At 36.6% G+C, this 72,089-nt stretch overlaps 1 protein-coding gene and 1 pseudogene across 1 annotated transcript; one reads left to right on the top strand and one right to left on the bottom strand.

Annotated features, from left to right (window-relative positions):
- Positions 1 to 7,825: 7,825 nt before the first annotated feature.
- On the bottom strand, positions 7,826 to 14,022 carry LOC149177195 (nucleobase-ascorbate transporter 6-like; annotated as a pseudogene).
- Positions 14,023 to 44,598: 30,576 nt separating this feature from the next.
- LOC149177194 (heavy metal-associated isoprenylated plant protein 39-like) lies at positions 44,599 to 45,324 on the top strand. The gene is made up of 3 exons (XM_089423334.1): positions 44,599 to 44,732; positions 44,833 to 44,908; positions 45,014 to 45,324. Exons 1-3 carry the CDS (start codon positions 44,727 to 44,729, stop codon positions 45,172 to 45,174), a joined length of 243 nt encoding a protein of 80 aa, XP_089279460.1. The 5' UTR covers positions 44,599 to 44,726; the 3' UTR covers positions 45,175 to 45,324.
- Positions 45,325 to 72,089: the final 26,765 nt, after the last annotated feature.

The raw sequence follows: 72,089 nt of genomic DNA, 5'->3' as shown, positions 1-72,089 counted from the left end.
AAATTATTGTAAAGTTGGAGTCTGACTGGCTCATTCCTAGCTTTTATATCCATAAATTGTTTCTTGATTCCAGACTCTGCTCTTCTTTGTTGGCTTGAGGAGCTGACCTCTCCTCCAAGTGGTCTTTCTTGTTCTTGTTGGAAGGAACTGGCTAATGCTTCCATGCTAGGGGGGCCCATACCCATGGATGGTCCAATAGGAATCTCTTCTTCAGAAAAAGGGTTTAATATTTGCCTTTTCTCCCCTTTTTGACTTGCTGATGTAGTGAGGGGAGTTTCTTGCTGTCTGTCCCTCTTCCTAGTTCTCTCTTCCTTTATTGAGGTTTGAAGTACCGAGGTATCCATTGTTGTTTCCTGCCTTGGAGGCACACTTTCTTGAGCCTGTTGCTCTGTGGATACAGGGGCCTCAGCCATTTCCTCTTGTTGTTCTGCCTGTTCTTTCTGTTGTTCTGTTGTTGGGAGTGTCTGCTCCTGCTCCATTTCTTTTCCCTTATCTGTGCTAGTTGCTTGAGGAGTAGTTTGAGCTGCTTGCTGGGGAGCTGTAGAAGACGAGGCAGCTGCTCCAAGTTGAGTATGATAAGAAGAAGAAACATGTCCACAATATTCCAAGTCAGCTTCCTTCTCAAGTTTCTTTGCTTCTTGTTGTGTTATTTCCTCTTTAGAACTTGCCTCTTCTAGGGTGCCCTCTTTCCATCTTAATATATTTGCATATTTTTCAATATGAGGCAACCTGACATGATCATAGCTAGCCAACTTATATTTGACCCTTCTAAGACTAATGAAATGATTGGGATCATAGGGTATCCAGAGGAAACTGGTTTGCAACCCGAGGCACTTTAGGATCTTATCTGCTTCTTGCCATGCATCTTCTCTTTTATTATAAATAAATGGGCCTAGCTGGTTTTTGACTTTGAGTTGTGCCTTCTTATTTTTGCTGTGGAAATGGATCATGTATGCATTTCCAAATTGTCTAAAATATTCTAAAGCAAAAAGTCTCATAGGGACATATCTTGGTAGCCTATATGGGGCTAACTCACAACCATATATTCTGATCACTGCATGGTGTTGGTAAAAGTACCAATCCCCAATGTTGTAGGCCTTTGAGAGCTGGAGGATTCTTTGCATCTCATCTGTCAATCTTGGAGGAGGGGAACTCAACAGCAAGGACATGGCTGGATGGATAAAAAGGTCTATGAATTCACAATAGCTATATGGTGAAAAAGATATGTGATGAAAGATTGAAGACCAAAATACCACAGACCTTTGGTTCCCCTGGGCATCAAACTTCTTGAGAGTAATAGGGAAGCTATCAGGCTGATAAAATAGGAACAAGTGATAGATGTAAGAAGTGTATCTAAATATCTTTTCCCTCTCTAAATTCATCAATTGCTCATGAATTTTATTGGCAATGTATGTAGCATAATCATAGTGAACAGAAGGAGGCTTTCCAGGGGAGAAGACAGACATCATGGCCAGAATGGTTTCATCAACATCCTCAGTTGATCTGTATCCCAGGACATAACTGATCATATCCACAAGCATTTTGCCCAACTCATTGAGATATACATTTCCAATAGGAGGAGTCCTCACAGTTTGAGAGCCTAATTGAATGAATAGTTGATTAATCTCTATGATTTGGGCACTGGACAGCTTGCCTCCTTGCTTTATCAAGTCCATCATGGATAGAGGAGTCAATGGATTTGTAGTATGAAAGTGCAACATTTGATTTATGGCCTCAGGGGTGACATGGAACAAGACTGAGCCTGAGGGACTGAGGACAGCTCTCTGACATGGGTCATAGTTGACACTGCATCGATGGATTAAATCTGGTAGGATATTGACTTGAGGAAGATTGAAAATGGGAAAATTGGAGTCCCAAATCCATAGAATATCATTTCCACTGATATGTTTGGCTTTTAGCTCATTGATCAAATGAATATGATACTTGCTGTACTCTGGGATTACTTCTGCCATCTGGTAGTCTCTGTCAGCTAGGGGCAGCCATTCTAGCTCTCTTTGGGGGGCATTTAAAGGTGGAATGTTTAGAGCCACTGGTGTCTCCATGTGTTTGGTGCTCTTTAAGCAGATTTTTACTTGGGAATGTAGACAAATGCAACTTTGTGCGGTGAATTGAGGTAAAAAGGATTTTCACTGAAAATAGGGCATTTATGGTGTAAAAAGGGGCACAATTGGTCAGTCTTGGGGAAATCGAGTCACTTGCAGGTCAAGGAAGCTTGAGTTTCAGGGGAAAATGGCACTTCTGGGCATTTTTTACAGAGAAGAACAAACAGAACCGGTGCAGGAAGGATTGGTAAATACCTGGTCACGGCGCGATGGGTGGAGGTTTATCCAAGCCGAATTGTGGGCGGCCACGGCTTTAAATCAATTTCTGCAGGTTGGCGGCGAGAACGTCGTTAAATTTCATGCAGGAGGCATAACAGTCTTTTGGTGAAAAATGCGGAAAAACGTGATTTTTGGCAAAAATATAGGAAATTTGGCCTTTGGCGCGCTTTTCTCGGATTATGTCAGCATGACGTCATAGGTGGGGTCATGGTACAGAATGACGACATGGCGGTCTGTGAGTGGTCCAAGTGGACGGGGGACGTGGCAGATAGCTCGGGGCAATGGCGGGTCGGGCGTTGATGTGGTGCTGACTCGGCAATGGCGTGGAGGTGACGTAGGGTCGACTTGGCGGGCAGTAAGCGAAAGGTGGTAAGCGGTAATATCAGACCGCTTAGGGTACAGGCGCGGTATTGGCAGGAGGCCGCCCGATACAATTATATTGTGACGCGTGTCCAGCGCCCTACGTCACCATTCTAACAATTTCGGGCGCTAAAGTACTGCCATCGGAGGCAGCCCGATATTGCTGAGGACCGTCGGATGGGAAGGCCCAGATCCGACGGTTGACGGGAAGCAAAAGTGATAGGACAATACGGCGGGGGGCGGGCAATAAACAATTATATTTCTGGAAATGCGCGCCAGGAACAAAACTTAGGACAACGGCGGATTTGCGGGTTTTGCAATGTTTTTTAGAACAAATGGGTTTTTATTTATTTGTTGGTGAAATGCACTTGGGCTGTTAAATCAACCAGATGTTGATTTAATCCCGAAATAGACCATTTAGCATGCTTTTGCCTTTGCGCTAAACTCTTTTGTGCTCCGACCCTTTGGGACTTAAGGCTATATTGCCTAGGGGAAGGGGTATATACATAATTTTTGGGGTTTTTTATATACAATAGTGTTATAATGATAGGGAAAAGGGGAACATAGGGAGTTAAGTAATAATGGAGTTAGTAGTTAGTCTTGGATGGGAGATATAGAAGAGAGGAATCAAACATTAAGACTTTTAGGGAAGAAACTTAGTTATGAGAGTAGATCAAAATGAAAAGATTTCTACACAAGAAACGTGGCTCCTTATGTAACCAGAATCAACAAAAGAGTTTGACTTCTCTTATGATCAAAGGTGATAGTGGGATGTTAGAAAGGGGTTTGATAGGGAATGATTGGGAAGTTAGACATGCTTCACCTTGGTGCTACAAAATTGCTGAATAGGAAGCTCTGCACTAGCCACCATATGTTTCCTTTGCTTAGGCCAGTGATATGAAAGAAATCATACTTCTGCAACCCCATATACCTACCCATTCTATTGCCTAGCATTTTTTGTTACTTCAAGGAGGGTGCACTTAGACTAGCAAACCCTCAATTTCTCTTTTTCTTTTCTTTTTCCATTTTCTTTTGATTTTCTATCTAAGGCTAGCCTTATTACTTCCAAGGCCCCAGATTAAGCAGTTGGGAACCTTCATTCTATACCTAACTACTGATCTGCAAAGATTGAACAGTTTGGACAGATTTCTTTCTCTAATCTACAACAAAAATTGAAATATGGCATGACCCAGCTTAGACTGTTAGATCACCCATTCAGAAGTAGGACATGCATCAAACAACTGTAGATAGGTGTTTTCCACAAAAATATGAGATCTTTGCATCACCAAAGTAGAGCATATTTGGCACTTCCCCTGCCAATCATGAAAAATGAAACCTATTGGTATAGGTAGCTAACAGATTGCAGATCTAGTTTACAGTCAGGGGGAGCATGATCAGCAAAACAAAGAATTAAGCATGGTCTCAAGGGGAGCATAACCCTTTGCCCTTGATATCAAAGGGGGAGAATGACGTTGAGGATCTTGAGGTTGCCATCAAGTCCAAAGGGGGAGATTGTTGACATTATGATTCTGGTTTGGCCCTATGGTACAGGTGTTGTACTTGATGGCAACTCACTCAAATCTAAAAACTCTACTCAAGCTCTCAAAATGATGGAAAATAAGAGGTTTGCAGGTGCATCATTCAAAAGGTGCGGACCCACAAGTTCTCTGTCCAAGAAGTGCGGACATACCCGCAGGTTCTCTGTTCATAAGGTGCGGTCCCCCAGTTCACTCACTCCAATGCAGAGAAGCGTGCTCACGTGGGTTTTCTTATGTTTGGCCCTTGGTATTTAGCCCGTCATTCATGATCCTATGGTTTTGGCCCGTGGTATAGGATCTAAATTGTTGAACCCCGATTTGGATCCCTTGTATTGGTGTTTGATGGTTTTGTCCCATGGTGTGAATAAGGGATTGACTATAAAAAGGGGAAGGAGATCACTTGGTGAGACACTTGTGAAATTTGAATATCTTAAGATCTGAAAGTTTGGGTGATTGGTTTTAAAAGCTAGATCTAAATCAAGGAGAAAATTTAAGGCGAATCTATTGATAATTCGTGATCTCTTGGGCGCATGATCAAATCTGTGGATCTGACTAACTATGGCACATTGGAGGACTGTTAATTTGGCCCTAATCAGAGGTTCACAGGCGATCCAAGGCGTGAGTGCGAGGGTACGCAGCACAGGAGAAGGCGCAGTGCGGGGGTACGCAGCGCAGCAGAAGGCGCAGTGCGAGGTACGCAACTCAGAAGAAAGCACGTTGTGGAGGTACGCAGAGGCACAAAAGGACCAGTGCAGAGGTACGCTGTCAAATGAATAGTGAAGGTGCGGATCTAAGCTGAGGTACACAGTTCAATATAAGGAGTAAGTGCGGTTCTACGCAGAGCAGCATAAGGATCCAGTGCGGATCTACGCAGTTCAGGCACAGAAAGACTGCGGATATCCGTAGGTTTATATTGGTGAAGTTGCGGACCTGTCTTAAAACATTTGTTGACTGTGTTTTATCTATTGCTGCAGAGTTCTGGGTTTAGATTTCTGGTATTACTTTTCTGTTTACATCATTCTGAGAAGTTGGGTGATTCATTGGTTGATTTTATAAGGATATTGGGTGATTTTCATGTACTTGATGATTATTTGATCTTCTTGGATCCAGTCTGAAAATTAATGAAACGTGGTCCTTAAAGAAGTAGAAGAGCAAAGGGGGTTGTAGCTCCCTTCCAGGAGAGACTGGAAAACGAGAGAGAGTTGTAGCTCTCTGCAGGTTGCAGCCTGCGTACTGGTAAAGGACTGCACCAGTACAAAATCCTTGTAAAAGAAGTTTCTAATTGAAAGAAGATAGAGACATATTGCAGCAGGTGGTTTTCACCCACATTGGGTTTCCATCTTATGTCTGGTGTTATTTGGTGTGTTTATCTATTTTTCTTGTTCTTGTTCATTATTATATGACACTGACATACAAATTAATGATCAATATCTGAAGAATAAATTAAAGTAAATCTGGAAGGCATATTGAAAAGAATTTGATAATACTGATTCACCGCCCCTCTCAGTATTATTTCCACTCTAGGGCTGTAATGGGTTAAAAAAACAGTTGCCAGAGGGAGAACTTATTCCACAGATTTGTATATAAAAATTGAGTTTCTTTTATGCCACATGTATAATACTCTACACCAAATAGCCCCCAAAGAGAGGAATACCTCCATAAACATTGGAAACAAAGGGCTTTAATGCTTAACATCCATCTTCCAAAGGCGCTTCAAGGGTAAATACTTCTGCAAGAAACACTTTCAAATATGTGTGGGCCCCAAAGTGGGTACTCCAACCTTCGTAGGCCATTCCAAATACTTGCATCTTCCTCCAAATGGTACTTTCCCCCAGCAATTGAGCAAACAAGTAAACCAAGGGACTGACCTTTTCCAACCTATTTTTAAAAGAACAAGCATCTTCCTTAAGAAGGCAATTGAGCAAACAAGTAAACCAAGGGACTGACCTTTTCCAACCTATATTTAAAAGAACAAGCATCTTCCTTGAGAAGGCAATTGAGCAAACAAGTAAACCAAGGGACTGACCTTTTCCAGCCTATATTTAAAAGAACAAGCATCTTCCTTAAGAAGCAAACCAGTCAACTTATTATGGAATTTGTTTCATTGGAGTGCTCCACCTATTGATGTATCTCCATTTGAATAGGTTCCCTTGCACACATCTCCATGTTATTGGTTCAAGGCACCCACACGTGGAGGGTATCTATTCAGATGATATACTAACTATTGAACCCTTTTTTTTTGGAATCGACCAATATGGCTGAAGCATCATTGCATCAATTGAAGGTACACAAGGATCTAACATTTTCAGGTTCTAATACTACCACATAACTTATACTTGGTTAGAAAGGTGTAGAAATATTCTACATGTGATGGCCTAGCCATAACAATACAAAGAGAAGATGACCTTCCTTTTACTCTCTTCCACCAACATGTACAATCTCCAAAGCAAACATTCAATCCAAGAATGCTCAGAACTTTCTTAAAAAACAAGGTAGATGCAATGGATGTTCAGAATTTCTCTTTGTTGTTATGTTATCAGATAAATTTTACAACATGGGGATGATCTTGCAACTCTAGCGGCCGCTGTTATATTGGTGGCAATATGTGTGAATGCTACCTACCCCCAGGAGAACTAAAAATGCTTCTGTCATGAAAAACTAAAAATTATATATGTAGGATGAAGTTAACAATAGTAAGCATAACTGATCATGATGCATAAAATGCATAAGAAAAAAATCCCCCATATGTAGAACATAATAAAAAGTACAAAATAATAGATGACAATGCCCAAAAGAAATTTGTGATACATTGCATGGAATGCCATCTGAAAATCCGTACTATATTTTTCGTTACTTTTCCAATGTCATTTCATTTTTGCTGCAATAATTTCCATGCACACATTTTTGGAAGAAAATCATGGAGCTAAAGTTAATGGTAAGCCTAAAGTGCCCTGTCAACAAGAGTTGGAGCCTTTATTTCAAAGGCAAACAACGCTTACCAAAAAAATTATATTTTAAACATGTGCTATGAATAACTAATAATTCTCGCATTATGCGTGGAGAATATCAGAAAGAAATTGTACTATTAGTTCCTACTAATTCCTTTGCAAGGGGGCTTAAGATATCATTACTATAAATTGACTCTATATGACTCTTGAGTTCCAGATAAATGCTCATTGGCTCAATTTGAAGCACCAATAACAAAAACATTTTGTTGCATCTTCAAAAGTACTTACAAAAATAAACTACTCTATGCACAACATGCCTCTTTTGAATTGGAGTCAAGATAGCATATTGACCACTCTGACAGTCTGAAATGTACTTGTCCTTTTCATTATTCTCCTTTTGTTGCTTGCCAAGAGTGGTGATCTTGAAGTGCTCTGAAAATAATTGACCAGGGCACAGAGGCATCCATTTAAGATAATTCGTGAAAGCAGTTCCCTATAAAAGTGATAGATATAAAATATAGACATATTAGATTTCACACTGTGAAGTTGTCTCTTTCTAAATTGAAGACACTCTAATTATTCTCCAAATGCACCAAGGCTATTGATAAAACAGAGACCCCACCTCTAAAATTGAGTTTCATCCCCAGACAGATGGGAAAAACTTGGACAGGTTGAAAGGGAGAGCATAAAACTCTTCACTTCTAGGATCGGTTTTGAATGAACGGAACTTATCCCACCAATTATGGCCTCTATCTTTCCTTGTTGAACTCTCCCCATATGTAGAGTGTTATCCAAAATAATGCTACGCTGCCAACAACTAAAGGTGGTGACGAGAAAATCACATTGATAATGTCATTGAACTGTTAAAAAATCCATTCAAAAATGTTTAAAGTTATAAACACTGAAGTTTGAAGAATGAAGGGAGTGTTGCCACAACAAACTGCTAGCCAAAAAATTTCAATTTAGTCCGTGAAAGAAGTTGTCAGAACCCTACCCATCGTCCATGAGTGTGGACTGGACCATGACCAGAAGAAACTGTAAATTCATTGAAGTACTATGGTACTGATAATCCCAAAAACAGAGAGAAGCCCAAGATGAACTTCGTCCTGAAACTATATAGATTTCAAAATTGAAGGAAACTGAGACCCCCACCAGCTGCTCATCAAGAATACAAAAAATTTCAGACATGAGGCAAAACCCAAAGAATTGTTGTTCTACCCTACAATTTTAAAGCTGCATCGTACAAACTGTCTGCCAATATAGGTACCCAATGAATTGTTGTTTTACCCTAATATGTTGAAATTTCATTGTACAAACTAAGTGTCTACCAATATGAGTTAACCTTAAGGTTTTATGCATACATCCATTATACATTATGGCAACAGCTAAGATACTACTAGTTGACTGACTTTGCAGCTCAGCACATAGGATTTGTGTACACCGTATACATACCAACATAACCAAAGAGGAGACAGTACACGGCAGTGACAATGGGTGCTGGAATAGAAGCAAAGATTGCTCCAAATTTGCCTGGAACACATTAACATGAAATTAGCAATGCAAAATCCTAGACTAGGGAATAAACCCCAAAATGAGAACAATATCCCAACTTGAGTTGATTATCACCAATAATAGAGAATAATATCATAAATCCTACTGATATCTGGAGCACCCTGCGACTCCCAACTCATGTCAACCCCAAAATACCAACATTCTCACTGCAAATTCCCAAGATAAGACAAATTTCAGAGCTAGTATTGCTAGAAATGGGTCAAGTTGCCTGGTTCTTACACTGATACTGTGGACCCATTTCCAGTTCCAAACATCCCATCCAATAAAATTCCAATACCCTGTAGAGAGGACCATTACATTCCATCAACGACAATGATACAATCTTCGAATTACCTAAAGCCATAAGGGTGAAAGCAACGAATCCATTTCCTTACCTGCCAGCCTATACCACGGCTGATGATAGATTGAGGGGGAGGTGTGGCACTTGCAAACCTTGAAACAGCATAGAATGCACCAGTAGACTGCAAATTTATGAAAGAAAAAAAATAGTAGTCAATACCCAATTTTGTTTTTAAATAGAAACCCATAGATAACTATCAGAAATGTCAACGGGATAAAGAAAATAAAAGAGAAGAAAGTATATATGATATATGGCAAACAGGCAGACCTCAACAAGAGACAAAAATGTTGCAGCCATCATTGCAAAAGACTGTCCTCCATCAAAAATAGGTCCTCCCCATTAAAATGGATATGGAACACTTAACATGCAGAATAATAAAGACCATGCTGAGGCTTTGCATGAGAACGTACTGTATGAAGTGACATGACAATTAGTATGCATGCTTCTTGTAAGAATGCATACCATTTAGCACCACTAACTAGTCTAGAACGCTCTGTTCGGCAATGGGCTTGGGTCTTTTGAGGGGAATGCTTGTATGCTCCACCTACAGTGAGAATATGTCATATGCCCACACAATAGCAACTGCAATTATGATGGCAAAACGCTCAAATAAATGCTTCTTACGAGTCTTGATATGTCGACCATACTGAAAGGGAGGAAAAAAGAGTTTAATCAGTTAGTTTCATTCTGCAACAAACTAGTGCCACAATCTTTCCAATTACAAATCATTTAATACAACAGATTTAAAAAATCATGGAAAGACTAGGAACAGGATATATGATATATATCTAGAGAGATACACTCTACAAGTTTACACATAATGGTAATTGGTTAATTCCTTACCTGTGAAAAGAAGACCAGTGCAATAAGTTGTGGAAGTTCTATTTCAACGCATTTCCCCACCTGTAAATAACATCAGAGTACAACACTTCATTTGACTTTTTCTCAAAAAAAAGAGGATATATTTTCAAACAAAATGGAAATTCAAATAGAATAGATATTACAAAACATACATCCAAACATAAATTTTAAGGCAGGTAATATGGATATCCAAACATATGGGTGTTTGGTGAACAGAAGAAATTCCAAGTTTGACGCGAAAAACTTATCAATCTATTGAAAATTGCAAAACTGGTTTCGATAGGACCCAAAACTTATTATTGTAAATGCAAGTTTAACTAGTTGAAAGTTAAAATAAAAACTAAGAGTTGGGCTATTAACTAATAGCTGAATAAACTGACATGATTTGGTTGAAGACATATCAGGTCAATTTTAGTGAGTTAAAGTTCATTAAATTGACAACACTTGAGTCAGGTCATTCTTATGCTAGTCACTAATACTTTTACTGCATGCAAATATTTCTGAAATACATTTGAACCAAATGAAAGGACTTCATCTATGCTAGCTACTCAAGCTAGAAAGTGTAGGAATTTACAGGGTAAGTTCCACAGAAAGAATACCAAAAGGACACCGCTCACAACCAGATCTCAAATCAATACACCAGTATTTTTGACGTGGTTAAAACCCTCAGAGTGCAAGGAGGGAAACAGTCCACGGCCTATCCCAATGTGGGTACTACAGGCAATTTATTAATCAAAAAATGAAAATTTACATAAGCTTCTCTCATGCATGGATTACCCGAACAATGACCCTCCATGCGCTTTAAATAGATCTCATGGACCAATCGGGTGTCAAGCCACGGATCAAGTGTCGGTAATACCGAGGTGAGAGTGAACCGTCGGATCACTACATATTGTGACCGTCGGATTGTAAGTTACAAAATGTACAACGGTAAAGAAACACACTTTACCTAACTATAACCTAACTCTATACTAGACCAAGTTGAACTTAACTATATCCTATGTGTCAGAATATCCTAACAGAAAGTATATCAGCGCAAGTAAAATCGAATCCACTGGATTCAAAAAGATTCAGTAGCTATGTCATTTAGTCATTATAGCTTAAATTTTCACAAGAGAAGTTTCAAAACAAACTGGAAATAATTCTTTTCAAAACTTACCATGATCCATTTGTGAAACAGTCCAACTCCGAACACTGCTTATTACTAATGTGATTAATATTAATAAAGATCGTACATAATATGCTATTGTGTTAAAAGTTTAAACCTTAAATATATATTAGACGATATAATTAGGAGTAAATCAAGACTAATCTAAGTCAAACATTTCTGAATTTTTTTTATTCGTAATACATTTCCCAAAAACATTTTCTGTTTCATCTAGTTTATGTAATATATTTCATCCTGAGTATCTGTGTAGAAGCAGGTGTTAAGTTCCAACCAAACTATCTGTCTAGAAATCACCTACGATGCAGAAAAGCACACACTGCTTCCATTCAAAAGAAGAGTCTACAGATATCAAATCAAAATATCTATTGCTTCAAGATAAATGAAAGTGCAACAGATGAACCTTGTTTAATAGAAATCATCATCAAGCCTGTAATTATCCAAGCAATATTGGTGCTAGTTAAGTTAGCTAGCATACTTGAGCAGGTCCTTCTGTTCCAAACCAGTTGTAATCACACTGTAATTTTGAGTACCCTGCAACTTTCCATATTAAGTAACAAAAAAAATGTTGGACTAGGGCACTCAAGCTTAGGAATTCTATACCCATATAACTCAAATTCAATTATGGCATTCATTGAAACTTGAAGCATATGAATTCTATTCAAGAAAATAGAAAATTTGTTTAATACGAAGTGAGTGCAATAGAGATCAGCTTCTGAAATAGAATTTGTTTAAGCCAAGTGAACATAACAGAAATGGTGCTCAGTGTCCACTTACCCCCGGGAACCCAAGTTCATAGAGCCCAAGAGCAACAAGAGTTACTAGCGAAACTGCCGAAAGAGGACAAAGGTACCTGACACGCACCATGCCATCAAGACAAAAAAATCAGGATCTACCGACTGTAAATCCTTAGTACATGTAGAAAATTTGAATGAAATTAGTTGAGAAAATGCATAGAGATCAAACCAACCTTAAAACAACAGCCCACGAACCACTGAATCCCAGGATGATTTGCAGTGTTTCGACTTCTTGAACCAAGATTGGATCTACTTAAATTTGATCGAATTCTACTTTTGTTATCATATATATGAATACTTCTATCATAAAACTGAGTGTTTGCAAGAGGTTGCATAGATTTCAGGGAGCCCATCTCCTAAAATAAGAGTAGAATGGGTACGCAGTAAAGAGATAATTTTGATAAACATGTGCCATACAAGTAGGACAACCCATAGTGAGATTGGAATGGAAAATCATACCATAAGGGTCGGTCAGATCATAAAGAGACCCAAATTAAAACTAATGCCATAGAGGTGGAGAAAACAGTAAACTACAGTGGGATTGGAATCGAAACTCATGCCATAAAGGTGAAGCTGACCACAGAGAAACTCAAATTGAAAATTATGCTATTAGAATGGGGCAAACAAAAGAGAAATTGGAATTTAAACGTATCCCATACAGGAGGGGAAGCCTAAAAAGAGACTTGAATTGAAACTTGTGCCATGCAGATGGACCAAATCATAGAGTGATTGGAATTAAAATCAAGCCGCAGAGGTGGAGGATACCAACTGCGGCAACCCAGAAAGATATTTGAATTGAAAGTTGTTTCATACATTGAGATGAACCACAAAGAGACTCAAATTGAAACGCATGCCATACAGGTGAAGCGAACCATAGAAAATAGGAATTGAAACTCATACCATACCAGTGGAGCAAACCACAAAGAAATTGGAAATGAAACTCGTCCATAAAGGTAGTTGAATTGAACTGCATGTTATACAGTCTACAGATAGGGTAGAGCACAGAGAGAATGGAAATGGAAATCATGTCACATAGGAGGGGTAAAACCATAGAGAGATTGGAATCCTAATCTTGGGATTTCCAGAGCAGAAGAGGAGTGCTTCCAAATTGGATGTCTAGTCACTCAATTTCAAAAACCTTTTCTGGGGCAAGTGACATAGAGATAATCCTTCAGGGAAACGTTTTTTTTAGGTATACATCCAAGATTTTATTTGGATAACTTTTCATTGCAGAGTTGATGCATCGTCATTTGAAGATGGGGATGGATTGACAACAATGTGCCTTTCAGGATGTGAAAGGTTTGTACGACCTGAATGCTGGACAAACTTTGCAGGTGACAAGAATTTGCCATGGCACACACAAACTATACTAACCTCATCTCTGCTATAATTGTACAAGAATCCACTGATTTTTTTCCTATTTGGGCCTAGTTCAGTAGTTGAAACGCAGGGCATTTTGGGTAATGGGGATTGAGTTGGAGGTCTTTTATCTTCAGAAATATTTGGATTGCCTGTTTTTTCTGTTGTAGCATTTGAAGCATATACTTGTTGTGAATATTATACAATGTCCTGTTAACATCCTCACACAAGGATGGAGGCATTCTTGTGACCTCTTTCCAGCATGAGGATGAAGAAACAAAGGCATTCTGGCTACCTCTTTCCAGCATGAGGATGAAGAAACAGAGGAGTCTACCTTCACCTTTTGAAAATCCCATAAAATAACCTCGTGCAAAAGCCCCTCTCCATCTTTGACCTTCCCACCTGTAACTAGAACCTGCAACCCACAGGTGAGCAGGTAAGGGAACATGTGTTTTTTCTTGGCCAGCTCTGGCAAGGGTGCAGAAATGGAAGTCCCATTTTCGATTGAAACCCATTATGACCCAGCAGCCATTGATGCCAATGATGATCAAACAATAGAAAATACCATCACAAAAAAACAAAATCATTGCCATATGTGGCCGCACTACCCACAAATCCTCGGGCATGGTTCCTGCAATACGCCATGACCTGTAAGTGGAATCATATATTTCCACTATATCACCTTTATGATCACGGGGTCGGCCCACGGCCACCACTTTGTATGCACCCAGCGGAGCCATCGAATCGATTTGTTGCATCCAGCAGAGCCACCGAACTGAAAGAATTGTAAATGAGACCATGGTTATAATACTGCAAATCAAGATTTAGTGTACTTGACGGTTAGTAACATGTAATGGTCAAAAAACATTTAATCATATAATAATCTATCTGACGATCAGGATTATGATAGAAAGGTAGTTGGGGGAGTTGATCTCAGAAGGAAACGCCTTACGGCATAAATATAAATCTCAATATACTTCACCATAATGATTTCAGAGTAACGTCATGATCCAAAATAATTTTGCTTCTCATTATCAAAAGATAATGTCCATTCCAATACATTTTGATCCTCTATTGTGCTCTCAATCTGTCCAAGTACACTACACTCTATAACGTAAGAATCTTTAAAGTTGACTTAGACACCTAGGTCCTCAATTCCTACTACAATCGACAACTTAAACGCTGCAGCTGCTTCCCCGATCCTTCAAGAACAATGACTTCGAAGTTGCACTACAATTTCCAGGAACTTGCACCACCAGTAATGTTGAGCTTATTTATTTCGCTCATTGAAGAAGCCATTGTGTCCTCATCAAAGGACTTTTGGAACGCAGAAAGAGATCATTGAAGGTATTATGATGGCCAAATGGAGATCATATGCCAAATTTACAACCCCGGAAATTTGACGTTCTAATTTACCCCAACAAAGCCCATAAGCTTTTGGCGCTTTGTCTCCCAGGGTTAGGTCTTTGGATGTTTATAGTTTCCCATTGCTTCTCAGTGATAAAAATGCCATCGATCCTAATTGTAACATTTTTCAGAGAAATGTAGCCACCACATCTCCTCTTAGAGATAAGCTACCATCATTCGAGCTAGTTTATTTCCGTTCTCCATGTAAGCATATTTCGGTTATTTGATATTAATGAATTGAAGTTTTATTTCTACTGCATCTCTGTGTTTATGTTTATATCTGTATTTTGTTACATTCATTCATAAGTCCAGATCAATGGTATCAGAGCGGTCTGCTCTTTCTCTATTTTTCTTTTCATGTCCCTAACGAGGTCAGGGTATAAGGATTAAGGGCTTGAACTAGTTGACCCTTTGCAAGACCAACCTTGAAAACCCCAACGACCTCCCATGGTAGAAGAAACGAAAGACGAGGGAGTAGGAGATCCTTTCAAAATATTGCTCCCAGAAGCCCTCAAGTGATAAAGGAATGCAGTGATGGATAACTTTTCCCAAATCCTTCACCAGGTACCCACAAGCGACACATCTTCATCTAGCAGCCACTCTAGAGGTACCACTCCTTTTAAGGTACAAGTTAAATTTGACATTCCCATATTTGAAGGCTAGATAGATGCAGATGCCATATATAGATGGTTAAATATTTTGGAAGGATATTTTTCAGTTCATGACTTTTCTAATTGGGAAAAGCTTACTTTTGGACTTCTCAAAGTCGCCACCCATGTCAAGGACTGGTGGGAAACCTATTGTGAACAAAAGGACGAGAGAGAATCCTCATTGCTTTTAGTTGCACCCACTTGGAATTATTTCTGAGATGCCATCAAGGAGCAATATTACCTTGTTGGGAGCTATGAAGATAAATACATAAAGTGGACTACACTGCGACATGGAAGGGACCAAGATATGTCAGAGTTCACAAATATTTTTCATACCCTTCGCACGAAGCTGGGTATCAAGGATCCTAAGCGGAATTTGGTACTCAAGTATCATTGTTGTCTGCACAAGTAAATCTAGGATGAGATGGAGTTCCTGGACATCTTCTCACTTGGAACCGCCTATCGATACATTGTCAAGGTCGAGCAGAAATTTAAACAAAAGAAGCAAAACTTTGGATCTACGAATTCAAAGTATGGGAAACACACCCCCAAATCACAGAATAGAGGAGAAAGTCAAAGCGTTATGACCTAGGACAACCCGTCTAAGCTGCAAGAAAAGAACAACACCACAAAGACAAAGAAGGACACAAGAAAATGGTGTGAGTTCCATAAGAGCCCCACTCACAACATAAGTGAGTGTCAAGCCAAGCAATCATTGGTGGGCAAGATGAAGGCTTCCAAATCATATGCATGTTCCAATTCTGAGTCAAAACCGATAAGGGGAATGACAAAGGGAAGAAAATTATTAATGCAAAACCTAGTGCCACCGTTACCACCACCAAGATCCAGAAGATTGAGCCAAAAGATCTAGAGGAGGGGGAGCGGCTCTTCCACTCACACATGTGGGTGAAGGGATCTCCGGCAGTGCATTGTTGACAGAGAAAACCAAAAGAACTCCATTTTAGTAGAGGTCATGAATTATTTAGGCCTATTGACCACACCACAACCACAATTGTACACCATCCGTTGGCTTCACCAAGGGCGAGATCTCCATGTCAGCGAACAATTTTGCCTTCCCTACAACATCAAGCCCTTCACATATGAGGTACTATGTGATGTTGGTCCTCTTGAAGTTTGTGATGTATTATTAGGCCAACCACACTCATGGAAACATCGTATTGTGTGTGAGTCTAGGTCTCGCAATGTCATTATTTAGTTGGTTAATAATTTATACTAGATGCCAGCACTACCTACCGCCATCTATTTGAAATTTGTGAAGAAATGCAGCAAGATCATTTCCCAGATCGGGAAATTTGTCTTCCTTATGATTCTCCATCAGAGCAAGAATAAGACTGTGGCCACATCCATAGCCTCCGAACAAGGATCCTACACATTGTAGCAATAGATGGAAAAGGTTGTGGAAGAGTATATGGATATGTTCACCTCATACACAAGGGTACCCCTACACTGTCAAGTCAAGCACTCCATTGATCTGAGCCCAAGCGCTCTGCTACCCAACGGACTAATCTACGAATTCTCTATTCTAGAGAACGATGAAATTAAGAGGTAGAGTCGGGAGTTATTGTAGAAAGGGCACATCAGGCCAAGTTCATCACTCTGTGGGAGGCCAATCATGATGGTACAGAAGAAAGATGACACCTTGAGACTCTGTATTGACTATCAAGCGCTGAATAAGATCATTGTCTAGAATAGGTATCCAATCCCACAGATCGATGACCTTCTAGACTAGCTCAAGGGGGCCAAATATTTCAATAAGATCATCTTGAAGTTTATTTATCACCAGGTACCAATTGAACCCTACGATGTGTGGAAGACTGCCTTTAAATCCAAGGAGGGCCTTTTCAAATGGATGGTCATGCCTTTCAGGTTAATGAATGCCCTTGCAACCTTTATGCATATGATGGAAAAAACCTTGTGGCCCTTTACCAACTCGTTCTTGGTAGTGTACTTGGACAACAACCTGATATTTAGTCAGAGTTGGGAAGAGCACATACACCATATCTTCCAAATCCTCCAAACCTTGCGACAACATAAATTGTGTGCTAATTTGGAGAAATGCACTTTTGGTATGACCCATAGTCAATATCTGGGGCACATCATCAATGAGTGGGGTGTGCATGTGGACCCAACCAAGATAAGAGTTATTTGAAATTAGTTAGCCTTAACCACTCTAACAAAGCTATGTAGCTTTCTAGGTCTTGCCAATTTCTATCGGAGTTCGTGTTGGGATTCTCTCATATCACTTGGCCTTTGTGTCAAGTCACCAAGGGTGGAGTGAAAGTGAAGTTCTTTTGGTATGAATCCCAACATAAGGCATTTATTGAGTTGAGGCATTTCCTCTACTCTGCACCAATTCTCACGTTACCAGGCCTACAACAACCATTGTAAATTCAGATAGATGCCTCCGATTATGCTATTGGTGCAGTTCTTACCCAACAGGGGCATCCAGTGGCATATCACAGTGAGACACGTTCATATATAGTTCGAAAGTATCCCACTTATGACAAAGATATGAATTCTATTTTGTAGGCCTACCAAAAATGGAAGCACTACATTCTAGGGAAGGAAACTATCATCCACACAAACCATCGACCCCTACAGTTCATATAGACACAAGGGAAGTTGCAAAATGATCACCATCAGAAATGGTCCAAATATCTGCAATAGTTCCTTTTAAACATCACGTACAAGAAGATAAACACCAATAATATTACAAACTCTCTTAGCCGACCATTGGTTATGGTGGTAACTACTGTGCTCAACTCTCATGGGCACAAAACTTCAAGGTGGTCACATCTTTATAAGAGCAATCCAAAATTCGACAACACATACCAGATGCGCCTGGAACGCAATCATGTTCTATATTTTCACCTTCAGGGCACACCCTTATGCCACTTGGGACACCTCTGTGCTCCTACAAGAGAACGTGCCAAGATGATTTGGGAGGTGCACTAAAATTGGGTCGCTGGACATTTCAACATAGAGAAAATAGTGGCAGCGTTGTAGAAGTATTTTTATTGGTCGAACTATCGACAAGATGTTAGGAATTACATTAGATCTTGCACTTCCTGCTTCATTGCAAAACAAACAATCAAGAAGCAAGGCCTATATACTCATCTTCCTACTCCTAGCCGGCCATGGGAATCCATCTCCATGGATTACATGTTGCACCTTCCTTCTACTAAGCATGGAAATGACCATGTGTTTGTGGTCGTCGACAAATTCTCTAAGATGACCATTATGACGGCCTACAAGAAGAGTATCACAACAGAATCCACTGCCAGTCTCTTCTTTGAACAAGTGTGGGTACATTTTGGGATCCCATATTCCATTATCTTAGTTCGAGATACTAGGTTCATGAGTACATTTTGGTCAAGCCTCTGGTCAATGTTGGATACCAAGCTCTCTAAGTCCATGACCTTCAACCACCAAACTGATGGCCAAACAAAGGTCGTCAACAAGATGATCGTGCACATTTTCCGCATGTACAACTCGAAGCATCCACACAAATGGGATGAAAGCCTCCCCTATGTCCAACAAAGCTGCAACAGAGCTCTCCATAGCTCAACTGGGCACAACCCCTTCCAGGTGGGGTTGGGATTGCAATCATTATGTCCCATTGATGTGGCCATACCATTTGCAATGACTCAAGAAGATTTGTCTCATGTCTTATCTGAAGCTAACCGAGTTAACAACTTCATTGAGCGCATTCAACACATCCACTAGCAGGTCCATGACATATTGGACAAAGATGATGCTAAGTAAAAGTAGTGTCATGATCAACATCGAGTGCCACACAAGTTCTAGGTGGGCGACAAAGTTTGGTTACATTTGCAGAAGGAGCGCTTTGCCAGGCCCCACCGTAAGCTTCGCCCATTCCGATATGGGTTGTACACCATCACGAACACTGCAAGGGACAATGACTTCAAGCTCAACATTCCACCGTTCCTTTCTATGCACCCAGTATTCAATATGGACTGGTTACGACCATAATTTCCACCATTACTCGACACATCAGACCTTGCAGAACAACTCACACCAACAAAGTTAAACCCATACTGCATGGAATAGGCCGAAACTGATCAAATCATGGCCACGCGGATTAAGAACACTCACCAACAGAAGATCAAATTGTATCAGGTCGTCAAAGCTAACCAACTCCTCCACCAAGTCAAGTGGTTCACGAGGGACTAAGTTCAGTAGAAGCTTCCCCATCTCATGGAAGCACTCAACGCAATGGGGACCATTTCTTCCTAAGGGGGGAGGACTGATCTAGGTGAATATTGGTTTCCACCCACCTCTTCCACTTAGACCCCCACCTTTGTTTCTTTTCATTTTCCTTAATTGTAGTGAAACATACTATTTTTGGCAATTTTTTGGGTCCTAAACTTTCGAAGCCACTTTGAGGGACTAAAATATGTTTTTAGGAAAAACAAAGAGACCAAAAATTTGCCAAAGTAGCTCACTAGTTTGTTTCCAGCCTCCTCTTCGACATTCTCGAAACAAGGTATTATGATAGCTAAATGGGGATCGTATGCCAAAGTTACGAGCCCAGGAAGTTGACATTCCAACTTATCCCAATGGGGCCGACAAGCTTTTCGCGCTTCGTCTCCTAGGGTTATGTTTTTGGATGTTTAGAGTTTCTCATTGTTTCTCAATGATAAAAAGGCCACCGAGCCTCATTTTAGCACAGTTCAGAGGCATGTAGCTGCCACCTCTCGTCTCAGAGATAAGCTATCATCGCCAGAGCTAGTTTATTTCTATTTTCTATGTAAGCATATTTTAGTTTTATTTATGTTGCATCTCTATGTTTATGTTTATATATGTATTTTGTTGTGTTCTTGCATAAGTCCAAATCATAAACATAAGAAAGTTGTCAAAGGTTTTCCTATGATTTTGATCTTATATACCAATGGTCTATTCTTGACAGGAAATGAGCCTCTGATGATCAAAGTAAGAGGGAGATGGCCTCCAAAGTTCGAAATGAAGAATCATGGCATGCCGAATTACTTTCTAAAGTTGGAAAAAGAAAATACGTATTGTAAAGCTATTTAAGAAAGTTGAAATGTGAGTCCTTGGACACTTCAATTGATTTTCAAGAAGCTACAAGGATATAGTATTGAACATGACTTGGAAACCAATAGTTGATTGAAGCATTGATGTTTTGTGTGAACAACTGTCCTTGTGTGTGTGTGTGTGTGTATATATATATATATATATATATATATATATATATATATATATATATATATATATTGCATAAAACTTGATTGATCCACTTCATACACATTGAGTTGCCACTGAGTATCCTTCGAGATATTAGCACGGGATAATTAATTTTTGGTCTAAGATATTCTTCCTATGATATGTCACTGCATGGATATTCTGATGTTGTTTGTGATTGTTATCATTGAGATGAGCACATCTGGGTGCTTCTTAGTATAAGATCTGCCATGATATTCTTAAGAATTTTGTATCTTTAAGCACGATCAAGGTTGAATGTGATGTTGTTGGCATAGCTAGCTATGAGGCAAGTTGAAGCAGCTCTTTGGAAAGTTGTTTGAGCAGGTTCTCGATGTGATAGGGATACATTGTGATAATATTGAGTGTGATCTGATTGGTAGAGAATTCTGTATATAGCTGGGACTGAGATCTCTTCATATATTGAGACAACACCGATGTACGAGACAATCTTAGGCTTGTGGTTGCCACCTATGTGAGAAGGAATATGAATAAAGTATCTTTTTTTTGTGATATATATATATATATATATATATATATATATATATATATAGATATATATATATGATTTGATGTCTTGCATAATTTTGTTATTATGACATGATGATTAAGTAGGTACCAGATATGAGCACAAAGATATGTTTATAATCTATAGAGAGTAGGAATAATCGAGAACATTGATCCATCTCCTCCCCCCTATCTGAGCTCACAGGGTGAGGAATTGAGATGAAGGGCTCCTGGGGTTGAGGAATATCTGGACAATAGGGTCGTAGATGTTTCTCCCCTATTTGTCACCCACAGGGTGTGTGTGATCCTTGTCTGTTTTGATAAGTCATGTATCTTCCCCTATCTTGGTCTATGTAGAGTACACCGTAGTTGGCATCATACCCACATGTTGGGCTTGTTGGGATTATCCCTCCCCGTCTGACCAATAGGTTGAGGAGGCTTGGAGGAGTGTGATCCTTACCTTTGGTATGTCGAGTATCTCACCTAAGCTCAGATTATGATGTAGGTATTCTACCACGTGACTTTTGAGGGTCATTGTTGGGAAGATTAATGATCCACAGGATGGTTGTAATCCTTACATTGTATCGCAAGTGGTATCTGTCACACGGAATCAGTCAAGGGTGCGGACACAGCTGACCTTCCTAGAAGTCTAAGACATTCTAATGACAAACAAAACAAACTAGAGCTATCCTTCTCTAAACATACATTATGATATGAGAAATCAAGTGTTTCGTTCTTACCTCTGTCCAAACGCTGTTGTAGAAGTCCAAGCTTTGTTGATCCGGATGAGCTCCTCCCGTTCTCCAAAACCTGCAATCATCAACAGTCAAACAATTAAATAGCACCTGATTATAACATAAAACAAAGCATATTCAACATATAGACCAAGGAGTACATGAAATAACCCATTAACAACAAGCTATTGAGAAGAATGGACCAATTTGCATTAAAGGTAATCAAAAGGAACCATTACAACCTGAGCCTTGGTGTTGTGCAAGCTCCTTCCAGGGTCCACAAGAGTCTTCCTCTACTTTGACAAAGCTCACCCACTTCCAAATAGAACAAGTAAAGATGACAATCTCTCCTCACAAGATTCTAAATGGGAGTCCTAATTCCTGCAGCATTTACCCTTAGAAATCTATAGCTTTCAACCTTCTTCCTTCTGGCTCAATGCCTCTTTTTATAGTGCTCAAGAGAAAGTTAATCAGGTCCACCATCAATGGGATAGTCCCCTCTTTGGATGGGATCACTCCCTTATTGATGGGATAAGTTCCTCTTTGATAGGAGTGCATGAACCATCTGGAGGCGCTCAATACACATCAAACAACCTTCTAGAAAGCTCTAGAAATGACCACAAGTAAGTTTTTGAAGATAAAACTCGCGCATTTTAACCTTTTCAGAGGGACGCACCTGCCCCTTTAGATACAGAGCGTCCTTGGACGCAGACCTTATGAACAAAAGGTGCGTACCCGCAGGCAAGGCTTGAGAGAACCTCCGTACCCAGAGATAAACATATTTATAAAGACTTTCTCTCTTTCTTGGAGTTTGACATGAATAGTTGAGGCATAAGACTTTCTCAAGAGGGTAGTATGACTGTTGATAGAGCCATACCGACTGTAAATAGCCATGGTGACATTTTTTAGTGTAACAGATTGCCCCCTAAAGTGCGAAGCCTGGAATAGATTAGGGTTTTGTATTATCTAGGAAGGGTGAAGCGCTTTATCATTTCGAGGATTATCTCGTGGAGAACCTGGTTGGAACCTGCAATTTTCAACACAAAATACATGGATAAGATAATATCATCACTGAGGTAGGCATTCCCATACTCAGATAAAAACTTTAACTAACAGACTAAACTACTCTGATACAGAAATGATCTTGTAGTACATCATAATCATAGACTGTTGTAGACACAGTATGGGCGCAGCCATCTATTTATGATTAGTCTACTTAGATAATGAATACAAAACTCCTCGCAGCCTGGATGGTAAAGATTTGATCCAGGGTCTTCATTCCTACTTCTCGAATTGGTACGATTCTAGCCATGCGAATAAATGAGTCGATGTCGAACATGGTAGAAACCACTTGATTACCAGTCGATGATGTGAACTGTTAACAAGCGTGAGAGAGACCACCAGTAATGTCAATGGTTCTCAAAGTACCCAGTACAATCCATGAGATGTGAATGAATGAGTTGGTGTCGAACATTTCACGGAATCCTTCGATCGAAAGTCAATGATGTAAACTGACGTCAAAGGCGAGAAACCTGCCATTGATGCATGCAGACTTCAAGGCACTGACGATTTCTAAGTCATCTCTCTAGATAATGTGCTGATGTCGATAGAAAGAGACTCGTTGCAGGCAAGCCCACAACACGAAATCATTGTTCAAGTTGAAGAAATATTGCTGTAAGGACTGACTCAGGGATGGTCAAATGGATGACAAGTATTTTGCAGATGAAAGTTTTGTTTGCAGACCTCTTGAACACATAACGACACGACAGATGGTTTGGTGCTAAATAACTCAAAGTTAATCCCCAGAACCCGGTTGAAGACTTTCAAAAGTGGTTTGATTGACTGTGAGGTAAAAGATTTCCCAACCCAGGTGAATGAAAAGTGTCGTGTCCAAGAGTGGTAATAAAGTTTCTTTTGAGACAAAAGGTAACAAATAGGCTCATTCTTCTCTCTTTTCCCCCGCCATTTCTGGCAAGTACCTCTTTATTTTTAACAAGCTTGAGGAGGATAACATATGCTTGATTATAAGCTCATCCTTCGGATGAGTCCAACCCAGTTTTGATTCGAACCCTAAGAAGGAGTGGTTCGTTCCTGTTTGTAATTGAACAGGTCCTTTACTGTGAAATGTTTAACGAGCCCAGTATAGGAGAAACTCGGCGTTTTTCAATTTTAGAGAGTCTGAAAAACTTAAGAAAACTCCAAGTTGAACTTTTTCGTAAATTTGTGTCCCTCAAGCCCGAAAAAGTATAAAATAATACCTGGGGGAACCGCTTGATCTTGCGACCAAGGAGTACTTTCATAGTTAGTGTCACTGACCTGAAAAGTAAAAAGCGATCAAGGACACGTCGTTTTATTTCCGTATCGAGTTTGAAACGACAAAAACACGGCAATCTTTTCCTGATTTTACGGTCAGAAAAGAGCTATAAGGGGACCGTCTTTTAATTCCGTTTTAACGAGTGTAAAAGAAACGCTCGGCAATCTTTTCATGTTTTAGGAGTCAGAAAAGGGCTTAAAAGATGACTCTAAGGTTTCACTTTTTCATAAGTTTTAACGAGTTCGAAAAAATGATAAAAATGTACTCATATGGCCGACTTTCAATTTAATTTACGAGCAGGAAAAGACGAAAAGAACTCGGCATTTTCATTTGTTTTACGAGAATGAAAGATAGCAAAATAATCTCGGTATTTTCATGAGTTTAACGAGTCTTGAAAATAACTGAAATTGACTCGAAATAGGTTTCATTTTTACAAAAGCTTGAAACAGATAAAAAACTATGCTTCAAAGTAGTTTCATTTTTACACAAGCTTGAAACAGAGAGAAACTGTGCTTGATGCCCCCTAAGCGTAACTGCTAGAGTGCCTTGAAACAGAGAGAAACTATGCTTGATGCCCCCTAAGCGTAACTGCTAGAGTGCATGCCCCCCAGCTTCATTTCATTCAACCAGCTGGATGAAATGAAGGTTCATGAACAAGATCATTTGAAAGACTCGACCTAAAACTGTAAGAAAATTATGCAAAACTAAAATAACTAACCTAAACATACAACCTAACATCTATGAGGTCTAGTCAATCTCTCGACTCAAGTAGAGGAGGATTTGTTTCATTTTTTAACGAGCTTGACACAGGAAAAGAACTATGCTCGGATTCAGTTTCATGTTGACGCAAGCTTGAAACGAAAAACTATGCTTGTTATAAGTTCACATGCCCCCAGCATAATGACGCAAAATGAGGTACATGCCCCCCAAGCTTCATTGCATTCAATGAGGTGGATGGAATGAAGCTTTACTTTCAAGATCTTGGAAAGACTTGTGGGAGTTGTTTCATTTTTTAGTGAGGTTGACACAGGAAAAGAACTATCCTCAAAACCCTTGTTTCATTTTTTAAACGAGCTTGACACAAGATAAGGAACTATGCTCGTAACTACTCTCTACAATCTACCTAACAAAAACTCTACTCTAAAAACCTTGATTCATTTTTTAACGAGCTTGACACAAGACAAGGAACTATGCTCAAAAAGTTCGCATGCCCCCAGTATAATGATGCAAACCAAGGTACATGCCCCCCAGGCTTCATTGCATTCAACCGGCTGGATGAAATGAAGGTTTACTTTCAATATTTAACTTGAAAAGGGAGTTGTTTCATTTTTAAAGAGGTTGACACAAGAAAAGAACTATCCTCATACCTGATTCATTTTTTAACGAGGTTGACTCAGTAACAGGAACTATCCTCATACCTGATTCATTTTTTAACGAGGTTGACTCAGTGACAGGAAGTGTCCTCAAAATCCTATTTTCTACAATCTACCTATATAACCTAAAACCTACCTGCTTCATTTTTTTAATGAGGTTGACTCAGTAAAAGAACTATCCTCATGTTAGCCTGTTTCATTTTTTAACGAGGTTGATACAAGAAAAAACTATCCTCGTACACACTGATTCATTGTTTAACGAGGTTGACACAGTAAAAGGAACTTTCCTCGTACTCACTGATTCATTTTTTAACGAGGTTGACATAGTAAAAGGAACTTTCCTCATTCCTGATTCATTTTTTAGCGAGGTTGACTCAGTAAAAAGAACTTTCCTCACTCCTGATTCATTTTTTAGCAAGGTTGACTCAGTAAAAAGAACTTTCCTCACAACTCCTTGTTTCATTTTTTAATGAGCTTGACACAAGACAAGGAACTATGCTCATGACTCCTAGTTTCATTTTTTAATGAGGTTGAGCCTAGAAGAAACTATCCTCACAACGTCCAATTTCATTTTTTAACGAGGTTGAGAGAGGAACAAACTATCCTCGTACTCACTGATTCCTTTTTTAACGAGGTCGACACAGTAAAAGGAACTTTCCTCGTACCATCCAATTTCATTTTTTAACGAGGTTGAGAGAGGAACAAACTATCCTCGTACACACTGATTCATTTTTTAACGAGGTTGACACAGTAAAAGGAACTTTCCTCACTACAACCTATTTCATTTTTTAACGAGGTTGATACAGGAAAAAACTATCCTCGTACCTGATTCATTTTTTAATGAGGTTGACTCAGTAACAGGAACTATCCTCATACCTGATTCATTTTTTAACGAGGTTGACTCAGTAACAGGAACTATCCTCAAACCCTACTTGCTACAATCTATCTACATATCCTAAAATCTAGCTGATTCATTTTTTAATGAGGTTGACTCAGTAAAAGAACTATCCTCATAAACTGATTCATTTTTTAACGAGGTTGACACAGTAAAAGGAACTTTCCTCGGACCTGATCATGGCTTCCAACTGGAAGAAAGACATGTCAATGGACACACCTTGATCATGGCCTCCAAGAGGTCTTCATCAGAAGGAAGAATACTCTGGAAGGAACACATGTCAAGGGGCTCAAAAGGGATAAGAACATCGTGTTCAAGTAATCCCATAGAGTTTTCCATGTCAATTACCGGATCTAAATCAAAGGAAGATGAGCAATCAATGAGAGGCTCACTTACATTGGTAACTGAAAACATGGGATCAGTTGCCACATAATTAACCCATGGCATGGTAGATACCACTTTAGAATCAGGAACATTTAGGGGTGTCAGATTATTGGTAGTTGAACTAGGGAACGAAAGCTGGTCTACAGTCACAATACTGCCATTGTGAGGGAAAGACATCACGCGAAAGAGTGTTGATACGACAGCTTTCATTGCATAAACATAGTCTCGCCCAAGGAGTAAATTGAAATCCAAGGGACCTCGAACTACCATAAGATCAATACAAACAGTTTTACCTTCCAAGGTAATAGAAAATTTAGGAAGGATCCCTAAAGGTTCACTAATGGTTTTGTTAAAATCTTTCAGATTCTGCGTAATAGGCGCAAGCTGAGGGAAACCCAAAGCTTTCCAAACAGTTGAGGATAAAATACTAACAGAAGCACCTTCATCTACCTGAGTACGATGTATGTCCCTACTACCAGCCTTAACAATGATTTGGAAAGGGATGGAGGAAGGAAGACGAGGTTCTGTCAGTCTATTCCAATCAAAGGAAAAGACCTCACTACTTGGAGGGGGTTCTGTAGAAATAGGTGAAATGCCCCCGGGCATAGAAGAATCTGATGTAACAAGAAGAACCTGAGCAGTATGAATTTCACTCTCTAAAGGGAAAGTGGGATCGACCGAATGTGAAATTGAATCGACCACTTGATCAACTAATGGATCATCAACCTGAGTGACATGAGTTTCACTCTCCAATGGGAGAGTGTGATCGACTGTACTTGAATTTAAATCAATCATTCCGTCAGTTGACGGTAGGTTGGGAGAAAGTTTACGGTAACGAGTTGGAAATTCTTGCTGTGGAACAGTAAGGTTTTCCAACAATGTTGAGGCTTCATCCATGTGAGGGCAAATGTGAGTTTGATGACTCCCTTTGCATAACTTACAAGGAAACCTAACTTTACCCTTTTTCCCAGGAACCTGACTATCACTGGTTGATGGATCAATGGAAAGTTGATGAGAGTTTTTTTACCATACTTCCAAGACCTTTGGAATACCAGGACAATTGACAAGGAAGTGGTCACCCTTACAAAGCCTGCAAGGGTATTTGGGTTTACGGTGCATGTCGGAATTTTCCTCAACACAACTAACACTTACAACCATGGTTGGTTGGTTGACTTCTTTTTTATCTTGCTTCTTCTTCTTTTTCTTCTTCTTCCCTTTCTTCTTCTTCTTAACCTCCTGGTTACTAGCATCAAGGCTTTTACCAGGCGAAGAGGAAGAAATGGAGGAAGAAAAATTAGGTGAAGAAGGTAAAGGGTCAACAGAAAGTTGGTCATGTTGAGATGGTGAACTCTGTTGAGGTGAAGCATCCGGTTGAGGTGGAACAATTGGAGTATTTTGGGCCAACGAAGTTGAAAATAACCATATCGGTAAACCTATTGTAAATCCAGGTAATGACAAAGTAGCCAGATAAGGAGGACCAACATTTCCAAAGTAAGGAAAAGTACTAGGATTCTCATTAGGAGGGGTTCCTAGGTTGATAAATTCCGGAACATTTGCCATTATATTCAACTTCAGTGAATTTTATTAACAATCTAAAACTAAAATTAACAATTCACAATTCACACCTAACAATTAAAATTCACAATCCACACCTATGGTCTCTAAAAGTAAAAACAAACAAATTAACACGCGCTATCAAATCTAGGAGTCAAACCACACACAAACAGTATTTTTCCGGACCAAAAACGCTAGTTGGTGATGAAGCCCAACCTCGCTGGATTCAGTACAGAAATGGCGGGTGGAACAGTTACGCCGACAACCTGCTTAATGAATAGACTGGACCAATTTCCTCCACTTTAACCGTCTCGAGTGAAGTGAACCCCCCAGAAAATCCAAGTGAGTATACCCGACGTCTGCTCCAGGTACAGTGGGACCTTCCCTCCACCGTCACCTTGGGTAGAATCCTAAAGATTATGGTCACTAAGGTTACCAACGGCCATAAGTACACCTGGGGGAACAGTCTAAACTCCGACAGCACGCAAGGGCAGAGTAGCAAGCTCAATCCCCTTACCGGCTCCTTGACAGTAATCCAAGGTTTACCGATAAGTGACCCCTGGCTCCTCGACAATGGTTAATCCGAGGTTTACCGTTTGTAATACGTACTGTCTGGCGTCGTTCCCAACGAGGGGGAATGATCCCCTCACTGGTTCGGACACGAGCTCGTGCTTCTCCTTTAAGAGGAGCTTTCCCAGAGTGTAAATGTAACAATTGGATTTGATTCTATCACAAGATCGACTACTTGTTTGGTTTTACTGTCTTGGAGAGTTAAGTACTCACCTACTCCAAGACACTAGCCTAAGCTATGTTGGTGCTTCAGAGCCCTAGAAATGTAAAAATTACTAGATGAATTTTAATTAAGCGCTGTGTTATTAAGGCTGTTATTACTCAAATGGGTAAATGGATACGAAACCAATGGTGTTATGACCTGACTCAACTGAATGCAATCGAATATGATAATGTAATCCTTTCAATTCGATGAATCCTACCTAAAGTAAGGAGAGAGTTTCCATTCACTTCCAACAATGCAAAAAATTGATCACTAGGAGAAAATATAACAAATTCTCTAATGCACTAATTTCATCAAGAAAAACTAATGCAAATCAATTCCAAACCATTTTTTATTTTATTTTTGTGTAAATTCAAATCAAAGAAAGCTGATCTAAATCTACAATTGATTTTTCAGAATGTAAACTATGCAATTGTAATCTATGCACAATTCACTTGAAAAGTATGCAAATGTAATCTATGCACATTTTTCATTCATATTCCGAAAATGAGAACTCTAATTATGCAAATGTGATCTATGCAAGAGAATTCTCAAACACAAGATGATTCTAATGTGATCTAAGAACCAATCAAGTGCAAGTCGAGAAAATTGGGTGAGAGTTCCAAAGATCAAAAAATAAAAACACTCAAAGGCGATTAACACTCATACACAATTTAGCCAAACCTCCAAGTAATGACCAAAGGAAATCAAATTAAGAATTTCTCAAAAAAGAGACTCAAAACACCCAATTGATGAAAGCTTAAAGCAGGAATGCCAATGAAACAAGCTTAGGTGAAGATTTATGGCAGGTAACTAGTGGATCTGGGCAGTAAAAACTAAGAAAAAGCAAAATCTAAGAGCAAAAATGCAAAAAATGGAATTTTCTCAAATTTTAGCAGGGGACGCAGGCAACCCGTTAAGACAGGTGCGGGCCCGCACTGTGCACAGAGCGACAGTGCGTCCAGGGACGCACTGTGCAATACTCAGAGGGTGCATCCTACTGGAAAATTCAAGAAAAACTAAAATGAAACTAACCCTAAGCTAACCCACCCAAAAACAAAGTCACAGAGCCAAAAACCAGAAAAATAAACCAATTTTCTCAGAGCAAAGTTCACACAAAGGAAAAGACTTTTCTCATCAATGGAATCGATTCCCCAGCGGAGTCGCCAATTTGTCACACGGAATCAGTCAAGGGTGCGGACACAGCTGACCTTCCTAGAAGTCTAAGACATTCTAATGACAAACAAAACAAACTAGAGCTATCCTTCTCTAAACATACATTATGATATGAGAAATCAAGTGTTTCGTTCTTACCTCTGTCCAAACGCTGTTGTAGAAGTCCAAGCTTTGTTGATCCGGATGAGCTCCTCCCGTTCTCCAAAACCTGCAATCATCAACAGTCAAACAATTAAATAGCACCTGATTATAACATAAAACAAAGCATATTCAACATATAGACCAAGGAGTACATGAAATAACCCATTAACAACAAGCTATTGAGAAGAATGGACCAATTTGCATTAAAGGTAATCAAAAGGAACCATTACAACCTGAGCCTTGGTGTTGTGCAAGCTCCTTCCAGGGTCCACAAGAGTCTTCCTCTACTTTGACAAAGCTCACCCACTTCCAAATAGAACAAGTAAAGATGACAATCTCTCCTCACAAGATTCTAAATGGGAGTCCTAATTCCTGCAGCATTTACCCTTAGAAATCTATAGCTTTCAACCTTCTTCCTTCTGGCTCAATGCCTCTTTTTATAGTGCTCAAGAGGAAGTTAATCAGGTCCACCATCAATGGGATAGTCCCCTCTTTGGATGGGATCACTCCCTTATTGATGGGATAAGTTCCTCTTTGATAGGAGTGCATGAACCATCTGGAGGCGCTCAATACACATCAAACAACCTTCTAGAAAGCTCTAGAAATGACCACAAGTAAGTTTTTGAAGATAAAACTCGCGCATTTTAACCTTTTCAGAGGGACGCACCTGCCCCTTTAGATACAGAGCGTCCTTGGACGCAGACCTTATGAACAAAAGGTGCGTACCCGCAGGCAAGGCTTGAGAGAACCTCCGTACCCAAAGATAAACATATTTATAAAGACTTTCTCTCTTTCTTGGAGTTTGACATGAATAGCTGAGGCATAAGACTTGCTCAAGAGGGTAGTATGACTGTTGATAGAGCCATACCGACTGTAAATAGCCATGGTGATATTTTTTAGTGTAACAGTATCTCACCAATTTATTGCATCATGGGATGGTTTTGATCCTTGTTTCGTAAGTGGTATCTTATCCATTACTTGAAATCGGGTGAGAGTGTCTTGTAGGACCTTCCTCATTGTCATTTCCGATTGTGATTGTACTCCCTGATGTGGTTTCAGGTTGAGATATGATTCTTGATTTTTTTCTTTATTGAGCTAGCCTCTTCGATGTTGATTTAGGTCGTAGATTTGGATCCTCGTTGATGTTTCTGGGTGGTACAATTGGGCTCCATCCTAGTAGTGATTTTAAGTGATAATAGTGGCTTCCCAATGAACAAAAGGTGGTAGCTTAGGCTCCTTTCTGATATCAAATTATCCTTCTTTTAGATTCGAGAATGTTCAACACATGAGCAAGTACAATCAAGAGACAAGAAGAGATGAGCAGAGAGGAGTAGTGATGACGTTTAATGAAGAGGTACTTGAGGTTGGATATGATTTGATGATAGGATTCTTGCGATGATTACATGATGCAATTGGAATTTCTCCCTAGCTGATAGGAAATGTTAACTTGGTAGCTCAGTGACAAATTCCAACCATGGGATGAGATTCCTCTTTTTGAGAAGACCAATTTTGACTATTGAAGCGCTCAATTTGGACAAGGGAAAGTGTATTTTTGAATTAAATCTCACATGTGCATATTTGATCAGGTTAACCCAAAAGAAAATTGGACACCTTTTGAAGGCTATAAATAGAAGTGACCTCAACCTCATTTGGACATCATCATGGAGCATTCTTTGATTCTCTTCTTTGGTTTGGCTCGCACAAGTATTTGGAAAGTTCACAAAGATTGGTTGGCAGAGGTCCGAAATTGTAGGGTTTGAAGCTCGCATCTATGTTTTTAGGGTTTTGGGTCTCAACCGCAAGCATGTTAAGGAGAATTTTCGATTGCAATCACAGGCATTTTATGGAGAAATTTCAACTGCAATCGCAGGGATTTTATGGAGAAATTTCAATTGCAATCACAGGCTTGTCATGGAGAAATTTCAATCGAAGCCTTTCAGTTGCATGCATGCCACATATTCCTTGCGACTAGGACCTAAAGGTTGAATTTTCAGTTCATTAAACTTTTCACTCATTGACCACAGAGTTCGGTAGTCAACTACAGACAGTGAAAATTGATTACAGGTTCCTAAATCAGGGTTTTTGATTATTGGCATTGTTGGATTCATCTCTTGGATATTGTGTATTCGATTTTTCTGGATAGGTTTATGATGAAAGATATGAAACATTGTACTCTCTCTTTGCATAATCATTCAATGACAATCTAATAAGAAGAAGAATTTGAAAGGGTTTTCCCCATAGTGAGTTTTTCCCTGGTCTCCGACCAATCTTAGGTGTCTCTATTTGTGAATGTTTTTCTTCTATTGTTCCTTTATGTTTTGTTGAATTGATGATGTTGTTGTTCTTTCTATTCAATTTCATATGTTGTTGAATAATGTTGTAAATCTGAATAATGACATGATTGTATGGGGTGAATTTAATATTTTTTTTCAACGAAAGAAATTGTGCCTGGAGCAGCTCTCAGGCATACACAATCATGCCCAAGATTGGACCACTTGACCTGTGGGGACCAAACCACCCCATCTAACTGTTGGACCACATCCTTAGGACTTATGGGATGAATTTAATATGCAAATGTTGAAATGCAATCATCAAAGAAAATAACAATATAGCCCTAAGAAAAATTAACAAATAAGGGACTACTAGAATCTCAAATGTAATCTATAATGATCATAATACCTCTAATTAGTATTTCTTGTAACATCCTACCCATGGGCTCTTGTGTTATTTATCAACAAAAATTCACTCCCAAGAATTCCATCCTTGTTCTTAGTGCAAATATAGCTCATCCAACCTATTTTCCATAACTAGTATGGCTGCTGCCCTTTCTCAACACCCAAATTTCCTCTTGATGTTCAAAAATTTACTTCTAAGATATCCCCTCTCTCCTACTTGAATTTTCTTTACTTTCAACCATGCATGGACTCTCTCATTTCCTAAGAAGTGTTTGTACTTGGCCCATTCTTTCATAAATTCACAAGATGACCTTACCTACCCACAACTTGCATTCATTTAATGATTGGATTTTGATAAGTCAAATGAAGATTAGATGGTATAATGCTAAATTAACTTAGGCATGAAAATATTGCCCTTGGACACGCTTTAGCCCTTCTCTTGTGAAATCATAGCCCCCAAATGTTACCATTCCTTTAATGTCACCGCTAATGATATACTTGGATTAATAATTTGAATGTAAAATTAACATAGCTCAACACTCATCCATATTCATCAGTAGAGGCTTTTTAGTCCTAGGAAAACTTGCTCACCGTCTTATTTAACATATATCCAATCACATTAGAACTGATGGGGATTAAAATGAGGATGTTACACAACCAAATGAAATCAAATATTGAATTCATTAAAATTGGAAAAATAGCAAACCTCTCTCTCTTTGAAATTATCTCTCTCTCTCTCTCTCTCTCTCTCTCTCTCTCTCTCTCTCTCTCTGTGCATAGACAACAAATTTGTATATTTATGGATTTCTCTCTCTCTCTCTCTCTCTCTCTCTCTCTCTCTCTCTCTCTCTGCATAGACAACAAATTTGTATATTTATGGATTTATGTAAATATTGATTTATCCCTCGACCATGAGGAGCAATGAATTGAGGAGGACCGAGCTTTCTTTAATTTTGAGTGCATATAATCTTTTAGATCAATAAAATATTGATTTGTGATTAATTCTTAGGTCAGTTCTAAGGTTATGTTTCCATTATCTTTCTATATTAAGAAGTTTAGGCCTCTTTGGATGAATAAAACAATAAGCAATCCCACCTTGGATAAGACTACCTTCACTATAGCTACATAATAAAACCTTATTAATATCAGTTGATATTATATCCAAAAGCATTAAACATGAAAATTTGTTTGATTATAATTTTTTTCTTAAGTGTACAAATTCAAATCAAACATTACACTATACAAAATAGCAACAACAATGAATTTAAAGTGTTGATGTAATTCCAAAAATGGTTTCGAATAATAGTAATTTGATTTGAGAATGATTGTAATATATTTTCTACATTAAGAATTTTATCAAATGTCCACACATCCATCTTAACCCTAGGCCTAACAAGCATTGAGAGGGATCAAATATCTTGAGGTGAAAACAATTTTTTAAGTGCAAAACATGAGGAATAATTTACACCTCAAGGGATCATGATCTCTCTCAGTTCTCCATATATCTAGGATTAAGATGGAGTTAGACTAGTATGATATGAAGAGAGGGAAAGCCATACATTTATAGGGATTAGAAGCTTATGTAATGTGTACTATGTTAATGGTTAAAAATGGCATCAACATTTAACAAGAACTCAATTGAAGAATTGTGCAAAAACTTGATTTTACTTTGCTCAGTTATAAAATTAATATAAATGCTCAATGTATGTAGATAAGCTTATAGATTCTTTTACCAAAAATTTCATGAATGGTATTATGGTTGTTGAAAGACCACTATAGAATAGGGCACACATTATGCGAAAGAGAAGTAGGGTCTTTGAAGAAGGAGGCTTCTCTTAATGATTGAATCCATGGCAAAATAATTGTCTAAAAAATCTATTGTTTTTATTAAATAGAGTTTAATGCAAATCTACAAATCCTTAAATGGTTTTTTTCATGAAAACTTCAAAAATGAATCATTTTTTTGTTATATATTCTTTCAATTTACAACTAAACTATTAGAATAAAAATTTTAAACTTTATTTTAATTATTACAGTCAATATTTTTAATATACAAATAAAAAATTCTATAACATTAAGCTCATAAAACTCGAAATTTTACAAACTATTTATACATTATCCACACCACCAACATATAAAATCCCTAAACTCTCCCTAATAAAAAAAACAAAACAAACCAAACCAAAAAAACTTCCCAATATTAACCTCTTCTCACTTCTGAATACCTTCACTTTTCCCAACAAAATACATTTTTTTCATTTCTCCCACTCTACACTACCCAAATAGATAAACATAAGCAAACGATGGTATCAATTGCAAAGCCATAACTCATATGGTCGAAAAACCCTCGAATGGATTCAAAATTTATTAAAAAAAAACCAACGAACTGATGCTTTGCGAAAAGTAAACCTCCATTCCTAGGGAAATGTCATTAAAAAATTAATAGTGCGAGTGTAATGTAATTTTGGATGTTAGAGGAGTGCCAAGAAAGGCAAGGATGGGCGACACTTGGAAAGACCCTACCATACCCTCGATGGTGGCACATGGAGGGTTTGGATTCCAAATGCCCCTCGAGGACGAGATGTCGAATGAAGGACCTTGCTTAGGAAATTAAAACGGATTTTTTAATTACCTTGCAATTTTTTATTACATTGATATTATATATATAGTTTATTAAGTTGGGTGATTTTTGAGATGATTTTAAGTTGGGTGACTTTTGAGATGATTTTATGTTTATTTTTTGGTTCTAGACACTTATATTCAAGGTTATTTAAGTTAGTTAAAATTGTTAATTAATCATACTTAGGTCACATTTGAGTTTTGCTCACAAAGTCTAAATGGTCAAAATCACACCATGGCCGCACCACTTATTAACATGACTAAATTTTTGTTCACAAAATTTCGAACTATGACCTTCACATCACATATTACCTTAACAATACATCCGATCACCATATATTCTACTCTTTAATTAAAATTATCATAATATATTATTTTAATTAAATTTATAAATATTTAAAAATAAATAAATTATTTAACATTTTTTTAAAACGGTTAAATTTTTTTAAAATCAACGATAATTTTTTTTTAAATCACCTCGTTAAAATACAGCCCATTATTTTAACACCTTCTGGATTTTAGCGACGTCATCTATATGACGAGACACTTTGTGCGTTGTACCCACTGCGTTTTAGCGACGTCATCTATATGACGATAAAATTTGTACGTTGTACCCATTGTGTTCTTAGAATGACCTCTCAATTCTTAAAAAACCCTCGACTACAAAAAGATGCAAAGGATGTGGTAAAATTGTTAGGTTAATATACGAAGGTTTACCTTTTTGGAAAAGGACAAATGTGTTTTAATTTAAAAATAATTAATAAATACTTTATTTTTATACAGTTTTAATTAATCTTTTCTTAATAGTTTCCGACAATACGTTTTTTTCATATATTTATCTATTTGAAAATGTATATTATTTAATATATAGGTTAATACTTTTCATTCTACATTTATTAAAATAATTTAATTTAAATAAAAATATAAATCCCAATATACTTCGCCATAATGCTTGCGGAGTAACGTCATGATCCAAAATAATTTTGGATCCCACTAGAAAAGATAATGTCCATTCCAATACATTTCGAATCTGTCCAAGTATACTGACTCTATAGCGCAAGAATCTTTAAAGTTGAGTCAGACACCTGCGTCCTCGATGTCCACTACAATCGACGACACACCCATCAAATCTCAAAAATAAAGATGCGTTCCCGACTCATGAATGCGTGGACTGTCAGAACCTATTATTAACTTCTGATAAGTAGGACTTCAACTAATATAGATTCATTTTAAACACAGATTTCGTGAGTAGAAAGGGATTCAATTTCTTAACATGTAAATTTTATGAGAGGACATTATTTAAATGTTTTATATAGTTATTTATTTTTTTTATATTTTTTTAAATTTTTATTTTGAGAAATATAAAAAAAATTGAATTCAGTTATGATTGATAAATAGACTGAGTTACACATCACAGTGGACTATAAAATAAGCTTTTCAAACTTAATTATAATTTAATACTTGTTTAAATTTCTAATTAAAAAATCCACAATATTATAGCACATAAACTCTAACCAAATTAATTAGCACTCTTATTAAAAGATTTACTTTTATAAAGTTCATTATGTAAAAATTAAAATACCATCATCATTATGCCATCTACTAATAAGAAACTTTATTTAATCCTAATCGCAAACACAGGCCATGAAGAATTAATAATTTATTGTGAATCTTTGGATTAATCCATACGGAATTTCGAACTCTCGTATTAAACCGTATCGAATCGAATACCTGAATCTTCTACTTTTTTCGTGCAGTTTGGTAACTATGACGCGGAGTAAACTAACGGCTCATACGTGAAATCAAAAACATGGATTAGACCAAATAGACAAAGACACCTACCCACTTTACATGGTGCATCATCCATACTTAGAGGCAAAGTGGATGACTAAACAAACTCATGTGTTTTTATATTTCTTAGGATATATTTACATAATAATATTCAAGTCTTTATTGTCCAAGGCTCTCCTCCTCAAATTGCCTCTCTTTTTCTGAGCTATTCCCTGCCTAATCGAACTCTAATTTTATATACATATATAATATTTTATTAGCTAAATATCTTAACATTTGTCTCAATTTCTAAAACTTTCTAACACATCATCTTAACCTTTGTTATTTTTACAAAGGCACATTCCCCAAAACACCAACTCACTTAACAAACTAACAACCCATATTCTTCTTAGAAACATGACACTTGTATTTATATTAAAATCTTTATTTTATACAAATTACAATTGAGAGAATATCTTCCCTTTTGGAAAATTACATCACCCTCCTTAGGTCTAATTCATGTTGAATAGGGGTAGATGCTCCTGCATCATTTATCTTAATGTTATTATAGCTTGGTGAGAGGGTAGAGTTCTATGGTAAAACTACCTACAATTGGGTGGAAATTGTTCATTCTATTGGTTTTAGGTAATTTTCTCCTCATATTCAAATAACTTTGTATTGGTATAGGCTTATAGATTCTTTTACCAAAGACTTCATGAATGGTATTATGGTTGTTGAAGGACCACTATAAAACATGGCACACATTATGTGAAAGAGAAATAGGGTCTTTGAAGAAGGAGGATTCTCTTCATGATTGAATCCATGTAAAAATAATTGTCTAAGGAATCTATTGTTTTTATTAAATGGAGTTTAATGAAAACCTACAAATCTTTGAAAACTTTTTTGTATAAAGGCTACAAAATTAAATGATTTTTTGTTATATACTCTTTCAATTAACACCAAAATTATTAAAATGAAAATTTTAAACGTTACTTTAATTGTTGTGATCAACATTTTTATAATACAAATAAAAAATTATATAACATTAAAACTCATAAAACTCAAAATTTTAACCAAACTATTTATACATCTATCAACACCACCACATATAAAACCACTAAACTCTCCCACTTTACTATATTTTCTGATGGAAAAAAACAAAAAAAAAAAAAAACTTCAGTCCTAACTATTTTCACTCTTCTCCAACAAAATAAATTTCTTTAATTTCCCCCACTACCCAAATAGATAAACATAACTACACTACCCAAATAGATAAACATAAGCAAACGATGGTATCATTTGCAAAGCCATAAGTCATATGATCGAAAAACCTTCGAATGGATTCAAAATTTATAAAAAATAAATCCAACGAAGTGATGGTTTCCGAAAAGTAAACCTCCACTCCTACTGAAATGTTATTAAAAAATGAATAGTGCGAGTGTCATTGCAAGGAATAAGGTAATTTTGGATGTTAGATGTGTGCCAAGAAAGGCAAGGATTGGCGACACTTGGAAAGACCTTACCCTTGTTGGTGGCACATGGAAGGTTCGGATTCCAAATTCCCCTTGAGGAAGAGATGCTCAATGAAGGGCCTCGATTATGGGATTAAAACGGATTTTTATAAACCCACGTTTTCTTCGGATTCATTATTTACCTAGATGCCACAACACAACCAAGTTTATGTAAAGTTTTTATTCAATATGTGCCAATTTTTATTAAATTGTTGTTGTTATATATATATAGATTGTTCAATAGTCTATTAAGTTGGGTGATTTTAAGTTGTGATTTTTGAGATAATTGTATGCTTAACTTTTGGTTTAATAAATTTGATACTCAAGGTCATCTAATTCGCAAAAATCACTTATTAATCATACTTGAGCCACACTAGCCTTTAACATGACTATATTTTTTGCCACAGAGTCTAAGATGTAAAAATTACTTAGGGATCACACTCGGGCCACAGCGGCCCTTAACATGACTAGATTTTTGCCCACAAAATTTCCAACCAATAACATTCACATCACAGAGTGCCTTAACAATACACCCTATCACAATATATTCTACAATACACCCTATCAACATATAGTATACCCGTTAATTAATATTATAATTAATTAACTGGGTGTTAAATATAGGTAGTGATCAGGGTCTTAGATAGGTAGTGATCGGGTAATTTGTTAAGGCACTCCTTGATGTGAAGTCATCGGTTCAATTCCGCGACCCAATGGGGTAATATATTAGGCAAGATGAAGATGTAGTCTTGCGAAGCTTAAAAAAAGTCCCAAAATTTTCCTAAATAACATAGAGAATAAATTAGATATTAAACCCATAAAATAAGAAAGTAATAAACTAATTGTACTCGACCATGATCACCACAAAAGAGCCTTACACCTTAAGAAGAACAAAAAAATGAAGACACATTAGAACTAGTTAAAGAGCATTTAAAGACAAAATCTTAAATTCAAACAACTTATCTCACCGAAGCGATAAGGGTAGGAAATATAATTGAGCATAAACATAGACTAATCCGTGTCAAGGTTAATTGTAATGACTATAAGTTAGATATACTTAGGAAATCCCCAAGCCTAAAAGGAACGAGAATATTTATAAATGAAGATTTCATTCCAGAAGACCAAGTTGAACTTAGGAAAGAAGTACAAAAGGTCAAGGAGGCAAGAAAAGAATGGAAATGGGCAATCATTGGGAATATAAAAGTTATTATTAGAGATAGAGTTCCAAACACGAGAGATAAATAGGGAATAACATCACTCTCGATCCTCTTCTAGAATTGTCATGGTTTTCCATGGTGTAAAGGTCCTACGTTAAGTTGGATCCCAAGTGATATTGATCTTATTCTTTTATTTGAAACTTGGGAGCATGATGAACCTAGGGTCCCTCGCCTTGACGGGTTCACTTTTTGGTCTGCCTAGAATAAGAAATCATCCACGAGAGGTTTTGGTTGTAAAGCCTTTTATATTAGGGACATTGTTTCCTCTCACATCACACTTCATAAAACTGACCCCCTCAATCTGTACATTTGGATCGAGATCTCTAATTCTACAACCAATAGGATCTTTCTTCCAATCTTCTATTTCACCCCTATCATCTCTACATCCTGTAAGAAAAAGAACCTAGATATGAATTGTCCTTTCAATACCTTAGAAAAAGACATCTATAACCTAAGGAATGAAGGAAATATCCTTTTGCTTGGGGACTTTAATGCTCGAACTACTACTAACCATGCTATTATGTTAAGTAACAACTCTAACCTCAACCCCTTGTGGCTTGATGATGATGGGAACTTAGCTAATAGATTTAAGAGAAAATTTGAAGACATAATCGAGAACTTATTCAGTACCGAGCTCCTCAAACTTTGTAGTTCCCAGGACCTAATAATTTGTAATGGTATCAATAAATGGCCTCTCTCTGATCAGATGACCTATTTCCATGGGTTGGGTAGCAGCGTCGTGGATTATGTGATTTCTGACATCCATGTCCTCAACCATATTACAAACTTTGAGCTTCTTAACAGGTACGAGACTAACTCTAACCACAGGCCTTTGTTTTTATCCCTCAATCTTGTTATGCATACCACCCACATGGGGGAGAACAGTGAAAGAAAAAGTCGCATTCACTTCCATAGAATTAACGTCGACATTTTCTTAAGGGATTTGGAAAGGGATTTAGGCTCCCTGACTTATAATAACTACATTGATCAAATCTATTACCATTTTACTACTACCATTTCCACCACCATTAGCAAATTCTCTACCAAGGCTTCATATAAGAAAAATAATATAACTTCCAATCCTTAGTATGACAAAGGATGTAAAATTGTTAGGAAAGCAATCAGAGATACCCCTAATGAAAGCATTAAGCTCCAGAATATAAGTATATACAAAGCTCTCATTAAGAGGAAGAAAATGTCATATATTAATAAGAGACAAGATTATCTTCTCCACCTTTCTAAAGTTGCACCCAGAAAGCTTTGGCAGAATGTGCTTGTTCATAAAACTAAAGATAATCATTCTAACCCCCTAGAAAATTGGGATAACCATCATAAGAAGTTGTAAGACTCTCTGAACACCATGGGAACCATCTTAAACACTCCTATTAAGGATGATATTTTTTCTCTGGAAGATGTTGAGTCTCGGATTAATAAGCTCGCTAATGGGAAAGCCAAAGATATTGAAGGTTACCAAGCTGATATCTTCAAAATGGGAAAATCTATCATCATTCCTCATCTCCACAAGATTCTCAATTTGGCTATAAAGCATGGTTTCCGTAAGCTTTGGACGCAAAGCCTTATTGTGCCTATCTCAAAAAATGGGGACAAAAGTGTCCCTTCTAAATACAAAACCATTATGATTAGCCACATCCTAGCCAAGCTTTATGGGCTCATTTTGGAAAAAAATGCTTAGCCTTTGGCTTGAGAACCAAGGTAAAAGAGCTAAAGGGAAAGTTGGTTTTAGGAGACATGACTCAACCATCGACCACCTTATCACCCTTAGGATCATCGCAAAGGAATGTCGTAATAGTAAAATTGATCTCTTATGTTGTTTTGTGGACTTTAGAAAAGCTTTCGACATTGTCCCCCGAGATAAGCTCTAGGAGAGGCTTGAAGAGATCACGGTTCCTCCTAAACTGAGGATTGTTGTGATTCGCCTCTATGAGACTGTCATTTCCAAGCTTAAGACTAATGAAGGGTGGTCTAAAGATATTAAATGTAATATCAGGGTTAAACAAGGTTGTACCCTTTCCCCTACCCTTTTTGGTATTTATGTCAATAAACTTGAGGAGTGTCTAGAAACTACGGGCTGCAAAGGCACCGAGCTTGCTGGTATTATCATTACTCTTCTCCTTTATGTTGATGATACTGTTCTTCTTGCAAGGGGCCATGATGACCTAGACAAGTAGCTTAAGACTCTTCATATCTACTGCTCCAAGATGGGTATGGAAATTAATACCGACAAGACTAAAGTCGTGATCATTAAATCCAAAAATATCACCCCTGGTAGTTTCGTTTATGATAACCATGTCGATCTTTACATTTGGAGTAAATAACAATTTCGCTTTGAGACTCTCATCACCCTTGTTATCTTATACAAATGTGAAGTTTGGGTGTGCAGTATATCTAGGGAGTTATGGAGAAAGATTGAGATGATCCAAAAGCAGTTCATAACCTATAACCTCAAGATCAAGGAAAATACTCCCTACCATATCCCCTTGATCGAAGTTGGCTTGTACCCCATTGAAAGTGTGGCTATGTTTAGATATCTGATGTATAAGAAGAAGCTTCACAATATAGAATCCAAGAGGCTCTCAAAAATTTCTTTTAACCTTAGCATTAGGATGCTCAACCTTGGCTCAACCTTTGGGGGCTTAAGGAGGATATGATCATGTGAAACAAGGACACTATCAAAGATACTATTACCTCCAGTTTTAAGGACAAGATGTGGGATGCTAACGAGTTGGAGGGTAATAGGAATCTAAGGTATTATAAGGAGGTGATCAACCCCACCCTTGATAACTAGAAGTATCTCTCTATGTTGACTAGCACTAAGAAGAAAATGAACATCAATAGGATTAGAACTAACTCTAATGAGCTGCGGAGTGAGACCTGGTGGTGGTCTACTCCCAAGACTCCATGGGACGATAAAATTTGTCAGATTTGTGATACTAAGAAGGTAGAAGATGAAAAGCACTTCGTTTTAGATTGCCGGACTCTTGCCCACATCCGCTCTCAACTCCCTATCAATAGCCACACCTCCAATCTTCTTGATTTATTAAACCAACCCAACTATAGCAATCTTGGAACGCTTCTTTCCCTGTGCCTTGATCACATAAACAAGATTTTGAAGAATGACAATTAGACTTTCTTTTCTTGAGGTTCAGTAGACCACATTAGTTTTAGTAGACGTTAATCATTATCATCATCTTCAATATTATTTTAATTATATTTATAAAATTAATTTAATATTTTATAAAATTAAAAAATTAAATTAAATAACTTTAATTCTTTAAAAATATTTTTTAAACGCATATTTTTTTTTTAAATCACCTATAATTTCTTTTTAAAATCAGCTGGTTAAAATACTGCCATATATTTTAACATCTTCTGGATTTTAGCGACGTCATCAGTACGACTAGAAATATTTTGAAATATTTTGCGTTGTACACATTGTGTTCTCGAAGCGAACTTTCAATTCCTAAAAATTCTTCGGCTACAAAAAGACCAAAAGGACGTGTGAAATTTTTTAGGTTAATATACATAGGTTTAACCTTTTTTGTAAAAGGACAAATGTGTTTTAATTTAAAAGTAATTAATAAATATTTTATTTTTATACCGTTTCAATTAATCTTTCATTAATAGTATCCAATAATATGATTATATATATATATATTAAGATGTATATTATTTAATATTTATGTTGGTAGGATATAAATATTAAATTTAAGTTTTTGTGATCTATATTTTGATTAATAGAAGTATTTTCAGAAAAAATTACATAAAAAAATTTAATGGACACATTTCGAACCAACAAGTGTAGTTCATCATAAATACAAGATGATGAACCACCCTAGTTGATTCTAAATAAGTCCACCAAATTTTTTTCATATAATTTCTTTGAAAAATATTTCAAATACTCAAGATACAAATACTTTTCATTCTGCCTCAAATACTTTTCATTCTACCTTTATTAAAATAATTTGATTTAATTAAAAATATAAATACCACTCTAGTTCACCATAATGATTGCGGAGTAACGTCATGATCCAAAATAATTTTGCATCCCACTCTCAAAAGATTAGAATGTCCATTCCCATACGTTTCTGAAACGCTAAAGACAAACAACAATCTATACTCGATCCTTTATTGTGCTCTCACTACACTCGACTCAATTCGCTAAAATATCTTTAAAGTGAGACTCACACAGCTGTGTCCTTGATGCCCAGTACAATCGACGACTTAAACGCTGTAGTTGCTTCCCGGATCCTTCTGGAACCACTGACTTCGAACTTGCACTACAATTTCCGGGGACTTGCACCGCCACTAATGTTGAGCTTATTTATTTCGCTCATTGAAGCCACTTTGTCCTCATCCAAAGACTTTTGGAACGCAGAAAAAGATCACTGAAGGTCCGATAGTTTAATTTTATCTGGTAGGATTATACTACAGGCAGGTCGGTATTCTCCAATCGGCTATCGAAATGAAGGTATATTTATATCAATTAATCTTTTGCAGATTCGTGTTAGGGTTACTGATTTGAAATATTTTATATCAAATTCATGGTTAACCATAATTTGGATTTGCAGAAAATAGTGTTGAAATCGACTATGGAAGACGAGAGAAGCAAGAGAAGAGCCATGAAGGCCGTTGCAGAAACCGGAGGCACGAATCTGCATTGCCTGCTTCCGCCACAATATTTTATTACCATTTACAATATATTTAGGTATATGATTTACGCTTACTAATGTTGCCCATGTTCTGTTTCAGTGGTCTCCATTTCTGTGGACATGAAAGAGGGAAAGATAACTGTGGTTGGAGAAGCAGATCCTGTGTGGCTCGCAACAAAGCTGAGGAAAATAGGGTTCAGGGCAGAGTTAGTAAGCGTGGGTCCTGCCAAAGAAGAAAAGAAGGAAGACAAAAAGAGCTGATAATTTGTTAACAGCTTCAAGCCCAATCCTATGTTTTATATAATTCTCATAGCCAGAGTCTGGTAGGCACCTCTCATTTTATGGTGAGAGTTGGGTTTTAAAGGTGTATGTAGGATATTTTATTGGTTAAGTTTTATATATTTCTCACCACCACAGGGACTTGCGCTCAAAAGGTGTATACATATATTTCCATTTTGTGAAAAAAAACGGAATTTGGCATTTCAGTGATCTCTCCTCTGAGATTGGTCCTTTCAAATTTCTTAGACTAATTCCTGACATATTAATATCGAATCAAATTTGCATTGTACAGCTTCCCGGGTGTATGATACAGTTGAAATCAGGCAACGGGCCGTCAAAAGGACCCACCAAATAACATCATATTGTATGGCTTGCAGTGAAGCGTAGCTTTTTAAAAGTTAAAATTCATTGATGTTTCAGTATGTTACTTTGTAAAGATAAATATATCGAAGATTAGGTATATTCGTGTTTCGTTATAATGGGCATGAATGAATAGCATATAGTTTTTAACGGTCTGTTCTCATATAAATATTGAGAAATGTGATAGCTTCCCATAATGCTATTATTTGGATTTTGTGGGATATTGTAAGAAAACATAGAATTGGAAATTTTGATTCTTTTGGAACTCAATTAACTAGATTTCGTTCCAGCATATTCCCCGTTCCAGGAACGCCTAGGTTGATATCCTCTCAAAGGATGGTCTTCGCATGCCGCCAGGTCTGTGCTCATTAACAGTCATGCATGATGGTATCTCTTTCCTCATTCAGGATTTCAGTATCAATGGAATGTGACTCTCATCCACGGCAAGGCTGCGAGCTCACTGAGCTTCTGTCTCTATATGAATGTGTATTATCATGTAATCCTTAGTTTGTTTTTTGGTTCTTCTGGGGCAAAATGTTTTTGTATCAAATAGGATATGTAGATATGGTTATGTTTCTGTTTTAGATTTTGATGAACTGGAAAAATCTGTCCTTATATATAGTATCTGTTTCTGGGCATCTCTTTTGCCCTTAAAAATTTGCTATCTTTATATTTTCTTAATATAAATCCCTGCTGGTTTTTTTGGTATGGAAAAAAAAGGTGCTGAGCAAATACCGTGCATCAAATTCATATAATACTTGTTGGGTTGAGAAAAGTTTGCACATCACATCCATATTAAGTTTTCGTAATCAAATCAACTTTGATTTAAAACTGTAAAAGTTGAAAACGATTCAACATTTTTAAAATATGGCAGTCGTTAAGTGCGACATTTCAGAAAACACATCTACAAATCAACCTTTCTTGTAATCATGGTACGAGACGCGTCAAATCTAAAAACAGAGATCCGTTCCTCGTACGACACACCCATCAAATCTCAAAAATAAAGATGCCTCATGAATGCGTGGAGGGTCAGGGACCCATTATTAGCTTCTGATAAGGTAGTACTTCAACCATTCATTCGGTTAGGAGATTTAACATATATATAATATTATTAAAACAATTATTTCTCATACATTTAATTGTTGGCTCCTTGTTAATGGTTGTTAATGGTTGTGGAGAAGGATAATGCGGCACTTCTTTTGTGTTTCGTGGCATGTGGTTAAATTTAGCGATGTGTCCTGTAGCTTTTGGTGTAAGGCAATCGTGACTCCAACAAGTGGTATTAGAGAGAGGAGATTGTTGGCTCCCTGTTAATGGTGGTGTAGAAAGATAATCAAACGCTCCCCGTGTGTTTCGTGACATGTGGTTAAATCTAACAATGTGTATGTTTACTAACACCTACTAATTTTGGTGTAATGGTAATCGTGACTCTAACATTAATTATATCATAATTAACTAATAGTTCAATCTACCTCATTTCGATGAGTAACCCCTGGATACAAATGTTTCCACTATGATTGCAGTGGCTTCGTTTCTATTCGGACAGAACATTTTAACTCCATTGTCGAGACTCGAGACCTTCAAATAGTAGCACAAGAACTCGCACTCATATGCATGATGTGAATCTACGCATTTAATTATATGTAACAACAGTTTTACCACACCCAAATTCCTCCATGTTGGGCTCGCTATGCCAGATTCTAGATTTGAGTCTTTTACTTTGAGAAAGCATAGTTACTCAATTTGAATTCCATTTAATATATAGATTTTTTTTATCAGTGAGGTATATTTTTCTAAAATTAAAATAGAATTTTATAAGTTTGAAAATCTCAAAAACTTCTGAAAAATTATCGTCAATGATATATGTTGTAAATAAAATCATATTGTATCTAATTATACCATAAATTATATGAAATTTAATATAAACTGATTTTTTTATAAATTTCACGTTATAGTAAATAATATAGATTCTAGATTACTAACCATATTTATGTACCATATTTATGTTTAGAATATAGTCATATATTAAATATATGAATATTTTCTTAAAATATAGTTTTATATGTTTAATAGTTATTATTTATTTATCAAATTATTTTGTAAATTTAACAATAACATCTATTATTTGTTAATATGATCGAACTACTTTTTATTTACAATACAAAATATATTACATCAACGTAGATCCATCTTAAATACAGATCTAACATGAGAGAGGGATTTAACTATTTAAAGTGTAATTTTTTTATGAGAAGACATTATTTAAAGGTTTTGTATAGTTATTTTTTTTATTTTTATTTTTAGATTTTTCATAATTTTTATTTTGAAGAAGATAGAAAAATTTCAATTCAGTTTTGATAATAGACTGATTGAGTTACACATCACAGTGGACTATAAAATAAATTTCTGGACTCAATTATAATTTAATACTCATTTAAATTTCTAATTAAAAAATCCACAATATTATAACCCATAAACTCTAACGGAATTAATTAACACTCTTGTTAAAAAAATTACTTTTATAAAATTCATTATATGAAAATTAAAATACCATCATCATTATGCTATCTAATAATAAGATACGTTATTTAATCCTATTCGAAAACGCAGGCCATGAAGAATTAATAATTTATCGTGAATCTTTGGATTAATCCACACGGAATTTCGAACTCTCGTATTAACCAGTATCGAATCGAATACCTGAATCTTCTACTTTTTTCGCGCAGTTTGGTAACTATGACGCTGAGTAAACTAACGGGTCATACGTGAAATCAAAAACATGGATTAGACCAAATAGACAAAGACACCTACCCACTTTACATGGTGCATCATCCATACTTAGAAGCAAAATTGAACATAGTGGATGACTAAACAAACTCATGTGTTTTTATATTTCTTAAGATATATTTACATAATAATATTCAAGTCTTTATTGTCCAAGGCTCTCATGCTCCTCCTCAAATTGTCTCAACTTCTAAAACTTTCGAACACATCATCTTAACCCTTGTTATTTTTACAAAGGCACATTCGCCAAAACACTAACTCACCTAACAAACTAACAACCCATATTCTCCTTAGAAACACGACACTTGTATTTATATTAAAATCCTTATTTTATACAAATTACAAAGAGAATTTTTTCCCCTTTCGAAAATTACATCACCCTCCTTGGGTCGAATTCAAATTGTTGACTAGGGGTAGATGCTCCTGCATCATTCATCCTAATGTTATTATAGCTTGGTGAGAGGGTAGAGTTCTATGGTAAAACTACCTACAATTGGGTGGAAATTGTACATTCTATTGGTTTTACGTAATTTTCTCCTCATATTCAGATAACTTTGTATTTCTACCAATACTAATTTGATATAATACTATTGTTATAAACTTTATGTATGCTATAGGTAAATAAATAGGAAATTGTTGGGTGATAATTTGAATTATTTAACTCCTAAATTTTGTTATATGTTGAGAGAAGGAATGCTTGTTGTATAACTCTATATTTTTTTCTTTGTATTCTATATAAAATTGAAGAAATAAGAATCAATATATTAGTATAATCTTATAGTTTTCTTCTCTTTTTGGTAAGATGATTCACATATGAACTAAGCCTTTTCATTCTTGGTAGTTTCCAACAATTTATGTCTTCTTTCCCTACAATTTGATAAATATTATTTGAGAAATAGTTTGATTTTCGATGGTGTTTTGGATGCCTTTAGAGGCTATTGTAAATTTATGAACCTTTTGGAGTCTTCTAGGCAAGTCTTTGCCTTGCTGGAATTAATGTAAGTCCTTTGAAATACGATTTAATGTTTAGCGATTTTTTATTTTATTTTCGAAAGTTGGCGATTGAAAGTTTTGTCCTTAACGCCTAGTCATATGGACAAGTGGGGATTGTGACCATGGGCCTACTTGGAAGGGGTAAACGGGGTGGAGACTCAAAAAGTTTGGATGATCCAAACACTATCAAATGTAAAATCCTAACACCTGGGATCTATCAACTGCCAAAATTTGGATACTAGAATCCGTCAAGTGAGCAATTAAGGGTGATTAGAGGTTTTCTTATGCTAAAGTAGCATGGTTCTAACGTGAAGAGGAAGAAAAATGGTGCTTAGGGGGATCTCCAGGTGGTAGTCACCATAGAGGTGGCATGGATTAGTGACTTTTCAAGATCGAAAAATCCAAAAAAGTCAAATTTCATTAATGAGAACTTTTGGAAATTTCTAGATATGGATATCAAAAATTTTGATTGGATTGACTAAGCATATTTTAATAGATCTATATCAATCCAAAAAAATTGATGATTTTAGAATTTGGGAGAAATAGAAATGGATAATAATAAAAAATGAGATCCATATTTGAAACTGCCACCAATGTGCCTTGCTTGCAAAGGTGGCACAATGCAGTGGCAACATGTGAGCATAGGACTACCATGTGTTGGCCACATATCAAATGACATGATGTAATACGATGGTGACATGTGGGAATAGGGATGTCATGTGTCATCCACATGTTAGTGTTATGGTTGGTAACATGGCATAAGATAATGAAACTTCTTAGAGTCATAAATTTGTGTACAAAGCTCAGATTTGGAAGGGATTTATATCATTAGAAAGCTCTCGATGAGTAAATTTTGATATTAGAAAAGAACTTCAAGTTGATAAAAAGAAGAGGAATTTTAATAACCCCATCTCCTTAGGATATATTAAAGGATTATGAATTAAATAGAACAATGGCACAATAGAAAAAAAAATATGTATCAAGTTCTATATATTTTCATTATTTTTCTTAAATTTGGTTATGTTGATAAATTTTGAGTTTTAATAATTGGGGTGTATTACTCTAGTTCCCATGATTCTCCATTGTCCACTCAATATTACAATACCTAGATTTCTTATTCCTATAACAATTCCAATATACCAACTCATTTCCCCATCAACTGGCACAACCCAAGGAATGGGATCTCATTCTTTACAATGTGATCCCTCAAGCAATCCCACTTCACTCCAAGGATTTAGCATAGGTTAGAAAAAAAAAAAAACTCAATAGTGTTAAATTGAAAACTTAGTGATAAATTATAACCATGTGATGAGATTCCTCTTTCTGAGAGGACTAATTTTGATTATTGAAGCGCTTAATTTTGACAAGGGAAAGTGTATTTTTTAATTAATGCCCACATGTGCATATTTGATCAGGTCGGGGCTAAAGTAAATTAGACAGCTTTAGAAGGATATAAATACAAGTGACCTCAACCTAATTTGGACATGATCGTGCAGTATTCTTCTATTCTCTTCTTTAGTTTATCTCGCACCGGTCTGAGGAAAGTTTACGAAGATTGGTTGGCACAGATCCGAAATTGCAAGATGTTAAGCTCACATCTATGTTTTTAGGGTTTTGGGTCTTAGCCGTAGGCATGTCATGGAAAAATTTCGACTGCAATCGCAGGCATGTCATGGAGAAATTTTGACTGAAGCCTTTTGGTTGCATGCACGACACATCTTCCCTATGACTGGGACCTAAAGGTTGAATTTTCAGCTGACCAAAGTTTTCGCTCGTTGACTGCAGAGTTCGACAGTTGACTATGGACAATGACAATTGATTATAGTTTCTTGAAATAGGTTTTTGGATTACTAGCATTGTTGGATTCATCTCATAGATATTTTCTAGTTGATTTTGTTGTATAGGTTTATGATGAAAGATATGAAGCATTGTACTCTCCCCATAGTGGGTTTTTCCCTGGTCTTCGATCAATCATAGTGTCTCTATGTGTGAATGTTTTTCTTCTATTGTTCCTTTATGTTCTGCTGCATTGATGATGATGACAGTCTTTCTATATAATTGCATATGTTGTTGAATAATGTTATAAATATGAATAATGACATGATCTTATGGGGTGAATTTAACATGCAAATGTTGAAATGCATTTATCAAAGCAAAGAACAATATAGCCCTAAGAAAAATTAACATGGTATCAAAGTTGGGTTGAAGAAAAGTCATTGAACATCTCCCTATGAAGACACCTTGTATGGAAGCAATAGAAGGTGGTAATGGCATGTCATTTTCTCACATTAGGCGAATGACCACCAGTCTGGATCTTTCGCTATCCGTCAAAGTGTTCCAAATCATTCCCTCGCAAGGCTAGAGCCTAAACAATCCCAAAGAGAATGAACTTTCTGGATTAAAAGGCCAAAAACCTATATTTTATTCCCTATGCAATTCCCTAGCCATATTTTGCACATACACAAACTTTATCATTAAAGTCAGTGGAAAAGTGTGCTTTGTCTTACACTATGGCCTGCGCACATTACTCAATGTAAGTAAAAAAATAAAATTAAAGTCTAGAAGCTTTGTTAGTCAAATCTTTCTCAACTAACAACTTTGAGTTGATGTTTACTCAAGCTTGATGCCACACCCTCCAAGAGTGTTCCAAGGAAACTATAAGTGTCCAAGAGGATGAGAGAGAGAGAATAGAGGGCTCCAAAACTGAACTGGCATAAGCTTACCCATTGATCCTCATAACCCTTTTTTTGAATGAAGCCTCTATTTTCTTCATTTTCCTCCTCACATGCAACATGTGACCTTTTGTTGGGCCATGGAAAGGGTATGTTTTATCCTCATATTAGCTTAATTAATCATTCATCTTTCTTTGTTTCTCTTCATTTTAGAAAATAATTTAGAAGAAATGAGTGTAGAAGCTGAAGAAAAGCAATCATTAACGAATTGTGTAAATTTGGGCATGAAAACTAACTTTCGCTAATTTTATGTGCAGGAATATGAATTGAACGATTGTTGTTCAAACGATGGAACAATAGCAACCAAGGAAATAGAAAGGACATTGTTTCACTCATGAAGGCTAGCAAACGATCGGGGGAATCGAGTTTATTTTGTAATAAAATTTGATTGTCGGTTGAAAAATCCTCAGGATCTCCTAATCCTGAGGATTCACTCCTATCCGTTTATCTCTCATAGGTTATATAAAGCTGACAGGCGAAATAGAATAGGCTAGCTAGGAATTAGGAGATTGCAACTTTGTATATTTATTATTGAATTTAATGAGAAAGACCGTGTTTTACTTGTAATTGCATTTTGAGTGTCTTTCAGCAATGACTTTTGGAGACTCTAGGCCCAGTCGATAGGAGATTTACTGCTTTGTTTGTGCCAAACTTATTTCTTTTTACTCTTGCAATTGTTTATTCCTATCATTTCATGAAGCTAGAATTATTTTGATTGCTATGAGTATTGATCGTTATGATTTACCGTTATCGTTCAAAGTACATTCTAGATCTTGCTATGTTTACATCTGTGTGTTAATCTTCGGTGAGCTTATCAGATTAAGTTTAAGTATTTGATTGTTGTTCCTTCTGAATTAGTGTTCTCAGATATCTTGAGTTCACAATTGATTGCTTTTAGTTAAAATATTGAATAGTTGTTTGTTGTTTATTTGTTGTAGCTTTCCTTCTTACTAAATGAATTATTGTTAATACTAGTTACTAAATCTACTAAGAGTGATTCGTTTAGCGTACTTGCATTCAGATTTAGCTCTTTGTACAATAGATTAAAATAGATTTGAAAATATTTTAAGGTTTTCCTTCATATTTGTTTTGGATTCAACTTTGAGAATTAGATATTAATTATTGCAACGATTTGAATTATCCTCTGAATTCACTTGCATAGGCAATATTGAACACTCTTGAAATAAACAGACTTACCCTAGTTTGATAATTAATGTAGGTATTAAGGTTTCTTTTAATAGTCATCTTAGTGCACCAACATTTTGGTGTCGATGGGAGGGAGAGTGTTTCAAAGTGATTTCTTTTTATTTTTCTTGCTGTAAAAGAATTGGGTATTAAAAAGGGGAGGTAACAACCTCCATAACTAGCAAGTAAAGTGCTTTCTCAACAACCTGGTTTTCAGAAAATGCATAGAGGTTAAATAGGAGTAGGGTTTTTATGAATGACTAAGAACAAAAAGGTAGAAAAAGATCAGAATCCCCCACCCAAATCCACAAAACCCAAGGGATCGATTAACCTTGGAAGATCAAATTTTATAGACGAAATCACAAGAAAAGTAGAATCTCAGGCATCAGTAGGACATCGAACTATATCTGGAAAAATCCCTACCGTAATCCCTCAGGAAGCAAGCTCACCATCTGCAACCTACACTGAGATTCATAACCAAATTAGAGGATCTTAACGAAGCTTTCAAGTTACCAAAAATTTACATTATGATCCTTCACAAGAGGGAAAATGATGCAATTTAAGAGAAGGAGAGGGAGAAATGAGTGGAGCTGCTGAAGCAGAGCCACAGTTGTCTGAACTAGGATCTCTAGTGATCCTAGATCTGAGCAGTTTCATAAAACCACCTCGGATTGAAAATACTCCACTTACTCATATAGCATCCCTTGAAGTCACTTAAGGGTATTGGCACATTTTCGACCAATGGCGAATTAGCCACCCTAAGGTTAGACCTCGACTTTGACATCCTTTGCAGAGGATACGATTACACCACCGATCCTGAAAAATTGAAGTTGTTCCCTTCTACCCTTAAAGGAGTAGCTTTGCGATGGTTTATGGGTTTTGGAAAATGCACTATTAACTCTTGGGATAACATGAAAAATTCTTTTCTCATGAAATATTAGGACTACTGTAGTACTATGGAACTAAAAGACAAAATCTTTAAAATGTCTGCGAAGGATAATGAAATTATAGAGGAATATGTCAAACGGTTTTAGCACAATTTGCAAAGATCCCCTGACTCCACATTACCAAAAGTAGTTTTGAAAGCCATCTTAACAAAAGGAATGAAAGAAGAATGGATAGAAAATTGAAATATTATGGGGAAGGGAGACATTTCTCAAGAAGATTATGATGCAATTATTCGATTATGTATCAAGTGTTCGTGAGGTAGCACACGCACCAAGTTAGGAAGCTGAGATTCTATAACTAGAGGAAGAAAACTGCCCAGTGGAGGCGTGACAAGAATGGAAATCAGTAACCTCCTGGAGGACTTCAGGACAAACATCTTAGGCACGGTGACTACATCATTAGATGTCCTGCAGGCCAAATAGAAACAAGCCTTAGCAGAACAAAATTTGGCCCTTTTTTGCCCACACTGCCGGCAGAAGCACAGTCAACGGGAGTGTCCATTGAACACGGTCTAGACATGCACTATCTACACCAAGGACCATGCCACCAAGCAGTGTCCATCACTTCCAGGGCTAAAAGAAGTTTTTAAAGAAGTAGAAGAAGAGATAGAACCTTTCTACTTAATGAACAAGTGCCAACAGTGGCAAGGCTGACCCATAGGTATGCCACAAGACCCATCTCAATTCTTTCCTTCTTCGTCATTTAATCAACAGCAGAATTTCAAAACAACATGGCCAGGTCAATCACCTTTATCGACTTGGAAGTCCCAAATGTTTTCTATGTCACCTTGGCCAACTCAATCCTTTCTAGGTAATGGTTGGCCGAATTCTCCCTTTTCTACTCCTTTTTGGAAAAATAATCCATACCCATCCCAGTGGCCTGCCTCTACTTCACGAAATTTGAATTGGTCTCTGAATTGTTAGCGACCTCTAAGGATAACCAATTCACCTATGGGGATAGGTCCTCAACCTCAGCCCACATTATCAGCCCCATATCCATTACATCAAAATCCTCAGCCCCTTCTATGTCCCTAACTACCAGCTCAACCAAATCCAAACCCCAATAACAGACCGGTTCAGCTGATACAAATTGTTGAAAACTTAGACCTTGAGACCGAACAAAAAGAATGTAGTGAACTTAGGTTCAAATCAAGAAAAATTATCACTCATGAGGAAGACAAAGACCACCCACCAAATGAGTTAGAAACATCACCTATAACTAGACCTTCGACTGTGACTGACACAGAAATAAACAGGGAGAAGACACAGTCGAACAGAACTCATAATTACTTCTCCCTCATTCCCTAAAAGATTAAAAATACCTAAACCAATTTTTTATCCAGATTTTGATATCTTAGGGGAAACTAAAAATCTATGGATTAAAATTGCTCTCCTCCAGGTCATCCAAGATATTCCTATTTATGCTAAAACAATTAAAGAACTATGTGTGAAAAATCCTGTGAGGAAAATAAAAGCTTCACCAACTATCCATGTCATAGGAACCTTATATGTGTTGTAGCATTTTTTGGTTTTGGTAAGTTAAAATAAATTAGTCCAAAAAATGAAAATATTTTTCAAAAAATGTTAAGCTAGGATATGGACAAAAAGAACACTCAATAGAAATGTTAGGAAATATTTTGATAAATATGTCCATATCAAAGAAAATGTTAGAATAGATGCCCTAAAAAATGAAGGCAAAAATAAAATGTTAAGTTTTTTTTTTTTTTTTTCTAGGTTAAGACTAAACTAAGTACCCACGGGGAATTGAACCAGTGACCTATCGCAAGGAGTGCCTTAACAGCGCACCCATTCACCGTCAATCCAAAGCTTCGTGGGCAAAAAATAAAATGCTAAGTTAGAAAGAAAAGAAAAAAGCAATAAACTCTGAAAGTGTTGCAAGTTTAAATTCCACTACTTTTACTCTAATTCACTTTTGAAAATAATAGTTGTGTACAATTTGTTTAGATGCCACACTAGTTTATTTAATCCAATTATGCAGTTTAATCATAATTGGATTTGTTTTAAATTGATTGTCATAAGTAGAAAATAAAATTGGCTCAACAGCTTAATCTGAGCCAATGGAGAGAATAAGGTATAGAAGTAGATTATTCTTGAAAATTAATGGTGGGCTGCTAGCTTAAATGCACTCTGAAAACTAAGTGAAGAAAAAATGTTAGGGTAAGTAAAGGGTAGGTAAGAGAAAGGTTGTAGAAGTACAAGGTTGGTGAAGCATAAGCACATTCATCATGCTTGATCCAATGTTTCAATGTGCAGGATCAGTTATGAAAGTGAAAAGATGTTCACTAGCTGATTTGATTAACTTCCCCTCATTTCATTTCATCCCCCACTACATACTTACTAATTTCCCCTTTTCCCTTCATTTTCACCCTTGCCCTTTGGTTTCACACATTTTCCTAGCAAATTACCCTCTAAGTTCATTTCCCTACCCAAAACCCCTTTTCACTAATGTGAAACCCTTTCCCCATTGAAAAAATCACTTTCCCCTTGTAATTTCCCTAAAAACCCATAAATACCCCTTATCCTAAATTTTATTCCCCCCTCCGCTTTATTTAATTAAACTTTGTCATTCATGTTTTTCCTAACAAAACGCCTAAAAAACCCATAAAGCCCCTTTAGCCTAAGTTTTGTTTCCCCCATTATATTTTAACCCCGATCCCACGGTATTAAACCCGTTCATTATATTTAAAACCCCGCTTTATATCATTAAAAATTACAAATCATTTGTAATTATTCCTCGGGCCCCGCTAATCTTCGCCTAATTTCCCTCTGTGCAACTCTGCCGCGCGATAGCCATTAGATCTTGCACCCCTAGATCCAATGACCCACATCCATATCACGCGCTCCCAATGTCCGACAATTAAAAGCCTGAGAGCACGCGAGATTCATGGTTTTGCTCGAGCCCCTTTTGGCTACGTGGAAGTACCGGGTGAACTCGCGTGCTCTCATGAAAAAACCACCCGACAGCCAAAAGCGGTGCAATGAACCTTAATACTGCCTCCCCGCTTAAGCTGAAACCATCCACTATTCATTTATCGATTTCTGTGCCAAATTTTAAATGTTACCCGTTAAAACGCCGAAGACCCTCGTTTTCACTCTTTTTGCTTGTTTTTTCACTAAACGCTGCCTAACCCTTCCCGTGCCACCTTGAGCCTCTACAACCCAACTTGACCTCCGATTTCCTCCTGAACACGCTCTAAACTCTGTCCACAAACTTTCATCTTCCTTGAAACCATTATCATCTCCCTGCCAACCTGTGTTTTTATTACTAAATTGTTTTAATTGTGCAGGTGATTAGAAGACCAGGAGACTGGATAAACAATTTTGATACTGGTCACAAAACCTGTTTACTCCAAGATTCTCAGGAAATCTATTCGAAGGCTTCATTTAGCAGAAGTTTTTTGTACAAACAAAAAATCAACTATTTAAACCAGAGACAGAGCAGAAAGAAGTCATTTACATAGAAGGAAACAATTTACACAGTAAATGTTATAACAAAGGAGGCAGATAAAGAAATACAGTTAAAAGACAAACAGATGAAATATATAGAAAGATGATCAATATCCAACTATCAGAAGCTAATACATGGGAAAAACTAAATGATTTACTATTGAAATACACAGTAAAAATTTGAAATGTATAGTAAAATTAAAATGCACAGTAAAGGATATTGACACATCCGCAAGGTCAAAGTGTATCAAATGAAAGGCCATAAGTAAATATGACATCCAACGTGAAAATCAAATAGGATTCAAATTTTGGAGGAACAGTTAGCCAACTTCAATAATTTTCAGTTTTTTTAGTGATAGTCACCAACAACACAGCATCCAAATAGTGCCAGATCAACTAGCAGTCTTTATTTTGATTTTATAATAATTTATTTTTGTAAAAACAGTTTAGGATATTTTCTTAGTTATACTGTTGTATGAATAACTCTCTACATGAGTTATTAAGGGTTGCACCCTTGATGAAGCATTTGAAAACATTTGATGTACTTGAATTTTCTGGATCTTTAATACAAAGCAAAGGATTCTGAATTTTGTTTTACACAGTTTGTGTTTCCTGTAAGTTTTTCCAGTATTACTCATTATGTTTTTCTTCACATTCTTATGTCTTATAGAGATAACTAGGTAGGAATAATTGGGTTTCAATCTATTCCTATAAGCTTCTGTAGTGATAATCTATAAAGAAAATGAATTAATGGACTTCCTGTTTAATTAATTCCCTCTGAATCGATAAATCATCAGCATCTTTTGTAAGCTTAAGCATATTCTCTTAAACCTTCTTAACGTAGTTTAAAGGTTTTCATAATTATGATTATTTAATTTTCAATTTAAAAACTGTGAAAATCATATTATTTGTTTGCTTCTGCTCACCACCATACAAGCTATATCACTGTGTAGAATTTTATAGCAGCCCTCTGCTTTGATATTAATATTATTCAAAAGGTTAGGCATTATGGTGTTACTTCTGTTTCATACATTGGTCCTCCAAATTAAAACAAAACCCCAAAACAATTATTTTAGATGCTCTGGCATGATAGCTAACCATTATCATCTCAAAGATACAACATCAATCTCGTGTTGTTGTCGGGGATTCGAATTTCATTAAGTTTTCCTGGGGCAACAATATTCATTCTATTCCTTTAAGGTGATTAAAGGTCGATAAAGGTTAAAATCCTTCACCTGGCGACTCCACTAGCCCAAACTGGCACCTTTTAAGCACACAAGATCTCATTCAGAATCTGACTTAGTTAATCCTCTAACAGATCCTGAAAAAAATCTGAGAAAAGCCAGTTCTAAAAGGAGACATCAACCATATTCTTCTTCCTCTTCAGCCTTGCAACCTGAAGATTTAGTATCATTTTATCCTTTTATTAATATTCCATCTGATCCTGATTGGACATAGATACCTCCCAGGGTTTCTGAACTATTAGATAGGGGAGTTGATTTAGATTCAGCTTTCCTCATTCATTCTTTTGAAACGCATCTAGAACCCCCACTACCACTAGGATCACCTAAAACTGAGTCTGACTTGGGTGTTCATTTACCTGAATACAAACCCACATATTTCATATCCCCTACCACTTATTCATTTCCTTCCACTTCTGAATGCCCTGAAGCTTCTACTTCTGAACAACCTGAAGAGACCCTCTCTATATATTCAAATCCACTCTTTGAAACAAAAAAGGGTGTTCATTCACAGGTCCAAAAGTTAGTTCTTAAGACTCCTTTAAAGTTATTCAGGAGATCCCATCCTTCTTCACCTCCACATAGTCACACACCCCCTCAATCACCTTCTTCTTCATCTTCTTCATCTTCTTCTTCTTCATCCACACAAACACCTCAGACACCACCTTCTACTAATAATGGAATTTCAACCCATTGTATAGGCTATATATGCAACTTTAGTCTTACATGCTAACCTCGATGCATTCCCGGCTGGGTACTTGAAATACCTTCCCAGGTTTAATGGAGAAACTAGTCCCTCAGTTAAGGACCATCTTCAAGCTTTTCTAGACTTTGCAGACAACGTGAATATCGAACAAGAAAATGTCTACATGAGATTGTTTGTACAGTCACTTGAAGGAAATGTAAGAATCTGGTTTAGGTAGTTAACTGTAAATTCCATTAGAATTTGGGAAGAGTTTACAAACATATTTAAAAATCAATGGGGTGTAAAGAAAGATCCTCTTTAATTTCTGACTGAGTTTTAAGAACTTAAAAGAAAATTTTGTGAACTTGTATCAAATTTTATCAAAAGGTTCAATAAACTTGATCATAAGATGCCCCCTGATTGTAGACCCCCTGTAGCAGCAGCTAAGTCTAGGTTTTCTAAAGCCTTTGATGATGATTTTGTTGTAATTCTAAGAGAGATAACTTCAAGAACTCTTGAATATATGCAAACAAATGCTATAGAGGTGGAAGAAAATAGGGCTACTTCGACTTCCTTGAAAGCTAAAGAGGAAAAGGCCCAAAGAAAACTCAAATCTATTCAAGAAGCCTCTAGTTCCTCTAGTTCTTCTAAAACTAAAATAGAAGATTCTAAAATAGATGAAATAACTTCTCTTCTTAGAAATCTATCTAATAGAATTTCCAAGATTGAGACTCAACCTAGGACAGTTCAACAAACAGTTACTAGACCCCAAAATCAAAATCAAGGTCAGTATAAAAGGAATCCACAATTAAAAATTCTTCAGACACCTAGTAATGATCAGTAGGTTCCCACTCATTTACTGATAGATGACCAACAACCTAATGAAAATACTATGATTATTACTGAAGATATCAATAACATGGATACTTCTTCTAATTAAACAATTATTATTCCTCTCTCACAACAAAATCAAGTTCAAGAAGATCAAGAATCCTCATAGGTTTCTAAATACCATGCCTTCTTTGAATTTTTAATTACAAAGTTGAACAAGAGATATGATCTTAGGCCTAGACCCGGTCGTGGAAGACCTCCTAAGAGGACTCCAATAATTGAACCTTGTACCAAAGCTACTGAAACTCAAACAACTGTTATTCGACCATTAAATTAGTCAACTGATACTGCTCAAAATGATAAAAATGCTTTGACTACATTTAATGTTGAAAAAGAGTTAGAAAGAGTTAAAATCCCAATTCCACTTTCAGAACTTTCCAAAAACCCTGGGTATAAAAATCAAGTCTCCAAATGGATACAAAACACCTTGGTTGATGCTGAAAGTGATATCATTAGTCTGCAAGATGAAAAACCAGCAATTTTCTTTGGTCCTATCTCAGATATGATAGATGAAATAGTGCCTCCTTTCTATGTAACTCTTAAGACAAATGATTCCATGTTATATAATTGTATGCTTGATTCTAGAGCATCACATAAACTCATGCCAAAAACTATCATGGACCATTTGAAACTTGACATAACTAGCTCCTATCATGACTTGTACCTCTTTGATTCAAAAAGGGTGCCCTACTTAGGATTGATTAAGGATTTAGTAGTCACCCTTGCCCAAATTCCAGTGAAAAGTGTAGTGCTTGATATAGTTGTCACAGATATTCCTCCCAAATTTGGAATGCTCCTTTCTAGGTCTTGCTATGCCAAATTAGGGGGAACTCTTCAGATGGATATGTCTTATGCAACTATTCCAGTTTATGGGAGAGAACTAAGGTTATATAGAGAGGTAAGAATTGTGCACACTATTTGAAAAATAGACCAACTAAGGAACCATCCCATTTATGCAATTCATCGAGATTTTGGTTGCTTTCAACTCTCTTCAAACCAAATACATGAAACTCAAGTTAAAATAGAAGATGTAATTGAAAGTCCTATACCAAATCAAACTGATGTATGGAAACTACTTTTTGATGGTTCTTTTACAAAAGATGGAGCAAGAGCTGGGGTAGTCTTAATTTCACTAGAAAAAGAAAATATCACCCAATCATGCAAACTCGACTTTGAATTTACAAATAATGTGGCTGAATATGAAGCTTTCCTTTTGGGACTACAATTAGCGAAAAGCTTAAAGGTTCAAAAGTTAAGTGTTTTTACTGATTCATAACTTATTGTTAAACAAGTGAGAAATATTTTCTAGAATAAGCATCCTAGACTTAGGTCGTATCGAAATGAAGTTTGGGATTCAGTTGAAAACTTCTTTAATTATTTTAATTTGACTTATACTCCAAGAAATCACAATATTCATGTAGATGCCTTAGCTGTTTCTGCTAGTTCATTTAAAATTCATAATCAGACCAATGTACTCTATCAAATGCAAGCCAAGTAAAGACCATCCATCCCAAACAATCTAAAACACTGGCAGATATTTGAAGATGATGAACATTTGAAATATTTTATGCAGGTTATAGATGAATTTTCAGTTCTACAAATTGATGAAGATAGAACAAAAATAAATGAAAATACAAATTGAAATGATACTTCAAGTTTCAATTCAGAAATTGTTGATCATGACATTATTCAATTGCCTAGCAATTTTATTCCCAAAGGCCTCATTCCTTTAGAAAAATTGTTTGATTGAAATGATGTCCTCTGAAACCCTCAGTCCATTTCTTCACAAGATGACATAGAAGAAATTAATATTGGAACAAATGATGATATTAAAAACATCAAAATTTGTGCATCTCTAGATCCTGAGATCAAAGCTCAATATCTTAAGTTACTTCAAAATTATAAGGATGTTTTTGCATGGACCTATGCTGATCTAAAAACCTATGATACTTCATTAATACAACATAAGATTCCTTTAAAGCCAGAAGCATTTCCTTATCAACAGAAACTTAGGAGGATCAATCTAGCTCTTCTACCAACTGTAGAAAAAGAAATTAAGAAAATGCTAGATGCCCAGATCATTCTCCCTCTTAGATATTCTAATTGGGTTGCAAATTTAGTTCTTGTTAGAAAGAAGAATAGAGAAATCAGACTCTGTGTGGACTTTAGAAATTTGAACAAAGCATCATTAAAGGATAACTATCCTTTGCCCAAAATGGATCAGTTACTTCAAATGGTTTTAGGAGCACAAAGAATTTCTATGCTTGATGGTTTTTCAGGCTATAATCAGGTAAATGTGGATTCAGCAGATAGAGAGAAGACAACCTTTACTACACCTTGGGGTACATTCATGTATGCTAGAATGCCATTTGGCTTATCCAATGTTGGAGCAACATTTCAGAGAGTTATTGACATAGCTTTTGTGGGTCAGGTACATAAATTTGTGGTAATTTATCTTGATGACATAACTATTTTTTTTAAATCTGATAAGAAACATCTAAAGCACTTGATGAAGGTTTTTGACAGGTGTAGAAAATTCAGAATATCATTGAATCCTGAAAAGTCTCTGTTTTCTATCAAATGGGGAAAACTGTTGGGCAATACAATTTCAAAATAAGGAGTAGTGATTGATCCCAAGCATGTGTCTTGCCATTAAAACATTGACCTTACCTAGAAACAAGAAGGAGATTCAAGCTTTTCTAGGCAAGATTATTTTTTTAAGGAGATTCATCCCAAATTATGCTGAGATTGTAAAAGATATAACTGACATGCTCTGAAAATATCATGAAGTTAAATGGACTGTCTCTTCCAGACTTGCATTTGATCATATCAAGAAAGCCATCTCTAAAGCTCCCACCTTGGCCAACCCTGATTACACTAAACCGGTCAGTGTCTTTTCCTTTGCCTCAGAAATAACCCTTGTTGTTGTTCTACTAAAAAAGAATGAAGATTTCCATGACCAACCCATAACCTTTTTCAGTAAGGTTATGAGAGATGCCAAGCTTAAGTATGACACAATTGAGAAGCAAGCCTATGCCCTTATTCAAGTCCTGAAATCATTCAGGATGTATTTCCTACATTCTCCTATTACTGCTTATGTTCCTAAGAGTGTTGTGAAAATCATTTTAACTCAACCAGACACCGATGGAAAGAGAGGTAGATTGATCACTCAAATACTGGAGTTTGATCTAACTATCAAAACTACAAAACTAGTAAAAGGCCAAGGATTAGCTAAGCTTCTAGCCGAATCCAACTGTAAAGTGCTCGGAATCAATTCTGTTTTAGAGATACAAGGGAAGAATCCACAAGAACCTTCTCAAACTTCAGATAGGAAGAATACACAAGAACCTTCTATGCTTGCAAAAGGGGAGAATCCATAATAACCTTCCCTTCATCCTGAAGAAAATAATCCACAAGAACCTTTACCTTCAGATCATATCTGCCTTTTATACATTGATGACAAATTTATGTTGTCAGATTGGTACCAAGACATTGTAAATTTCTTGATCCATTTTGAATGTCCAGCATCATTCTCCAAAATCCAGTGTAAAACTATCAAACTGAAAGTAGTCAAGTAATGCATTATAAATGAAAATCTATACTAGAAAAACCCACTAAATATTTTGTTATTATGTTTAACAAAATCAAAAACTGAATGAATCATTAACCAATTTCATACAGGATTTTGTGGAGGACATTATGCTTGGAGAGAAATAACATATAAGATATTAAGGGGAGGATTTTATTGGCCAACATTGTTCTTACAAGTAGTAGCAAAAGTCAGAGGTTGTGTTCCTTGTCAAATGTTTGCTAGTAAGCAAAAATTAGCAGCCCTTCCACTGGTTCCATCAATAGTCTCAAAACCTTTTCTCCAATGGGGATTAGATTTTGTTGGAGAGATTCATCCCACTTCAAGTAATCATCATAGATGGATCCTCACTGCAACAGACTACTTCACTAACTAGGTGGAAGCAATTCCATTGAGAAATTCTATTGATTCAGTAGTAATCAAATTTATTGAAGTGAACATCTTATCTAGATTTGGTTGCCCAACTCAAATTGTCATTGATAATGAAGTAGATTTTTCTAGTGTTAAAATGATTGAGTTTTGCCAGAAATATTAGATTCTATTACATCATTCAACTCCATATTACCCACAAAGTAATGGCGTTGCAGAATCCTCAAATAAAAGTCTGGTAAAGGTAATCAAAAGGACTCTAGTAGATCATAAAAAGAGCTGGGACTCTCATTTAATTTATCCAGTATGGGAAAATAGATTACTCCAAAGAGATCTACTAGAAAATCTCCTTTCCAATTAGTTTATGGGAAAGATGCAATCTTCCCTACCAATTTGGCCTTCCCTGTTTTAAAATTCCTGCAGGATTCAACAGATGAACCTGATGATTTTTCAAGGAGAATAAATCAGATTATTGAGCGAAATGAAAACAGAGATGAAGTTCAATACAAATTGAAAAGGTATCAGAATAAGATGAAGAGCCTGTTTGACAGAAGAGACAGGAAAAGGGACTTCAAGCAAGGTGATCGAGTTCTAAGATGGGATATCATGAGAGAAGAAAAGGGAAAACATGGCAAGTTGGACAACTTGTGGTTTGGACCTTTAGCAATTGCTGGAGTGAAGGGAAACAACACTTTTGTGCTACAAAATCTTGAGGGTCTATATTCCACTTATCTTGTAAATGGAAGGTTTCTCAAACATTACATTCAGTACTAAGAAGTTGAAGTAGATTTCATTACTACCATTGTAAAAACCCCTGTTTCTTTTACTCTTCAAGCTGTCAATGTGATTTTTTACAGCAAAAGACTCCATAGCCTGAGGAGAAGGCACGTGGATCTGCAGGTTCTCTACATCCTACAGGAGAAAGAAGTCCCCAGATGGAGCCAATGTTGTAGCATTTTTTGGTTTTGGTAAGTTAAAATAAATTAGTCCAAAAAATGAGAATATTTTTCAAAAAATGTTAAGCTAGCATATGGACAAAAAGAATACTGAATAAAAATGTTAAGAAATATTTTGATAAATATGTCCATATCAAAGAAAATGTTAGAATATATGCCCTAAAATGTTAGGTTAGAAAGAAAAGCAAAAAGCAATAAATTGTGAAATTGTTGCAAATCTAAATGCCACTACTTTTACTCTAATTCACTTTTGAAAATAATAGCTATGTGCAGTTTGTTTAGATGACACTCTAGTTTATTTAATCCAATTATACAGTTTAATCATAATTGGATTTGTTTTAAATTGATTGTCATAGGTAGAAAATAAAATTAGCTCAATAGTTTAATCTGAGCCAATGGAGAGAATATGGTACAGAGGTAGATTATTCATGAAAATAAATATTGGGTTTCTAGCTTAAATGCACTTTGAAAACTAAGTGAAGAAAAAATGTTAGGGTAAGTAAAGGGTAGGTAGAATAAAGGTTGCAAAAGTACAAGGTTGGTGAAGCATAAACACATTCATCATGCTTAATTCAATGTTTCAGTGTGCAGGAGCAGTTATGAAAGTGAAAAGATGTTCACTAGCTAATTTGATTAACATCCCCTCATTTCATTTTATCCCCCACTACATACTTACTAATTTCCCCTTTTCCCTTCATTTTCACCCTTGCCCTTTGGTTTCACACATTTTCCTAGCAAATTATCCTCTAAAGGTCATTTCCCTACCTAAAACCCCTTTTCCCTAGTGTGAAACCCTTTCCCCATTGAAAAAGTCACCTTCCCTTTGTAATTTCGCTAAAAACCCATAAATACCCCTTATCCTAACTTTTATTCCCCCCTCCTCTTTATTTAATTAAAATTCGCCATTCATGTTTTTCCCGAAAAAATGCCTAAAAAACCCATTAAACCCCTTTAGCCTAAGTTTTGTTTCCCCCTGCTATATTTTAACCCCGGTCCCGTGGTATTAAACCCGTTCATTATATTTAAAACCCCGCTTTATATCATTAAATAATTACAAATTATTTGTAATTATCCCTTGGGCCTCACAAATCTCTGCCTGATTTCCCTCCATGCAACTCTACCACACGATAGTCGTTAGATCTTGCACCCCCAGATCCAACGACCCACATCCATATCACGCGCTCCCGATGTCCGACAGTTAAAAGCCCGAGAGCACTCGAGATTCGTGGTTTTTCTCGAGCCCCTTTTGGCTGCCTGGCAGTACCGGGCGAACTCGCATGCTCTCATGAAAAAACCACCCAATGGCAAAAAGCGGTCTGATGAAACTTGATACGACCTCCCCACTTAGGCCGAAACCATCCACTATTCATTTTTCGATTTCTGTGCCAAATTTAAACGTTACCCGTTATAATGTCAAAGATCCTCATTTTCACTCTTTTTGCTCGTTTTTCCACTAAACACTGCCTAACCCTTCCTGCACCACCCTGAACCTATGCAACCCAATTTGACCTCTGATTTCCTCCCGAACACGCTCCGGACTCCATCCATGGACTTTCATATTCCCTAAAACCATTATCACCTCCCTTCCAACCTGTGTTTTTATTAATAAATTGTTTTAATTGTGCAGGTGATTAGAAGACCAGGAGACTAGATAAACAACTTTGATACTAGTCACAAAACCTGTTTACTCCAAGATGCTCAAGAAATCTATTTGAAGGCTTCATTTAGTAGAAATTTTGTGTACAAATAGAAAATCAAGTTTAAACCAGAGACAAAGCAAAAAGAAGTCATTTACAGAGAAGGAAACAATTTACATAGTAAATGTTAAAACAGAGGGGGCATATAAAGAAATACAGTTAAAAGGGAAACAGATGAAATATATAGAAACATGATCAATATCCAACTACCAGAAGTGGAGGCATTGGAAAAACTAAATGATTTACTCTTGAAATATACAGTAAAAGTAAAAATCACAGTAAAGGATATTGACAGGTCAGCAAGGTCAAAATGGATCAGATGAAAGTTCATAAGTAAATATGAAATCTAGCATGAAAATCAGACAACATTCATCTTTTGGAGGAACAATCAGCCAGCTTCAACAAGTTTCAGTTTTTCATTGATAGTCACCAAAAACACAACATCAAAATAGTGCCAAATCAACTAGCAATGTTTATTTTGATTTTATAATAATCTATTTTTGTAAAAACAATTTAGGATATTTTATTAGTTCTACTGTTGTATAAATAACTCTCTACACGAGTTATCAAGGGTTGCACCCTTGATGAAGCATTTGAAAACATTTGATGTACTTGACTTTTTTGGACCCTTAATACAAATCAAAGGATTCTGAATTTTGTTTTACACGGTTTGTGTTTCCTGTAAGTTTTTCTAGTATTACTCATGTTTTTCTTCATATTCTTATGTCTTACAGAGATAACTAGGTAGGAATAATTAGGTTTCAATCTATTCTTATAAGCTTCTAAAGTGATAATCTATAAAGAGAATGAATTAATGGACTATCTGTTTAATTAATTCCCTCTGAATCAATAAATCATTAGCATCTTTTGTAAGCTTAAGCATATTCTCTTAAACCTTTTGAACTTAGTTTAAAGGTTTTCATACTTATGATTATTTAATTCTCAATTTGAAAACTATGATAATCATGTTATTTATTTGTTTCTTCTCACCACCATACAAGTTATATCACTGTGTGAAATTTTATAGCAGCCCTCTGCTTTGATATTAATATTATTCAAAAGGTTAGGCATTATGGCGTTACATCTATTTCATTCATTGGTCCTCCAAATTAAAACAAAACCCCCAAAAAAATTATCTTAGATGCTCTGGCATGATAGCTGACCATTATCATATCAGAGATACAACAATATGATTTACTTTTGGGCGGGGAAACACCGATAAAATATGAAGATACAGGGAATCCCATAGTTACAGTCCAAATATATGGCCGCTCCTTTCCGAACAAACTAGTTGACTTGGGCGCAACCATTAACATCTTAACCACGAAAACTTGTGAGACACTTGGTATCACAGCTTTGGAACCAACCACCACCCTACTAGAACTCGCTGATTGTTCGGTGGTAAGACTAGAGGGAATTTTATAGGACATTATGGTTTTCGTTAATTCGTGGGAGTACCCATTGGGTTCTCTAGTTGTCAACCCAAAAAGTCGATTAGATGGGCACCCTTTCATTTTGGGCCAAACTTGGTTGGCAACAGACGATGCTTATATAGGTTGTTGTGCGGGTAGCATGACCATTGCTAAGGGAGATGTTGTAAAGAATCTTGTTTTAACCCCTCCTACCAAACCAAGTCCACCCATCGTGAAAATACATAAACAACTACCCACCTACCTGGAAGAAAGTATTCGTTCACCACTTATAGTAGCAGAGGCGCTTGAGTTCAAGAATCAGACTGAAGACGATGTAATCAATAATTTTATTAATCAGTCAACCACTGTGAATAATGTCAAATGTAAAATGTTAAAAGCTATTCTTGACAATGAAGCCTTGGAAGACCCTTTGAAAGATACTGATGATCAGCATATCCCGACAACTGCCATTCATAACAGCAAGCCTGTTGAAATTGAACAAGGCAAGATTTTAAACATCAATGATAGTCTGGATAGTGACCAACAGCAAAATCTCATTCAAGTTCTGCAAAAATATAAAGGGGATTTTGCTTTGGACTACCTAGACATGAAGGGCATAGACCCACAATTATGTTCGCACCATATCTACACCAAAAATGATGCTTGTCCAATACAGTAACCTCAACAAAGAATAAATCCACATCTCAAAGATATTGTAAAAGAAGAACTACAGAAGTTACTGGACATGAATTTTACTTATCCCATTTCAGATAGTAAGTGGGTCTCTCAGCCAGTAGTTGTTCCCAAGAAAAATGGGAAGTGGCGCATCTATGTGGATTATAGGGAATTGAACAAAGCTACACAGAAAGATCACTTCCCTCTTCCATTTGTTGATCAAGTCCTTGATACACTAGAAGGGAAGTAATTCTTCTCCTTTCTTGATGATGTTAGTAGCTATAATTAGATCCCAATCACCCCTGAAGACCAAGACAAGACCACCTTTACCTTCCCATTGGGTATGTTTTCTTACAGAGTGTTACCGTTTGGTTTATGCAATGCCCCAACTACATTTCAGAGGGCAATAGTCAATATTTTTGCTGATTTGAAAAATGAAGGACTTGAATTTTACATGGATGACTTTACCACATATGGGGACGAATTTGACAAAGCGCTAAAGACATTAGAGAAGGTGTTTTAACAGTGCATCACCACCAGGCTGTGTTTAAGTAACATCAAATGTCACATGATGATGACAGAAGGCGTAGTCGTAGATCACTACATTTCTACGGCTAGGATACAGGTAGATCCAACAAAGATAGAGACCTAATTCTCCTACTACCTACACCTTGTACTCAGACAGACATACATATCTTCCTCAGATATGTAGGTTACTGTTGCAGGTTCAAAAAAAAAATCACAAATTGCTATGCCTTTGTATGCTTTAATAGGAAATGTTGAATTTGAATGGTCTAATAAATGTGACACCTCTTTTACAGATTTGAAGAAATTAGTTTCGACAACACCAGTATTGCATGGACCCAACTGGGAGCTACCCTTTCATATCTCTATGAAGGCGTCAGATGCAACAATAGGCATTGTCCTTGCCCAAGAGGAGGACAGAAATCCTTATGCTATTTACTATATCAACAAAAATCTTACTGCTACTGAATTTAATTATACAGTAATAGAAAATGAATTCTTAGTTGTCATTTATGCCATAAATAAATTTAGACATTATATAACTAGCTATCAAGTTTTTCTATATACTTATCATCCCTCCATTAGATACTTAGCTAATGAACCAATAAAAAATGGACGAGTGACTCGTTGGTTGTTACTTTTGCAGGAGTTTGATATCACCATTAAAGACCATACAGGGAAGGAAAATCCAGTTGTGGATTTTCTGTCTCGAGTTCCAAAGATAAATGATTTGCTGGTAGTGGATGACAAGTTTCCAGATGAACATTTGTTTACCATAATAGTTAAAACGCCATGTTATGCAAATGTAGAAAACTATCTGGCGGTAACAAAGTTGCCCAAACACTTGACAACAGGGGAAAGGAAACAGATTGTCCAACGCAGTGCCTGATTTTCTTGGATTGGTGGATACATTTTTCATATAGGGTCTGATATGTGCATACGTAGATGCATTCATGAAGATGAAATCTACAACATCCTAGAGACCTGCCATGACAAGCCCTGCGAAGGACACTTCGCAAATCGCAGAACTGGGCACAAGGCACTACAAATCAGATATTATTGGCCCACCATTTTTAAAGACGCTAAGAAATATGTCCAGGCTTGTGATAGCTGCCAGAGGATGGGCCGTCTTGGTTAATCTGACGAAATTCCGCTACAACCCTAATTGGTAATAGAACCTTTTGAAAGATGGGCATTGGATTTTGTTGGCCCATTCCATCCACCATCAAAACAAGAGGCGTACATACTAGTTGCTATAGACTATGTAACAAAGTGGGTAGAAATAGTAGCTTTGCTAAGAACTATGGAAAAAATCGTCTTTAATTTCCGTTTCGAGTTATTTGTGCGGTATGGTTTACCTAGGGAAGTGATAATAGATGGAGGGGGGAAATTTGTAGGACATAATATTACAACCACTCTACGGAATCACCACATTGCACATAGAGTAACTTCCCCGTATCACCCACAGGAAAATGGGTAGGTTGAAAGCACCAATAAGGTCATCGATGCAATTTTTACCAAGACAGTTTCGACACATTGACGGGACTCGGCTACTAGATTGCCAGACACCTTGTGGGCTTATCACACAACTTGGTGAAATACTATTGGATATTCTCTATACCAACTTGTATTTGGCAAAGAACTTATCTTTCCTATTGAATTTGAAATAAAGACTCTCAGAACATCCCAGGAAGTGGGACTGGATCTGACGGAGGCCCAAACTAAACAACTTCAACAAATCAATGAATTGGATGAAACTCGACTACTTTCTCTACAATGCACCACAATTATTCAACAACAAAGGGCTAAGTGGCGTGAAAATCTTATTAAAAAGAAGACGTTTCAAAAAGGAGACTAGGCATTCCTCTACCATTTCAGATTTCAAGACTTTCTAGGTAAGTTACAGACAAGGTGGCTTGGCCCATATGAAATTCAAGAGGTGCACAACAATGGCACTCTCAATCTAACCACCATTGATGAGCCTGGCCATTCTTTCTAGGTGAATGGACATCGGGTATGTATTTATCATAAACCACTCACCAAAGAGTCTTTTTTCCAACAGGTACTTGATCATCCCACTATGCAAATTTTAGTTGCAAGGATTAATGACCCGACAACTTTAATCTCATGAAAACTTATCTCTCTTCAACTGTAAATAATGTATATATTTTTCTTATAGTTGGTTGTAATTTATTTTAGATAGGCATCACTATGTAAATATGGGGATTTCTCTTGTTTTTTGGTATGTTTAATAATTGTTGTTCAATCAATTGAACAACTTCTTTTTAGTCAATTGAACAACTCCGATTTATTTTTGGTGTGTTTGTTGTTCAATCAATTGAATAGATGTTGTTTAGTTAATTGAACAGTTGTTGTTCAAAAGAACTT

The sequence above is a fragment of the Pinus tabuliformis genome, chromosome 4_1 (genome assembly GCF_031772625.1).
Source record: "Pinus tabuliformis cultivar Carrire ecotype Pingquan chromosome 4_1, CPIR1, whole genome shotgun sequence".
Taxonomy (NCBI): domain Eukaryota; kingdom Viridiplantae; phylum Streptophyta; class Pinopsida; order Pinales; family Pinaceae; genus Pinus; species Pinus tabuliformis.
This window is presented reverse-complemented; position numbering and strand designations above follow the sequence as displayed.

Bases quoted from the DNA above. Each gene is read 5' to 3' on its own strand.
- LOC149177194 (XM_089423334.1), top strand. The intron at 44,909-45,013 runs GCACGAATCTGC...GTTCTGTTTCAG, and splicing joins GGCCGTTGCAGAAACCGGAG to TGGTCTCCATTTCTGTGGAC.